Here is a 72,089-nt window from a genome sequence, read left to right on the forward strand (position 1 = left end):
CCCTTAATTGGCTGAAGGAAAATTGGAATTTAATTGTACGCAGGAAACATTGTTTTTATTTACAGTACACCCATGGGTATCAGGAAACAACTGCAAGTGTCATATACATCTTGTACGGAATGTTCTCTGGTAGTAAATGCAGCCAAAACAATTGCAATTGGTTGCCATAAATCTAAATCTGTGAAATTTGTTTTACTTTTTCCCGTGGATTTATTCACATGTTTTCTGCATTTGATTACATAGGGACATAATGATAATGTCGAATGGCAACTGGTCCTATCATGTTGACTGCGATAGATCTTTGTTTGTACAAATAAACTGTATAATTGGCTCATTTGAACTCTGACCTAAGGACAGAGATAATTCTCCAATGCTGAATGTTTAGAAAGCTTAGGGACATTCTGTGGTCTTATACGGTCTGAGCTCTGGGGGCACCTTTCAAATGCATCTTGTGAGTTTTATGAAAGAGGCTTTTTAAAAATAATGGTAGATTTTCCTAAATATGCTGCAGCCACAAAGGTTGATATAGAGTTAGGCTTATTCACTCTCCAATTTAGAACCATATTTCTAGGGATGCAAATTCATCGCTCAGAGAATCTGATGATTTGTAGGAGAATCATTTGGGACATGATTTTAAATGCTGGAGGGTTAGATTGGGAGTGGTTGAAGCACTTTGTGGCATTGTTATTTGGCTTTAACCGTGGGAATCTTTGACCTAGAGGAGTGGTCGAAGTGTGCGAAAAGAAGTAGTGGAACTATATTCCCCACTCCCCACAAACCCCATTGCCACGACGACTCCCACAAACAATACGCCCGCAAACACGTGCCCCTGCTGTTTAAGGGAATGCTCAGTGCAGTGCACATAAAGTGCAAGTTTCAACTTCTTCCTACGCTTTTATTTTAAAATGAAACCATTCCAGAACGGGTTCTTTTTAATATAAAAGTATAGGAGCTGTAAAAGGTCATTTAAAAAAGTAGAGGAGCACCGCTCCCGATCGCTCTCGCTCACTTCGACCACTGACCCTGAGACGTAAGACCAAGCCCATATGATTGTAGGGAAATTTACACTGCCTATGATGAGTGGCCATTATGTCCATTTGTTTTTGCAAGATTGTCCATTGGCAGGCGTACTGTTGATTGTTTGTCCGGAAAAACCATTTTGGGTTTCAAAATGTACATTTACTGGATTCCCAATTTATTCAATGTTTAATTATTTTTGCCTTTGGTTTACAGTACCTCGAGGTGGTACCATAGTCCAGGGCACTCAGCCCAACAACCTTCTCCTCCTCCTGGACAGGCGTCGCCCACGTCTTATCAATTTCATCCCACTCTTGCTACTCTCTCTACCACCTCTCTGGCCCCTCAGCCACCTTCCTCCTCTACCACTCCCCCTTCCACTGCTTATGCCTCCTCTCCCCCCTGCCTCCTCTCTGGGCCCTTTGCCACCTAGCACTACCTCTACCACCTATCTAGCTCCTCTGCCACCTTCCTCGTCTCATCCTCGTCCTTGTCTACCAATCTGGTTCCTCTCTGGTGCCCTCCTCTTCCCCCTCTCTGGGTCATTTGCCCTTCCTTCTACCTCTGCCCTCTCTTGGGCTACTCTGCCTCTTCCACTGGGTGTGCCTCTCTCCTGTACCCCACCCCAGAAGTCCTTAGAAAGTGGCAACTTCATCCACGTAGCTACTCTGAACACTCGCTCTGCTGTCAAACACTCCTCTGACATCTTCCACCTCCTGGAAGACCTTGATCTGGATGTTCTCGCTCTCACTGAGACTTGGTCCACAGCAAGCAGTGAGGGCTACAAGATCCTCTCTGAACCCAAGATCAACCGGTCCAGAGGTGGAGTTGCCCTGATCTTTCCTAAGTGGGTCCCTGACTCTATCATTCTCACCCAAGCTTACTCCTCCTTTGAATTCCTGGTCTGTAGGCTCCCTATCTCTCTTGGCCTCCCTCTACAGGCCACCTGGCCAGATCACACTCTTTCTTTCTGAATGGGCTGATCTCTCATCCTTTCTCCTTTCCTCTACCTCTAAGCTTCTCTTCCTTAGGGATTTCAAAATCCACTTGGACTCCTCTGACCACTCTGGCCTTTTCTGCAACCTTTGTGACACTCTCTCCCTCTCCATTCTTCCCTCTGGTCCAACACACTCAGCCAGACACACATTGAATGTTCTCATCTCTTCAGACCTCCCTGTCTCTAACCCTCTCAATACTCCACTCTCCTGGACTGACCACTTTCTGCTTTCCTCTCACCTGAAACTGTCTGTCCCCCTGTGAAAATGTACCCCAGCACTGTCATCTTCCTTTGTGGTGATTCGACCTATGAAGCAAGAGGCAGTTGCTGCTTTTGCCTCTACTTTCTCTCCTCCTCCTACCCCTGCAACTGACTCCCACTCTGACACAGCCCTATCCAACCTTCATCTCTCTATCTACAATGTTCTCAATACCCTTGCCCTTGTCATGAGGATCCATCTGAAGCCTGCCTCCAAGTGCAATTCTTGGTATGACTCCGACCTGGCTCCTCTGAAACGCAAGTGCAGAGCAGTTGAGCAGAAGTGGAGGGCTTTGGTCACATCTGCTTTCAAATTGGCCTTCCGCCTGCTCCAAAGGCAGTACAGATTCTATGTCTTCTCCAAGATGAGGGTCCACTTTCAAGCTCGTCTCTCTGTGGCCTCTAACAGCACAGACAAACCTTTTAAAAATTTGCAAGGAGCTGGCCAATCCGACTGCAGTCTCTACCTCTCTTGTTCCTTTCCAGGCCTCTCCATAGCCCTGGCCTCTCATTTCACCACTGAAACTCAGGACAACCTGTCCATGCTGTCCTCCTCTCCTCATATCTCTCCTATAACACCTGATGATGTTTCTAGACAAGCCGGTCAATGAAAATATCATCCAAACAGCTTCTCGTCTACTCCTCCAGAACCATTAAGGACAAAATGGTTTCCCTCACTGCAGTCTTGGATGTTTTCTGCAATCAACCCTTTACCACTGGATCTTGCCCTTCTCTTCACAAGCACTCCCTTGTGCACCCCCTCCTGAAAAAGCCTTCTGCTGATCCTTCCTGCCCAGCTACCTAATGCCCGATTTCTATTGCTCCTTTCCTGGGCAAACTCATTGAGAAATTGGCCATCTCTCAGCTAAACCACCACACTGAATTGGCTGGTTATCCCCATGACCATCAGTCTAGTTTCAGATCAGCCAGAGTCATGGACACTGCTCTCCTGTACTCCCATGAAGAACTGCTCTCCAACCCAGACTCTAACTCTCACTCTGTCCTCATCCTCCTTCACCTCTCTTCTGCCTTTGACATGGTCAATCACAACCACCCTGATTAACCGTCTCAGTGTGAACCTTGTCATTGCTGGACAGGCTCTGGTGTAGCTGACCTTCTTCCTCTTGGATCAACCATCCCAGGTCCAACTTGGGTCCTTTCTCTCCACCACCTCCCTTTCCACATGTGGTGTTCCTCAGGGCTCTATCATATCACCCTGGCTCTTCAATGTCTATCTGGCTCCCCTGGCCCACCTGATCTCTACTTTCTCCTTGAATGTTCAGTATTATGTGATGACACTCAGCTCTCTTTCAGGCTACACTAAGCCTCCTTTCCCTCCTCGCTCATTCCAGACTATCTGTCCACTATTCAGGGATGGTGCATGTCTAACGACTTTTGCCTCAATGCCAGTAAAATAGTGGACCCCTGATCCTTCTTTTCCTCTTTCCCTCTGGCTGCCCTCTTTGGGCCCCTTCCCCTCACCTTCCTGTGAGGCAAAAAACCTTGCGTCATTTTCGACTCCACTCTATCCTTCTCCCAACACATCACAGACCTTGCCTAGAAGGACATATTCCAGCTGCACCTCCTCAGAAGTATCCTACCTTTTCACACCTTCCCCCAGAAGCTCACTGTTTTTTTATTGTTAAATGTATAGTTTATTACAAACTTTTGTGTTACAACTGTGTTCAAATCCAGTTTAACTTCCTCACTCTCATTGCTCCATTCACTCTACCATACACACAATTCTTCAAAAATATTTGTCTCGCATATCCTATAAAACAATTTATAGTAAAAAAAACAACTATTAAAATTCACCAAAATATAAGAAAACTATGCTTGAACATTCCCTCTGGAATAACATCATCTACAAATCATCAATGATTACCCATCAAAACTACATTTTATCATCATTTGGCCCAATAGTCTAATATAGTCCACAACGTAACTTAGCTTTATGCAAAATCAGAGTTGGATATTTTTTTCCGTTCCTATTTTCAATAAATTGTCCAAGTAATTCATCACCGCACAGATCAGCATAAAATTCTGGCCGGCCAAAAGCATAGACAACCAGACTGCCATTTTTCCATTTAAAGGAGCAAACTTTGCCAAAAAGGAGTTCCTCTGTGGTGTCACGGCCAAACATTGGGTGACAAGATGTTTTAAAGATTCAACTGTAGTATCACAGAATCGGCACCAGTTGTTTAAAGTATTCTCATCATGCTTTAATAATAACATTTCTTTAGTTGGCAGCAAATTTAGACGAAGACGACACAAGGGTTAGCTTGCAGCATCTCAATATTTATTCCTACATCAGTCAAATGAGCAAGTATCAGGTCAGACCACTCTCTCAGCAATCCTTGATATGGCTTCTCATTAGTCGCATTCAGTATTTGATAAGGAGCCGCTGATGTCTTCATTGATGTTTTTCTCAACATTGAGACTGACCTTCAAATAACTGTTGAGTAAAGCTCACTGTCTTCAGAACTTTGGTTCACTTCAGGGTGGACCACTGCAACAGCCTCTTTCTCAATCTTCCTAACTCTACTCTTCGCCCTCTTCAACTAATCCAGAACAGGACTGCAAGACCTATCCTTGGTCTCAAGCCCAGGGACTGCATCTTTCCAGCTCTGAAACCTCTCCACTGGCTCCCTGTGGCTGCAAGGAACAAGTTCACGACCCTCTGCATCATCCACCAGGATTTCTGGGGCTGTGGTCCTCTCTATATCCAACACTCTCTTCCTAAATACCTTCCTTCTAAAGCCCTCTGCTCAGCTACCTCAAACTCTCTGCAGGTCAGACGCTTCTCCAAACAGAGAGAGGGGGGGTATATCTCTCTCCTCTGCAGGTTCCTTCTTCTGGAATGGCCTCCCTTGCCCTCTCAGACTTGAGCCAGATCACCTGAAGTTCTGTTAGCTGCTCAAGACCTTCCTCTTCTTCCTTCTCTTTCCCTCTCCCCTGCAAACATACCTGTAAGCTTGCCCTGACTAGTGGCACCGTGGCCTTCAGAGTCACACAGGGACTAGCCCCCCACCTTGACCAGTCCCTCTGTTCTGCCTTCTGGCCTATCTAGCACTTGTGGTATGGAACTGAACCTGTGTAGTCCTCTGCCATGCCCAAACTTACTCGGAGCCCTGTGGCACTGACTGCAATTCCCCTCATACCCCTTCCCTAAGCTTATCCCTACACCTTCATCCCTGCACTTCTCGTTGCACTTGCACGATCTGAATGTCACAAGGCCTAGTAAGATCGTTTTTCATGTCATCCCTCTGTCTTCTCTCCTTGTCTTGTGGTGCCTAGAAACATGTGTGTAAAGGCGCGTTATAAATACCAAATCATATATCACGTATCACAAACCTAGGCACTTCTGATTTCTGGCTAATATGCCTCAGTTTGCAATACATTTTGTTCGCTCATGCCCATTCTACAGTCGCTGTAGATCAAAGTAGAATCTCCCATTATTACAGAGTGAATGAATTGGGGAACTTCAGGGGACATAACGTTTTTAAAAAGTGTGGATACCCCACTTTGGATATTAAATGTTAACACATTGCTAGATATCGTATGGTCTCAGTGCTTTAAATAAATGAAAATGGTTTCTTTTTAACAATGTTTTTTATGTATAACTGCTTTTTAGTAATTTATTCTGATTTTTCCCATATTTGTCACCTTGTTTTTATTTTCATTTTTCTACATCTGTAATTTTATTCATTTAAATTATAAAAAGATGATATGTTACTGTGCAATTTCTGAATAAATATTTGATGATGATAATGTTGATTTAACATAGTGATTGACCTGCCCATAGGAAACAAAGCACATATACGATACAGGACAAATGGGGAGCTGACAGCAGAGTTTGTTGTCATGGGGGGTAATACCAAGGCTCATGCTGTCACCCCTCTTGTGGAAACTTTAAAGCAACTCCCTCTCGAGCTACCTTCAGGAGGTTACATTTGACATCTCACAAAGGGGAAAAAGAGGAGTTGCTGTGCTAGACTATGCAGATGATACTGTCCTACTGGAAAGATCCCTGAAGTTTCTTCCGAAGCTAACCAATGCCAATACAACTTACGTGGGACTTGGCTTAAAAATAAAACTAAAAAGCTCAAAAGTGATGTGTGTTTTTAAGCGCAGGAAGAATGTAGGCTATTATATTCTAATGGGCATAGATTACTCCCATGCCTTAATTACGATTACTTGGGTAAAACATTCAATGATGGATTGAATTGGAAGGACCATGGACCCAGTCAAAGTGTTAGGACAGTCCAAAGTAATGTTGGTGTATTTAGATAAGAACAAAATGTGCATCAATGTCCAATTAATTGCATCTTGACTATATCCAAACAGTCCCCATCGGTTTTCATGGCGGAGGAGATTTGGGGCAATACGAAGACCTCGGATTTACAAAGGCCGCAAAACTCTTTTACAGCCACCTATCAGGGTCCCACATGCCATTTTGATTTATATGATGCATCTGAAGTAAGATTAAGATACTTATATGACCACCAAGATATATTACCAGTGCTCTTCTGGCTACATATGTGGAACAACGACCAAGCACAGATTGATAAGTCCCTATTGAACACCCAGAGGATAACCCTATATATCAGGTCCGTCCCAGGACTATGGCATCACCTAAAATGAATGGCTTTGTGTGATTGGTTTGAGCTACCTATAGTCCACACAATATTTTAAAAAATGAACTCCCATATGTGTTAGAAAATGGAGAATCAATGGGAGGATGACATGTTCAGATATAAAGTAGTTAGAAACCTCTTACCATTTTGCTCCGGTGAGAGGGCCTTCAGACTATCTAATTTCTCATTTTGTTGTCAGTGTTTTAGAGTCGGCTAGGGTGCTGTCCATCTCCAACAGATAGACCACACTTGGACTTATCGCGCTTCATGCTGGAATCCAGTCTCTAATCATGGGAACGAGTTTCCAAGAAAAGTGCATTGCCCTTGAGTTATCTTCCTAGCCTGTAGAGGAAGAGTACTGTACACCCCAAAGTCCCAATCCCTAAACCGATCTCCTCCACAACCCAAAAGCCACTATACAGTAAAAGGAAAGAGGACACAATTACTAATCTGTTGATAATATACATTGTCTGGACACAGTTGCAGAATAGGGGTTTATCTTATCAGTATGAGGGAGGTGATGGGTGCTTGCAATTATAAAGACACCAGAATTCACCTGTGGCTCTTTGCAGGTGCAAAAGTGTTAATGGGCCTCATTACAAGATCGCCGGTAACCCACCAGTGCGACCGGTGGCCTACCACCAACCTCGTAACACTGTTTCTGCCGCCTGATATCCTGGTGCCACAGGACATTACAAGTCCCGGTAGCCCCGATTGTCAGGCGGTGGGAACTGTAAATCCCAATTCACGTGGAGTCCTACGGGAATGGGGACACAGAAGCACTGGCACTGTTACTAATGTTGCTTGTGCATCCCTGCAAACCATGGCTTCAGGGACTGGGGCTCCCGGGCAGGTTAGACCTGTCAGGATCACCGGCCCCTGCTGGCATTCTTGTAGTCTGGCGGTCGGGAAAGTGTGCCAGTACATTGCTACAAGCACCCTTATTTCCAGACTGCCTACTTGTAATGCGGCCCATTGTGTGGTATGCACCAATGAAAAGAGATGACCATTCTGCAGCATACACAGAACAGCATGTAATGTATATTTTTGTATTATTTTGTATTTTATTTGTGTTTTATTAAGCGCCTTAAACCAAAGCACTGTACATAGAATACAGATCAGTACAATAAAAATGAATAAACAATAAAATCCAGGAAACAATCACTCAAGTATGTTGGATCAGATGAGATTTTAGAGAACCACAGAATCGAAAATAAACAGAAATAGAACGGAGAGCGGAAGAACATTCCAATGAAGGGTAGCAAGAAGTTCAAAGGAGTGAAAATGAGACTGAGCACAAGGGGGAGGTGGAGACCGAAGTAAAAATTGAGAAGAGGAGTGAAGGGAGCGAGAAGGAATATAGAAAGATAGTAGTGCAGTAAGATAGCTGTAGCTGTGAGGAAGGCCATATAGAGATTTGTAGACATGACAAAGGAAATTTAGTTTAATTTGAGAATGAAAAGGCAACTGACCAAGTGTTACAAGAGACGAAGTGATAGAATCCCAACAGGAGAGAAAACACAACAAACAAATAGAGGAATTAAATACTGATTTAAGGGGTGCAAGACAGAAGTTAGGGAGTCCAAACAGGGAAGATGAACAGTAAATTCAAATCACAAGGCTGTATGGGGCCTGGGACCATGCTATCTGTACCTTTCTCTTACTAATTACTCTCCCTCTAGGCCTCTGCAGTCTTCTAGCAGCATCTCTGTCCGTGTAAAGCGTTTTGCTAAACAGATGGCCGGAGGCCGATCACTTTCTTCAGCTGGCTCCCTCTAATGGAACAGACTCCCCCTCCCTCTCCGTCTTGAGCAGGACTTCATCAACTTCTGGAAGCTCCTCAAGACTTTCCTCTTCACATCCTCCTTCCCTTTGTCCCTCCTCTACTGATCTCACAATCGCTGTGATTGGTGGCCAGGGCCCATATGTCCCTCAGGGACCTGGCCTCCCATACCCAACCACCCCAGCCTCTGTCTACCTCTCAGCACATGCCTCGGCACCCACGGGCCTCAACCTGTAGTCTTGCATTTTTCTACCTAATGCAGCTCCAGGCCACATAGCATTTACCTTACTATGCGCTTCATCTGCTACTCACCCACGAGCACAGACATTCCAGCACTTACCCCCACTCTCCCCCTTCTCGTTGCACTTGCATGTTCTGAATACTCACAAGGCATAGTAGGCTCCTATTTATCTTCCACTGTATTCTATGTTTTTCAATCCCATGTTTCCTCCCTGCTGCCCTGAGGGTGTTTTGAAACATAATTGACTTAGTGTATAAGCACCTAACAAATGCACAATAAATAAAATAAATAAATAAAAATAATCAATCCGTTCCTCAGACAGTTTAGTTGGCCACTCATCCATGCCTTTACCGTTTGATGGAAAAACAAAATGTTTTGGTCCCAGAAAAAAACATTCATTTGGATAGGGAGTTTTTGCCTCAGAAGAATTTGTCGAAGTCGTTTTTTTTCGATTTCCTTTCAGCAGATATTGCTGCAAATATATGTGGAGTGTGTGTTTAGGAGAATAATGAATGTAAGGGAATTAAGGGGGGGCTGCAGGGGATCTCCCCCAGTAAATATATGTGCAGCAAATTCTTCCTGTATAAAAAAAGAAATTTAGCAACATGTACTACAATGAAAAAAATTCGACCAGATCACATAGAACCCATTCGTTATAGTTGTGCCAATAGGTCATTTAAAAAAGACATTGCAGGTGAGGAGATTTCCAACTCAAAACCTTGGGTTCTCCCTTTTTGGGGGAGAGCATACACATCACTACACTACCCAGCCATGATTATGAAACTTGTAGCAACCTACATAAGTGTGCACAAAGTATGGCATGCCACCCTGTGCCGCCAAGAAACTGGTGCCATCTCGGCTAAGCTCACTTCACAAGTGCAACACTTCTTTGCCAAGTACCGTATGGGTTATATTATCCTAAAATAATTACATGAGGGTGAACATGTCAGTGCCAATATTGCCATCTACCTAAAGCTCCTGCTGATATAGACATATCCACTGGGCTACCAAGTTGGGAGGCTAATTGCTTCTATACATGAATACAACGTTCAATACAGTTAATAATGCATATTTTGATATTTTCTTTTAACGGTATGCCTTTAGAAAGGCATTGAAGGCCAGATGCTGCCTAGCTTCTTCCTTTTTGGAGGCATGCGCTGAAACCCCCAAGCTGAATTATCAATGCCGTGGCCATGAGGTTTGCATAAGAATCTCCCTGCACTCGGCCACGACCTTGTGGCTTGGCACTGATATCAGCATCTAGTACTATGGTTTAGAGGGAGTGGGGGAGTAGAACTCGTTTTTCTTTAGGCCTATTACAGATGAGAAAATAGCAATCACTGTGTCAGAATCTGCTCATTGAAAGGATCTTGTTTCACTGGAAAGTATGCATTGCGTGCCTGCCAATATCACAAATGCCATTGTCAAATACTGAAGCACACCATGGAAGGTACATAGTGTCATTCCAAGTTTGGTGGTGTTCCGCTGGTAATTCTGCTGGGATACCACCAAATGGAATTACTGTTTCCGCCAATATTACAAGTGGCAGAAATACTGGTAATTCCCCGTTGCATGAATTACCGGTATTACCGGCACTGGTATTACGGGTGCAAGAACTACCAGCTATTTAATACCAATCGTGCCTGAGTTACCTCCAGCTCTTGGCTGGAGATAAGTCCTGTAACCCCCACCTTTTCCGGTCCGGGAAAGTGCCAAAAAATGTTATTACCAGCACTTATTTTCAGACCGGCAAACTTATAATGAGTCCCATAATAGTGTTTTAAATCTAGGCCACCGGTTCTACTGGCAGCCTACCAGCAACCTCGGCTTGCCATTTCCAGGCACCAATATCTCGGTAATATCAGGATATTACAGGCAGTGGCAACACATTAAGTTCCCATACCGGACTCCACTGGAATGGGAACACTGAAGCACCATTAGTAACAGTGCCAGTGCTTCAGTGATTTATCTGCCAATAGGGACCTGAACTACGGGCAGGTCAGACCGGACGGTAGTTCAAAGCCCCTATCGACAGACTCGGAGTGAGCCGGTCCGGAAAAGGTGCCGCTAACGTTGATACAGGCACCTTATTTCTGGGCAGGCTCTCTTATAATGAGGGCCACAGCAGAGCCTTTTTCCTAATGCATCATTGACAACCGATATAATCATGTGAATCTTTGAAGTGCAACAATTATGTAGCTTTCAAGAGCAAACATTCACAGTAGAATTAAATTACTGGTTTATATGCAAAAGACTGTGTTCAGTGTTGATGAACACAACAGTATTTAACACTCTAATGCAAACCCTTATTTTGGGCAACATATATTAGCCTTAAACAGAAACAAAGCCGCTTCAGCATCTTTCAAGCAATTTACTGCTTTCATTGAGGACATATCTGATTAAATCTATTTTTTTTTAGTTTGGAAGGTTTCCATTAGCATTCTGCCCATTTGCAGACAGATGCATTGTGTGTTGTTGATCTGTAATGCTGTCAATAAGAACTAGTACATCATTCCGCAGAACATTTTGGTCCTTTGTCTCCTGCGTTGATATCAATTTGCCGAACAACTGAAGCCTTTGATGACTTACACAGCAGTCCAACTAATGATCCATGCATTAATGCATTGAATCAACTGCAAACATCTGCTTTCCAATTGATGCGCTTTCATGCCTGTCAAGCCCCAGGGAACATGCACATTTAGATGCCATTCCAATTTTCAAGTTTAAAGCGAGAACTGAACGATGGTGCTTTTTCCAGGCCTGCTATCAGCATGTTTACCTTATGACAGTGTTTTGCACAAATGATAGGCTGACCAGGGCTTCCAGAAAACCAAGGACTTTTCAAATGCAACAAAAAGATGTATTTTACCTTAACAAAATGTAATATTAAAATATTAACTTCTTATACAAATCAAATGATAATTTGCTTACTCCTAAAACATCTTGTGACTGGAATAGCAGTCACTTTAGCTTGTGCTTTATGGAATCGAAAACAACCATTGTTTTACTCTGTTTAGGAACAAGATTAACTCTTTTAAAAAAGTAGGGTAGGCATCACATGTATCACTCTCCGTATTACTAAAGGAAGCATCATATACTGGCATCCTGGCCAGCACATGACCAAACATGGCGACTAGACAAGGCCCACCAAGGGTCATCCAAACACTACAGACCACCACAGAATGTCTATAACATGCAGATTTACACAATAGATTTACAGTCAAAGGCTGTGGGGTAATATATCATCATGAGTTTGTAAAGTTTGAAATACCAAACAATATATTTATTTATTTGTACATTTATAAAGCAGCGCACAAAGCCTACAGGCATCTATGAACATTGTTTCATCCATCAATACCAGATGGCACACAGATGTTTCTGAAAGTGTGCTCTCAGACTTTCAGCAATCACCCGAGACACTACCTTGGTATCATTGAACGTTTGTTGTTCCAGCACTCCTTCCCATTCAACCCTGAAATAACAGGGTTTGTGCACTTGTTCTGTATCTTACACATGCTCCCTGAGCCTCCCTGGCTTCCTACCAATTCTACTCTTTCACCCAAATCTTGTCTTTCTCTCTGGATGTTGAACAGAAATGTACCTTGTCTAAGTCATTCACTCTTACATATGTTATAATCTCCCAGGCAACAGATCAAACCCTTCATTTCTCTGTTTCACCCTGATTTTTTCCACCAGGGCCTAGTTATTTTGAGGCTAGATGGCGGCAGAGCGATGCGCCATGATATTTTTCTCTCATCTTTGGCCCGCTGAAGAGGGTTCCTTGTGCTGATGTACATTTGGTGCTGGTGTCTAACAAGGAAGGAAACAGCAGTGTCATTTTCACAGATCTCATGTTGATAACAGATCAAGTTTAAGGTGTGCTACGCTTACCGACAAACTTTTCTTTGGAGTCAACCAAATTACTTTGCCATAACATTTTAAGACTGCGGTTCGAACACATGTCATTCACATTAAGAAGCAATTGTGGATAGAGCCTCTCATTTATGGAATGCCATCTTTCTCACAGAGGACCTTCTTAGTCAACAGCAGAATCAAAGATCTCGATTGCTGCAAATGATTCGTTAATGAAAGGCGACAGCCTTATTTGGTCCTGCTAATGCATCAGTGGCATTTTGTAAAGGAGGCCGTTGAAAATGTAAATCAGAGCAGCTAGGGAACATACATTAAAGTGGTGAAGCCCATTTTCATTGATCAGACATCTGGGTGAAGACACTTCTGCGAAATCTATTCGTAACTCAAGGTCCTGGTTCTAAGATTTCAACAAGCATGTCCCGAAAAAATATCTAATGCAGATCAAGATGGACACAGAAGCACATTTCAGTGGATGAGCATCCGCATGAGATAGATTCCCAAAATGAGTATGCTGGGCCTATGCTCTACAGAGCAGGCTCATTACCTTAGCACTGCACTATTATTGATTGTTGCACACATTATACTGCACTGCAGTCAAGATGCAGAAGCACTTACTTTTGAGAGCTTCATCCATATAGTTCTGATGGCTAAAAGGGATTGGTGAGATATAGTAGACTGGACTACCATGGCAAGATGGAAAAGGCTGATAATAGACTTACCTCCATGTCAGAACCTTGTGAGAACATTGAAGTAAGAGGCCCTCTCACAGAGAGCTTGGCATTCAGCATTCCACAGATACCGCTGCTACAATAATTGCTTCAAGCTGCTCACATACAAAAGATCTTACCAGAAACAAAGGGCCACATTACAAGGTAGGCGGTGGTATAATTGGCAGTAACTGAGTTTTGGTTTTCAGTGGAGGATTTACCTCCAGCAAAACCCTGGAGGTAAATCTTCCCACTCAATGCCAAAGAAATTGGCAGGATTGGAGGAATTACTGCAGCGGTAATTCCCCCAAAAAAGCCCCATTGGGTCCAATGGACCCAAAATAAATGGGGAATTACACCGCCAACACCACCATTGGCATTCTCAATGTCACTGGGCCTAGTAAGATCATTGGCCCTCATTACAACCCATGCGGTAAGTGTTTAACGGCGCCGTAAAGAGCGTCGGCGCCGTTAAACACTTACCGCCTGATTACAAGGTCCCTTAACGGGATGGTGACTTTAACGCCTGCTTTTTGCAGGCGTTAAAAACCAACCCGCTAAGGGACCTTGGCGATAATTACGGCAACTGTAATTTACGGTGCCGTAATTATCGCCTTCCCCATTCCCATTATGCCCTATGGGGCAAAAATGGGGAAGGGGCCATTGGTGAATGGGGAATTACCACCCCACTCACCTTGTAATGGGGCGGTAATTCCGCCATCCACCATGGCGGAATCGTAACCTTAGCGGCATGGACCATGGTGCTATTAGCACCATGGTCCTCCGCCAAGGTTGTAATGAGGGCCATTGTCTTTCATCCCTTGTACCCCTCCCTTGCCTCGGCATACATTGAAACACTTGTGTATGGGCACCCTATAAATAAAATATCATATCATATCATACCTGTAAAAAGGCGGAAATTCTGCCTGACCAAGTGGTGGTTGTCACGGTTTATTACACGCCACGCGTAAGCCAGGGAACTTCTTCTCCTGCAATGAATGTGAGACACAATAAAACGTTTTTCATTTTTTTTTAGTATACTACAGATTCTTTTTGAGTAGGCCTCCAACCCTTCTTGCAAGCAACCTCAACAAATACCCCGTGTCACAATGGATTAGGGACCAGGGCGGTGTGTATCAATAAGATATTTAATCATTCATTATTTATGTCAAAGGAAAATCCACCAATTACAACATCCACCAATGTTGTCGCAACACAAATTGTAATAATCTCTACCAAACAACCAGGTTAAGATGTACCATCACAGTTGCTGCCTTGTTTCAATGGCAGAACAGAAAAAGAACAATTTACAACACAATGGTAGCACTAGCGTTAAGCACTGCCCCGCAACACTCAACCCCTTAAGCATCAATTGGACTTCATTCCTTTGAATGGAAGGCAGTATCAGGGAGTAAGAATACAGGGGAAAAATCGGGTTTGTTCTGGTGCTCACAGAACCAATATGGGGAGCCAGCAAAGCAGGGGAAAAAACATTTTTGGAGCACCAATGGAAGTATGTTTTTTTTTCTTTCTCACAACTGCTAGGGGAACGAGAAAGAAAACAGGGAATTCCCTTGCTTATGTTTAGAAAGATAGGCAGAGCTTTTAGGGAATACTATTCAACACACAAGAAGAAACCCGATTCTTAGAATATACGAGACATGTGCAATGGAAAAGGAATACAAAAGAAAAATCGTTCTGAGCATACAATTGGGAAAGAGGAACGAAAGCAGAAAATTGTTTTTTGGGATGTTAAGCTTAATTGCAATGGAAAAGAAAATGCAAATGGAATTCGTTTTTTACTGAGGCTGCATATGACAGGTAGGCTGTCAAATCCTGAGGTCCACATGGATTAGTATACCTCTGTCCCCAAGCACCAGTCAGAGAGGGGAAAAAATACTCGCTGACCGGTTATTGAGCCACAGGTGGGGGAGGGGGGGTAAACAGGAAATACCAGGTCCCGGGTGGCTGCAAAGAAAATACCAGGTTAGCTAGTGGCTACAAGGTATTCACAACAAGCATAAACAGATAAAAATAAGGAAGACCTACCCTTGAGGTGAATGATGAATGCCTTGAACCTAGCTGTATTCCCCCCCGGGGGTCAGATGGGTGGTGCAGACGAGAGGATGGGATCACGGGATCTGAAGGGAGAAGAGAGGGTCTGATAGAAGGTAAACAGTACTTGACAGAGTTCCAAGAGTCCAGACAAAAGGTAGCTGAAGGTTTGCCAAGCGCCAAATCCAAAGGTCAATCCATAAACAACCCAAGAATCAGTCCAAAGTTCAGATAATCCAGGTATAGAGGTCAGTAAGAATCCAAGCATCAAAATTGAGGGCAATCCAGAAGAGAAAACGAAGTCCAAAATCCAAGAATTCGGAAACCATGAAGTTCAAAATGCAGAAAATCGCTAAACGCCGAGAGATCAGCTGAGAAGCAATGTGTGAAAAGGCCAAGCCCCTTTTATTGCAGTCTTCCTGGTTCGTTGGCCAATCGTGAACGATTTCCTGGTCATGTGATGATTCTCTTGGTCACGTGACCAACTGGTTCATCTGGCGCCTGCTTCCTGGAGGCCGTGTCACGTGACCCTCCTTCGTGACAAGCCGTGTCGAGCGGAGGACCGCAGCATGGAGTGGCGCTCCCCTCCGCGCCTGCAGTCTCCAAGGCAATCCCCAATGCAGGTGAGGAAAGTGACGCCAGGGATGCCTCGGAGCATAGCGTCCCCCTAAAGGTCAAACAGAGGTGATCGCGGGAGGGGTCCACATTTCTCTCTGCTGCCTGCATACCACGCGATCGTGATCGGGTGAGTCTGAAGGCATGACATAGGCTGTGGGAAAGGGGCGAGCTCACAACAGGGAAATCGGTTTGGGGTTGGGATAGCAAATGCAAAGAGGAATGACAGTGGCAAATGGAAATTTCTTTATCAGGGCCCAATTTAAACACAGGGACACATTTGTTTCTCAGATCACAATGGGATTAATTCTTTTGGACAACCTTTATAACTATAACAATTAACAAAAACACTTTGCAAAAGATTGCTGGTTTTGAATTCCACCAATCCTGATCCATGAAATTCAATGGGGGAATTAATTGATTGACTTACAAAAATACTAAGGATTTACACAGACAAATTAGGGGTTTTTGAATGGTGATATGCTAACATACACAGGCAAACAAGATATTCTTCAAGGGAGATGACTGAACTATATGGGGATACAAAACATTCTTCTTTTGGGAGATGACTGAAATGCACTGGTAATTGGCGTTTTCAATGGGGATTTTTCAATGGGGAAATATTGGATGCAATGCTACAAGAATGGGCTGGGGTTATTGCTACTTACATAGCAAACCTTTGTTTAAGGTTCAGGAAAGCCAGATGTATCCCAGGACGCTCTGGAAAGATAGGGCAGGGGTCTGGTCACTCTACTCATAGCTGGTAAGTCTCAGCAGCCTTCTCTCCATCCTCCTCCCCAGTTTTTGTGTGTCTCCTGTCCTAATGCAGTCCCCCTTATTTACCAGAAATGACATTACCAATTTTAAAATCTAGGGGAAGTACCCTGCAATAATCCCTACCATTAGGATTAGACAGTTATCCTCTCTCTCCGCCCCCACTCAGGATTGTTTTTGGGGGATTGGTTTAGGGGTTTGGAGCAACATCTGTCTTTTCCCATTTGTCATCATACTTTCTCCTTTTAACTTTTTGGCAAAAACTAGTTATGAATCACAACTTCATAATTGTACTAGTAACAGCCATACTAAACATATTTTCTTTTTTAGCTGATCGTGGGGAATTAGCTAAGCCGACCGCCGAATCTGTATGATGTAGCATGGCCATGTGCCTCATTTTTGCTGTTTCCATAAAATGCACAACAGTTATGAAGATGTAAGTTATTAAGCAGATCCCTAATTTCATGTACCTTTTCACCAACTCTCACATCTGTAACATGTCCAGATCAGCCAGAAACCTAGTCTAACTGGCCATTACAGTTCCGAGAGGCACAGTTAGATGCGTTTAATCTACCCAAAACCGCCTGCAAATTACATAAAAAATGGTATAACAATGAAATCAATCAACAGTATGGTTGCTGCGCAAAATGCCTAAAATTTAATTGTGAGTGTTCCTGTTCAGGAAATCGGAGGGCTGCTCCATCCAGCACCGCCACTTGTCCCCATAGGCCAGCCGGTGACCAGAGGTTTTTATGAGTCTCTTTGAAGTTAGTGTGTGCTCTTTGAAGTGGGTGCAATAATGATTCACACCTTTTAGTCATGCTCCAGCCAAGGATGGCTTTCTTCTGACGTCCCTGCTTTCCTAGTCAGCAGGTCTGGAGGATACAGAATTTTGATGCTTTAGCAGCACCAAATTTTATTGTGGGGTTATTAGACGTGAGCTGCTACATCCAGGCCGCAGTGGGCTTTCCTTTGTGAAATTTTGCCCTCAGCCAGAACAGGTTTTTCCTGAAGATGAAGTGTCTCTTCAAATGTAACTGGAGTTTTGTGGGTGACGCATAATATATATTGCTTTGGTCAGCCCACACATCATGTTTTGCTTTCCTGACATTTTTCTGTGAGCAGTGATTTTTTTTTCGATTGTGGCTTTTTAAAGCCATTTTTATTTGCAAACACATGTGCAGGCCGTTTTTACTTTCAATGTTGAAAAATCCTGTTTTCCATGTTACATGATTATTTGATTCCTCCTTCTTTTGTAAACCAAACTGCTGCCTGTCCATTGATAATGACAGGTAGGCCCCTTTCTGCATGGCTTTTTGAAAAGCAAAAGCAAGGCCGTTTTTGTTGCAGTGTTTAAATGCCTGCCATTCATGTGAAAAACAAAGCAAAAGCCAGGCCATTTTTGTTGCAGGGTTTAAATGCCTGCCATTCATCTGAAAGGGACTAATGTTTTGGGCCTTGAAATGCACCCCACAAAGTAACAGTAATTCCCAATGACTATTTTTAGGAGGATTTACCTCCGAATTTCCTCCTAACTCGCAATGAGGCCCAAAGCACTTCTGACCAATCATCACGGAAAAACCATGTGGCACAAATGATTATTTGCAAGGAAGTTAGCACGTACGATCATGACAAACCTCTCAAAACTTCTATGCCTTTTCAGATAAAAAGTTCAAGTTAGTGTGAGTAGAAAAGGGCTGAAAAGGTCAGTGGAGTTGTGGCAAAGGAACTATTTGTCAGTTTCATGGCAAAATACAAGATGGTGGTCTGTTTGGCAAGTGGTCTAAGCAACGGCAAACATTGCATTTTCTTCTATCCTTTTTCAAAGCACTTCATCTGATAAAAAATGTTATGCAGACAGGATTTGAGCCATGTTTGTTTCAAACATAAACTGCACCAAAGAGAGAACTTCCATTTGCAATACTGTGCAAAAGATCATCTCTGTGCGATTTACTGAAACAGCCTTTACTCTTTATTTTTCCACTACTGTGGGGTAAAGGTGTAACTGCCTTCCACAATTAAAGATTATGGGAGGCATTTACAAAGGATTCGACTTGAATCCACCAACTTTTACCAGGTGACAATTTTAGGTGAATTCCACAGGAAAGCATAGCCTTGCTGCCAGGATGAAAACCTATACTGGCTGTAAAACAGACATAGTTTATTGGAAGAGACGGAAAAGGAGGGAAACATGGTATGTGTACTCCACTTCCGAAATCCACTTGACGAAGTCAAGAAAATCCAGTGGAATGGAAAAAGCGATGGAAACACTGTTTTACAACACTTTTTCTAACTCTGATTCACCCGGAAAATTACCCCCAACTGCATTTAGTAAATAGCAGGATTTCAAAAAAAGCATATTAAACTTAGTTTGTTTATGATTATACCAAATGCCAAACAGAGGAACCAGCGACTACGTTACAGGAGCTGTCTCAAATTATTTAGCATATGTGAAAGTGCTGGCCCAAGTGCAAAGACGGCTGAATATTTAGCTCTGCCGTGACACACTCTCATCACATATGCATGTCCTCCTGCACATGAACATTGAACATTATGAGCATTACCACAGTAAATTAGCTCAGTAGGTTAACAAACCTGTTGTAGACATCTATCTGTAACCCATTGATGTGTGCAGGTTAGACTCAGCTTGTCATGCTTCTATTGTTGATAAAATGATTACTGCTTTCTCAGGAAATATCTCCTACTATTACACTAAGGAACAGTGCAATGTGTATGTACATGCAATATAGGGTGAATCCTACATTTTCTTTTAAATCAATTACGTGTCTGCACTAATAATGCACGCCCATCATCTGCATAAACAAGGTGTGCACAATCCCCAAAGTTCTCCAGAATTAGTGCATCATAGATGTGCATTTTGGATGCACTTTTTCTCCTATGGGCAGTAGGACAAACCACATGGCTGCAAGGTGCATTTTCCCACGTTAAAACAATGCATCCAGATTTACAATGGCATGCGCTTGAAATGCAAGGAAAAGGTAAGCAGACCGAAGAAAGATTTGCATATATCTGAGCAAGACCTAATCAAGATTTTCAGACTCATATTTGTTTCCCCAGGTCCATTAGAGTAATGCGTACCAGAAAGGGTTAACTCTTTTAGGCCTTTCCTTTATCCTCTGTGGGGTTTGAGTTTTTTTGTTGTTGCAGGCACAGTGTTAGATGAGGGATAGGGAGTTGTTTCTGCAATGCATTTCATCGAGGTAGAAATGAGTGCATTTTTTACAACGGATGTTGCCGCAAATATATGTGGGGAGTGGGTGTAGGTGAATACCTAATGTAGGGTGTTAAGAGGGTGGACTGTGGTGGTCTCCCCCGCATGTAATATTTGCGACATAATCTTCCAGTGGGAAAAAAAAGATTTCTACTTCGATGGAAAAAAATGGCGGAAATCAAATAGAACCGTTAGATGACAAGGGAAATATACATTAACTCTTCCCTTCCTGCCCCACCTGCAAAAACTCTGTTTTAAAATGCAGATGGATTCCATAGGAAATCATTTTAAATTCCACCCACCATGAGTTAACGACAGGTATCATTTACACTTATGACAAAACAGAGTGCAAATGCTATGGTACTGGTTTTACATGTTGATTTTGCACTCTCGTTATGAAAAGTAAACTGAGTGGTGGGGGCGACTTATCATTGCATTTAAGTGCAACACGGCCCCTCCTTGTGGTATATCCATTTTCCACATTGCAGAGGAAAGGTAAAACAGAGGCAACATCATCTTTACAGTTTGCTTTTCCACTACGTTTGTGGAGAAATGTAAATGCCTCCGGCAAGTAATGATTGTAGGAGACATTAACAATGGATTCCTATTGAATCTGCGTGTGCTTTTACCCGGAGGTAATTTCAGGCGGATTGCATATAAACCTACAGCATTACAGTTATCTTGAAAATTCAAGCTGCAGGTCATGCTCTTGTGTCTTGTGTTTGACACGTGGAGTGGGAAAGTTCAGGTGGACATGTAAAGTCCACACTGCTTCACAATTCCACCTGACAAGACAATCCTGTTGAGCACCTTAACTGCCATTTTTTTCTGAACCACAGGACCCGCTACATAAACCCCGGCTTTATAAAACGTGGAAAATTGCTTGCAGGCACCCTAACAGCAAGAAAGTGCTTACAGAGGCGGTCCCTCTCTGAAAATAACACTAAAATGAGCACTTTCATCATCTCAAAAAAAATTTCTAATCTATTTTCGTTTTTCCTCTTTAAAATTTGGAATGTCTACCAGGGAATCAAACACCAGCTCACTTCTGCAAACGTATCAACATTGCTACCGGTGTGCCGGTGTGCCAAAGTAAATTACAGCGTGGTAATTTACTTAGATAAAATTACTTTGAAGGGGCAGAGGGTGTATTTGCATTTTAAGGGTAAGGCGTATAGGTGGGGTGGGGGATTAGGAGATAGGGATGGGGTGATAGTGGTGGGGAAGGAAGGTATGGGAGGGAAGTCCCCTATTTACCAAAAGATATTTGAAGCAAATTTGAGGTACATTCAAGTAATTTTGTCAAAGTAAATCACTATGTTGTAATTTAATTCGGCAATACAATATAGAACCTTGCTACCACTCACGATCAACGCGGTCTTCACCACCAGTACTGCAAGGACAGCTGAAGCCCCAAACAAATCAGTCAATCGCATGGGGGCCTCACCCCCTAAATAATGCCTCTGTGGTTATAAGCCCCTTGCTACCCCATGGCACTGACAGCTTTAATAATACCCTGGCTGACCATGTACTAAAAAGAACACAAGTGGATATAAACATATTGGCAAACTAATGACCTATTTCTATTGTACCCTTGGAGCCAAAAGCCTTGAAAGCGAAGGAGACGTACCAATTAGAATGTTACAGAGTAATATTGTTCCCCTTCAATGGCCGACAATAGTTGTTTGGAAGCATCACAAGCAGGACATGCATTCTAGCAGAGGTCTAAGAGGGCTGGGCCAAGACCAGTGGGCAAAAATCTCACAGAGCAACATATACAAACGATGATGAAAACATTTAAGAGTTTCACACACCAGTGTTAAATTCAGTATATACAGCATTTTTGCATTAAAGTGATTATAACCATATTTCCAAAGGACGCTCAGACTGAAATTGCATCATTTTGTACTTCAAGATTTGAACACAGCAAGAAAATTGGTTATTTACCACAACAAAGATAACAGTATTGTATTAAAATAGCAATGATACATCGAAATCAATTCCAAAGGTGTCATGTTATCCATATACCATCATGTTAAAAAATGAGCATCAAATGCAATGTGCATCATCGCCACAGGTGGCATGTAACTACCACACTCTCACACCCAGGTCTAATATTTTATGAGACGATTTACTTTTCAATTACAAAACAATAAATAGTTCAATTTGACTCCAACAATGGGTCCTATAAAACAGACTCTAGACAAAAGTCTCTTCCCCCGGCAACATTTATGTTATAGAGGTATCAGGAAATTCCAAGTGAATCTGATTCCTAAATAGTATATCCGTCACATAAATGTGTAATATCCCTTTGCATATATAGTTTTTACCTGAAGAGATCTCAAATAAATTCCTCAAATAAGGTCCAAACTTGTTCAGCCAAACAATGCAGTTGCGCATCGTGTAATTTTTCTTTCGTGAGTGCGTAATTGCCACACCATGTTTCTCCATGGTTATACAGTGGGAGTTTCTCTAGACTTCCAATGCAGGAGTATAGGAGTATTCTTTTCCATGCCCCAAACAACAAAATATGAGCTATTTTCTTCCTCGGTTCTTCGTTGCAGCTCGGTCTAGCCCCGGACAGATGGATACAGTAGAGTCCTTAACTGCGCAGACCAGTCTTCATTTTTATTCAGGGTAGAGGTGACTTTTTGCAGTAATCTTTTATTTTATGGTAAACTCACAGAACCTATATAACTTCACCCCTCCGGCAGTCTGGTGACAGCCTTAGGGGGGTAAGTACATGCACTGGATTATCTTAAATTGGATATCCTTGTTTTGCATATTAAAGGATACCAAAGGAATGAACTAACAAATATTACAATATCTTTAGAGTCAATGGTGCCCTCCAAATCTTCAGACCAAAGAGCAGCAAACATGGCATTCTTTGGTACATTCTGGGAGCTCAGAATGTTAAAATAAGGTTCGTATTCTCGACAATTGTGTCTTTTTATGGTCAATGGCATATTTTGCAATACAAGTGTGTCTTTTTTCCGCGTAAATTGCATGAACAAAATGCCTACATTTCAAAAATGTTTATGCAAGACTCCACTCCCAAATTAGTTTTGGTTGGAAAAAAATTGCATTTACAATATTACATCAACATTTTCCCAGTGTTTGTTCTTCCACTATTTATTCGTGCATTTATTTATCAAAAAGGATAGGAAAGCATTGAATCAAAACAGAAAATAACTTTTTTTTCAAGTACACCAAGTTCTATGGTCATGGGTGGTTACTTTGCATGGTGGTTTCGGGATAGAAAGATCGCTGGATATAATGATCATCACAAAAAGAACAACATCATGAAAATGTGTGCAAGCAATTAATACATGGTCTCAAAAGAGTGGGAAGAGACAGGAAATGTGAGGGTGGGAATCAGGCTTTGCTCAAGAAAGGCTGCTCTAGAAAATGCATTTTAAACCGTAGGAAAAAGGTGGCTGCACCGAAAGACGTAGGGCACCATAAGCAGAATTTCAGAAGAACTGCTTGAAAGATATTCAAGGACATATCTCAAGAATATCTAATGCAGAACAAGATTATTCTATGTCAAACACTTGTGGGAATCGTCTTTTGATCTCAACCAGCATGACTGAACATATCTTCTAAAGAGCGAAGGACCAGCTTTTCATTGCAGCCCCATAAGAAATGATGTAAATCTGTCAAAACACCACATTCCCTGCAATGGCAATTGAAGCGGCAACAAAACCATCCATGAAGGCCTCATCCACCGAAATATCACTTCGTGCAGCTAGCTTCGTCATGGACCACATTCTCCCCTTTCCCCAGCCATGCAGTGATCACTCTTTTCTGTTTCCCATAGCTTTACACAACCCCTTTTCCCCCTTCTTCTAAAATAACGCGACAAATCTAAATACATCCTAAAACTAACAACGAATCTAAAATCCCACTAGATGACAAATAATCTTGATAAGAGAGACGACATACCAATTAAAAATGTCCCTCAGACAGATGAACGTCTTACCAGTGACATGGTTGATTTAAGATAATAGGTGGTAGCACAGAAAACAACGGTTTTGTAGGAGGATGGTGGTTCAAAAAGCATACATATATATATATATACATACACAAGTTAGAGAAAGATAATTCAAACGCTCAGACTGGAGAAGAAAGGCCACTCAGCTAGCAGAACTCGCCGTGGGGAAGAACACCCTCTCCCTGTTGGGGGTGCCTTGCCCTAGGTGGCGCGTGGTGTAACGCCTATCTAAGAGTGATAGAGGGGAGAGCTGTCCCTAACCTTCTATACTGGTGGCAGGTGACACGACAGGGATAGGGTGTTCTTTTTGAACCACCATCCTCCTACAAAACTGTTGTTTTCTGTGCTACCACATTGTATCCCGTTAATGGTTAAAAGGACGACAACGGCTTTGCCCGTGTCCCTTAGCTTCTATCAGCTTACCCTGTTTGTTTGAACATTTAAGATCATAGGTTTCATTATTATTTTTTTATTATTGTTTTTTGAGGTAAGGAAGTAATTTCAAACAACATGGGTCAATCCTTGGTCACCGTTTCTTGTGAGTTATGTGCCCTGCAAAGGTACATTACAGTTCTGTAGTTCTTGTATTTCCCATACCATTGTTTTTTTGTCCAGCACCACTTCTAAATATGTTTTTATCAGGTTTCCTTCTAATCAAGGTGGAATGGAAACCCTCGTTTATGTGTTTTGTGAAGTTGTATGGCATTTCTGTTAAGAATGTAAGTGAGCTCTGGCACCGTATCTACCAGAATGCACAGGTTTGAGGACGGGACAACCTGGACAAGAATACCAAATTCTCATCATAGTGCATAGTGCCTATAGAATGTTATGCTATGTTATAAGGGGTTTTACTGTGTACCACTGCAACTTGCATGGTCTGCAGGCACTCTGGGGGATCCAGTAGAGTGTGTGTGGGTTTGGTTAGTTGGTAGGAGAGGGACAGGAAGAGATTGCAGTGCTTTGTGTTGAAGTTGCAAATCGGAATTACCCTGAGCTCTGCATGCGTGTGAGCTTTCTAGGTGCGGAGTGCAGGAGGCATAAAAGGCTCAGGACCCGATTCATGGAATATTTGTCCGGTACAAAGTGAATTTGCACTGCTGAAAAGTGACTTTGCGTTGCTGACACAAACCCTGATTCATGGAACCGTGCAAAGTGCATTTTTGCTGTGCAAAGGCCGGGCAAAGTAATTTTGTAACTTTGCCTGGGCTTCGCACAGCAAAAATACACTTTGCACGGTTCCATGAATCAGGGTTTGTGTCGGCAGAGCAAAGTCACTTTTCAGCAGTGCAAATTCACTTTGTACGGGACAAATAGTCCATGAATCGGGCCCCTTGTGTCGAGAGGGGTGGCTTAGTTCCAGGTGTGTGAGCATGTGTTGGCCAGGAGATGAGTCAGTTGCAGGTAGATGTGTAAAATTGTGAGGTTTAATATCTGAGGAGAGGGTCTGTGTGTGAATTGCTGGTTTGCATTTGTGTGGCGAGTAAGGTGGAGAGAATCTTTAGGGTTAGCCAAAAGGCAGGGAGTCTTTTTGGGATTACTGTAGTGCGTTTTGAAATGATTGGTTTTGCGGCTGGTTATAATAAATCACTGCTGGAGTGGGGGCATTTAGGTACCAGGCGTGTTAGAGGGCTCAGAATAGATAATATTGATGCATTAGTGTAGCAAAAAAGGAATACAATAAACAGAATTCACTTTCACCATTGCAGTCTTGTAGGGGGGTACAACATTTGAAAACAGTGTCTTCCCTCAGATTGTTCTCTGCTCATCTGGGATGCTAGTGATGCCTTGCATCACAGCACTTTCCAAGAATATGTTCACTAGTGTAAGTTTGGGATGTTTTCTTGAGTCCATCTCATGGAGGTGATGAGTGTCATCTTTTTTTGGTGAAAGAAAAATAGCTGAATGCATCATCTTCTCTATTTTTAGAGGCAAACACAATCCACAATAAGTATCTCCGTGCAGCTTCTGATCTCGCTCTGATTGAGAAAATGTCTCATTCTTTCAACTTTTCATATATGCCTGTGGATGTTCAACCATGCACTGCCATAGATTCAGCTGTCCACAATTCAAGGGGAATAGTTTTATGTTGCTGCTTGGAGTACTATTGGAGCTGCTCATAGTTCACCTGGAGATGTGTTCTTGTTGCTTCTCATACTCCTCTTGGAGATACACACAGATTACTTGGCAATGTTTTCTTGTTGCTGTTCACAGTACTATTGGAGCTCCTCAAGAGTTATCAGATGTTTTCTTGTTGCTGTTCATAGTTCTCCTGGAGCTCCTCAATGGTCATTAGATGTTCTCTTGTTGCTGCTCATAGTTCTCCTGAAGCTCCTCGAGGGTCATCAGATGTTATCTTGCCACTGTTCATAGTTCTCCTGGAGCTCCTCAAGAGTTATCAGATGTTATCTTGTCGCTGTTCATAGTTCTCCTGGAGCTCGTCGGGGGTCATTAGATGTTCTCTTGTTGCTGCTCATAGTTCTCCTGAAGCTCCTCGAGGGTCATCAGATGTTATCTTGCCACTATTCATAGTTCTCCTGGAGCTACTCAAGAGTTATCAGATGTTATCTTGTTAGTGTTCATAGTTCTCCTGGAGCTCCTCGCGGGTCATCAGATGTTCTCTTGTTGCTGCTTATAGTTATCCTGAAGCTCCTTGATGGTCATCAGATGTTATCTTGCCACTGTTCATTGTTCTCCTGGAGCTCCTCAAGAGTTATCAGATGTTATCTTTCACTGTTCATAGTTCTCCTGGAGCTCCTAAAGGGTCATCAGATGTTCTCTTGTTGCTGCTCATAGTTCTCCTGAAGCTCCTCGAGGGTCATCAGATGTTATCTTGCCACTGTTCATAGTTCTCCTGGAGCTCCTCAAGAGTTATCAGATGTTATCTTGTCGCTGTTCATTGTTCACCTGGAGCTCCTCGAGGGTCATCAGAAGTTATATTGTTGCTGCTCATAGTTCTCCTGAAGCTCCTCGAGGGTCATCAGATATTAGCTTGTTGTTGCTCACAGTTCTCTTGGAGTTGCACACCCTTCATTGGAATGTGTTCCTCTTTTTGTTCATAGTTCTCATGGAGCTAGCAGGTCATCTGGAGATGTTTTCTTACTGCTGCTCATAGTTCCCTTGGAGCTCCACATGGTTTGCCTGGTGATGTTTTCTTGGTGATTCTCATAGTTTTCTTGGAACTCCTTAAGAGTGTCCAGCAGAAGTTTTTCTTGTTGCTGCTACCAGTTCTATTGGAATGTCTAATAGTTTATCTGGAGATGTGTTCTTGTTGCTGCTCATAACTTTTATTTAGCTCATCACGTTGACCTGCAGATGTTTTTTAGTTGCTGCTCACAGTTCTCATAGAGCTGCACACTGGTAAACTGAAGATATTTTCTGCTCACAGTTCTTTTTTTACCTCCTCACAGGCCACCTGGAGATATGTTCTTATTGCTGCTCAAAGTCGTATTGATATTTCTCATGGGCAACATGGAGATGTTTTGTTGTTGCTTCTTAATTTTCTTGGAGTTCATCAATTGACACTTGCGAATATTTGTTTTATTGCTGCTCAGCATGTCTTAGAGCTGCCTACAGGGCACATGGAGATGTTTTCTATTGCTGCTCACCGATTTCTTGGAGGTCATCACAGGGCACCTGGAGATGTTTTTTTCTTGCTGTTACAGTTCTCTTGCATCTGCTCACACAAGTGACCTGGAGTGGCAGATGTTTTCTTGTTGCACCTCATAGTTATCCTGAAGCTCCTTGAGGGTCATCAGATGTTATCTTGCCACTGGTCATAGTTCTCCTGGAGCTCCTCAAGAGTTATCAGATGTTATCTTGTCACTGTTCATAGTTCTCCTGGAGCTCCTCAAGAGTCATCAGATGTTCTCTTGTTGCTGCTCATAGTTCTCCTGAAGCTCCTCGAGGGTCATCAGATATTATCTTGCCACTGGTCATAGTTCTCCTGGAGCTCCTCAAGAGTTATCAGATGTTATCTTGTCACTGTTCATAGTTCTCCTGGAGCTCCTCAAGAGTCATCAGATGTTCTCTTGTTGCTGCTCATAGTTCTCCTGGAGCTCCTCAATAGTTATCAGATGTTATTTTGTCACTGTTCATTGTTCACCTGGAGCTCCTCGAGGGTCATCAGATGTTATCTTGTTGCTGCTCATAGTTCTCCTGAAGCTCCTCGAGGGTCATCAGATGATATCTTGTTGTTGCTCACAGTTCTCTTGGAGTTGCACACCCTTCATTGGAATTTGTTCTTCTTTTTGCTCATAGTTCTCATGGAGCTAGCAGGTCATCTGGAGATGTTTTCTTACTGCTGCTCACAGTTCCCTTGGATCTCCGCATGGTTTGCCTGGTGATGTTTTCTTGGTGATTCTCATTGTTTTCTTGGAACTCGTTAAGAGTGTCCAACAGACATTTTTTTTGTTGCTGCTACCAGTTCTATTCGAATGTCTAATAGTTTATCTGAAGATGTGTTCTTGTTGCTGCTCATAACTTTTTTTGGCTCATCACGGTTGACCTGCAGATGTTTTTTAGTTGCTGCTCACAATTCTCATGGAGATGAACACTGGTCAACTGAAGATATTTTCTGCTCAAAGTTCTTTTTATACCTCCTCACAGGCCACCTGGAGATATGTTCTTATCGCTGCTCAAAGTCGTATTGATATTTCTCATGGGCAACATGGAGATGTTTTGTTGTTGCTTCTTAGTTTTCTTGGAGTTCATCAATTGACACTTGCGAATATTTGTTTTATTGCTGCTAAGCATGTCTTAGAGCTGCCTACAGGGCACATGGAGATGTTTTCTATTGCTGCTCACCGATTTCTTGGAGGTCGTCACAGGGCACCTGGAGATGTTTTTTCTTGCTGTTACAGTTCTCTTGCAGCTGCTCACACAAGTGACCTGGAGTGGCAGATGTTTTCTTGTTGCACCTCATAGTTTTCTTGGACCTTATGAAGGGCAAGCTGGAGGTGTTTTCATATTGCTGCTCACTGTTTGGATTTAAACATGGTGCTGTTTCCTTGTTGCTACTCACATTTCTCTTGGATCTGCTTGTGAATCACCTGAAAACGTTTTACTTTTCTGATCACATTTCTCCCTGGGTGTTATTTTTGTAATTTCCACACATCTCTTTCAGATGCTTGTCTTTGCCAGTATTGTGATAAGATAATGGTTCTCAGCAATGTGAAGTCACTCAGGCAGGCAAGGATACATTCATATATGTCAACAATAGATTGTGCCTAGGTATTCATCAGTGAAAACAGTGATAATTGCATTTTATTATTGAAAGGGCAACAATAAAGTCTGACAATAAACACATCTATTCAAATTAATAAATCATATTTTCACAAAAGATACATCATTATATGGTTTGGTAAATATTTTTTTTAAATGAGCACATTACATGGACATTTCATTAAGCAATAAACTAACGTTGGTACACCACCAGGAACACTCCTTGACTTTAGATGAGTCTCCAGTGCACATTTGCAGTCAACTCTCATTCCTGAAAACCACAAAAGCATATTTAGGATACAATAATGTCCAAAATGTCTGAACCACAAGATACATTTAAAAGAAGTACACAAGCAAGTGTAGGAACAAATAACATGTGAAACGTCTGAACTTTTGACCCACTAATTCTAAAATTCATAATTTTCAAATTTTGTTAGTGCACGTTAAAAGTTAGGAGTGTGTGAAAACTTAGAAGCGTACTGTAAGATGTGGTGAGCCAGAAGAAGGGTATTGCAGTGTTTTGCAGACAGCAGTTTGTTATGTCAAAATTACAACAAAAAAACTAATTGAAATATATAGGAGGACGGGGTTCTAAACTAGAAATACAAATTTGATGAGACACATTTTGTTGTATTCTTTTCAGTAAAAACTCCTGTCTGCAAAGTAACATAGAAACAGAAGAAGCACTCAGACCAGAAGACATTGGGTCTCATTACAACGTAGGCGGCCGCGGAATGAACGGTGCCGGTAAGGGACTGGCACCTTCCATTCCGGGCCGCCACATTACGAGGTCTGCAGCGGGTCCCACTCTGGATGCCTGGCCAGACCAGATGTGCAGAGCGGGACCCGCTAGCAGACCAGGATGCTAACAACGGGCAGTCATTAACGGGCCCATTGTTAGCATCCTCCCCATTCCCATTGAGGCCTATGGGGGCTCAAATGGGAATGGGGATGTACCGGGTCCGGGTCCCGCAAAAGGGAATTACCGGGCCCTCCAAGGTCGGAATGGCCCGGTAAGTCCCCTTTTGCGGGACCCGGACCCGGTACCCGGTTTGGGGGTAGCCATGCCACTAAAAACGGCATGGCTATCTCCAAACTCGTAATGAGGCCCATTGTGTTAAAACTATTATTTAAATATAAGGGAAAACGGTTTTTCTATCCCTGTTGTTAAAAGAGGATTCCATTCCTACTAAACTATACTATGGGTGCTATAGTAAAAAAAATAAACAAAGTGTTCTGTCCAAACCTATCTTCTACCTGACCGTACCATTGAAGAAAAATGTAACTTAAACTTAGCAAATCCTGCTTTCAGAATTGTGTAATCTGATCTCTCCTAGGTCTGCTGAGTATCTCTTCTTAGGTCAACAAGTTCAGGAAAAGGCTCTAAAAAACAAACACAAAATCTCAAGTTCTGAAAATATTGAAGATCTGAATTTGTGTAGATCGAGGAATATCTCCTTAATCCCTTTCCACCATTTGGCTGAGCCTCTCTTCCTTGTATTCACACATTGGTTGTCCCTGGATTCTTCTTTATTTTTTTCAATTTTTATCTCCTTGTACTCTTCTGGTCTCAGTTTCAGTCTTACTTATTCTCAAGGGTTGTTGGTTGCACTTTATCAGATATACTTTCCTTGGTTCTGATAGTGTCTGTATGCTGTGTGGCTGGTTATAATACTTGGGTTTTCTGATCTCTTTCATTTGTTTATATTCATCCATTTGAGCCCTTCTGGTACTGGTGGCTTTCTTAGTCTTACAGTCTTGCTTATTCCCCAGGATTGTTGCTAACTCCGTATCAGATACTCTTCCCTAGGTTTTGCGTAGTGTCTATGTGCTGTTTTCTGGGTATGATACCTGGGTCTTCTGACCTTTTTCAATTGTTCTACATTTAGCTCTTTGCGCCCTTCTTGTGCTGGTGGCTCTCTCAGTCTTACAGTCTTACTTATTCCCCGGGGTGTTGGTAACCCCTTATCACATACTCTTCCCTTGGTTTTTCGTAGTGTCTGTATGCTATGTGACTCCTGTCCTCTCACAATCCTTAGGCTTAAGGTCTTCTTTCATTTCTCTGGGTCTGTGTGCCCTTGATCTGAGACTGGGGCAATTCTTCCTGTTTTCCCTTCTCTCTCTGGCTTCTCTGACCCCCTCCAGCACAAGCGATCCAGGCACCTTTCTAACGTGGGGCGTACTTCGGTGAGGATGCTTCAAAATGTTCGTGCTGTCACTCTCTTATACTCTCTGGCGTTCTCCAGAGTGCTGCACCTCTCTCATCTCAACTTCTCTTTGCCTGTCGATTTTGGTGCAGTGTCCTTGTTCATCAATTGGCGCATGAATTCAGAGTTGTTTCTTGAGCTCTGGACCCACCACATCCTCTGTATGGTCATGCCTCCAGCTGGGACCAGGCGTGCTTGGTCCTGGTCTCACCACAGTTGGATGGCCCATCACCTGCTCAGCAGCGTCTCTCTCCTTCTCCACATAAGGCCTGTGCTACCGCCAGCACCATTTAAGGCTGATTACACTCTTATTCTTTTTCCATGACCAAAAAAGGGCCTTTTGGGTATGATCAGCTGTCAAGTCCTTGTACTAACCAGCATTGCCTTGAGTCAAATGTTCGGTGATATTTTCAAGATTGTTTTGAGTCCCATAGTTAAATTAAACATTGTCTGGAATTCCAGTGTATGCAGATATTGCTTTCTTTACAGGGAGTTCCACACAGGAATGGGAGTCCCTGTCCCCAGGGTGCGAGTCACTCCGAGTGAGGTCCCACTTTCCCAAACCCCTATGCCGGGTTTTGCTTTGCGGGCTTACCTCCCTAAACTCAAAGGATATGGCTCCCGCCTCCTGGGATGAAGGGACGAATTCCCAGATTCACCACAGAAACCTACCCATAACCTTTAGAGACACTTCGAAAATCACATGACTTAGAAAAAATAAATTCAGACTTGTTTAATAAAAAGAAAGTGAATAACGATAAATGCATATTTTTGGTATGGAAGCATTTCGAACTCTGTGATAATTTCATTCTGGACATATATCTTAATATTTTTGCAGGATCTGAATCCAGACCCAAATTTATACCAACGGTAAATCACTTATAATGAGCTATGGATTTTACTTGAAATAAAGTCGTTAGAGGGCTGAGACCGCCTGAACTCAGGGGAGAAAGGTTTTCTCCAGAGCATTACAGGTAATTCCAACTGCAATGAAGAGAGGGGCATGTGTTGACCCACACAAGACCTTTCACATTTCTCTAAAGCTTGTATATAGTAGAACATTTTTTCCACAGATTAACAATGAACATGCTCTGAACTATGCCATAGTGGTTCCTGAAACGTGGTACAGACCAATCATGTAATTCATAATCTCTCTTTATTCATCATAACTGGGTTATTAGGTCATATATACTAACAAATTAAACATCTGCAGTAATGTTTGTGTTCCAGGACGTGTATATATGTTAATATGGTGGTGAGTAGAAATAACTACCCTGTTGCCTTAGACATATCATTTCTATACACGTGCTGTTGAAACTATGCAATCTAAAAACTGACAGTCCCCAGTTCCAACTCTAATACCATTAAAACATAGCCACACATATAGGTATCGCAGAAAATAGGGTTGGGCTGCTAAAACTCACCCAGGATTTCAAGATACCCACATTTACTTATTTATGTGAAAAATAATATACACTTTGAATTTCAATATAGTTCTGAGCTACTCACAGGTGATATGGACACGTCTTCTTGTTACTATTCATATATCTCTTAGAGATGCTCATTTGTCATCTTCCAATGTTTTCTTGTTTTCTTGTTGCTGTTCGTAGCTCTCTTGGTGCTCTCTCTTGGTGCTCATGAGGTGCTATCTTGTTGCAGCTCACATTCTTTTTGACCTGTTCAAAGTTCACCTCTCAATGTTTGCTTGTGGCTACCTAAGGTTCTCTTGAAGTTGCTCTTAAGTCACCTGGCATTTTATTTTTGTTCTTTTTTTTTGCTGGTCACATTTCTCTTGGACATCCTCACGGGTCACCTGGAGATGTTTTTGTATTCATGCTCCCAGTTTTCTTGTATGTGCATATGGGTCACCTCTGGATGTTTTTTCTCTTGCTGCTCATAGTTGTCTTGAAGTTTATGAAGGGTCATCTGGAGATGTTTTCTTAATCCTGCTTAAATTGCTCTTGTAGCTTCTCCTGGGCCATCGTAAGATGTTTACTTGTGGCTGCCCACAGCTATCTTGGACCTGCATATGTGTCACCTCGGGATGTTTGCTTTTGCTGCACATTGTTGTTTTGGAACTTATGAAGGGTCAATGGAGATTTTTTGTTATTTCTGCTCACATTTCTCTTGGAGCTTCTCAAAGGTCATCTGGAGATGTCTTTGTGTGGCTACTTCTAGTTTCCATGGATGTGCATATGGGTCACCTCTGGATATTTTCTCTTGCTGCTCATAGTTGTCTTGAGGCTTATTAAGGGTCAGCTGAAGATGTTTTCCAATTGTTGCTCACATTTATCTGGGAGCTTCTCAAAGGGCATCTGGATATGTTTTCTTGCTGCTGCTCACAGCTGTCTTAGACCACCTCACACAACACCTAGGGATGTTTTCTTATTACTGGTCACAGTTCTCTTAGAGCTCCTCAGAGGTCATCTGGAGATGTTTTGTGTCGCAGCTTCCAGTTTTCTTTGATGTGCTTGTGGGTTACCTCTGAATGTTTTCTTTTGCCGTTCATGAATGTATTTATGCTTATGAAGGGTCAGCTGGATTTGTTTTCTTATTCCTGCTCACATTTCTCTTGGAGCTTCTCAAGGGTCATCTGAAGAGGATTCCTTGTGGCTGCTCAAAGCTTTCTTGGATCTACTCACGGAACACCTGAAGACGCGATCTTATTGATGCTCACAGTTCTCTTGGACCTGCTTATGGATCACCTAAGGATGTTTTCTCTTGCGGCACATAGTTGTCTTGGAATTTATGAAGGGTCACCTAGAGAGTTTTTTTTATTGCAGCTAACAATTATTCTGGAGCTTCTCAAGGGTCATCTGGAAATGTTTCGTTGTTGCTGCTCAAAGTTTTCTTGGAGCTCCTTCCAGGTCACTTTGAGATGTTTCTTGTTGCTGCTCACAATTCTCTTGGATCTCGTTATGGGTCACCTGGAGGTGCTTTATTTTGCTGCACGTAGTTGTCTTGGAGGATAGGAAGCATCACCTGGAGATGTTTTCTTATTGCTGCTGACATTTCGTTTGCAGAGCCTCAAGGGTCCTCTGGAGATGTTCCCTTGCATCTCCTCACTGGTAACCTGAAGATGTTTTCTTGTTGTGCTCACCAGTTGCTTGGACCTGTTATAAGTCACTAGTGGATATTTTATTTTGCTGCTCAAATCTCTTCTGGATAGAAGCAGTGGTCGAAGTGTACGAAAAGAAGTAGTGGAACTATGTTCCCTACTGGCCTGCCCCCGCTCCCCACACACCCCGTCACTACGCCCCCTCTGACACACAATACAAACATTTGCACCTGCTGTTTAAGGGAACGTTCAATGCAGAGCATTGAAAGTGCAAGTTTCAACTTATTCCTATACTTTCATTTTAAAACAAAACCATTCCCGAACGGGTTCTTTTTTTAAAAAAAATATAGGAGCTGTAAAACGTAATTTAAAAAAGTAGAAGAGCACCGCTCCCGACCGCTCCTGCTCACTTCGGCCACTGGATAGAAGTTGAGATGTAAGTGTGATTTTTTCTTGTAACTGCCCACAGATCTCTTGCAAATGCATTCCCTGGCCAGGATGTTGGTAAGTTAAGACATTACACAAACCTGAATGTATCCTGACAGGCAAAGACAGGTTCATATAAGTTATTAACAGGTTGTGCTTAAGTACGAGTCAGTGAAGAGGTTGATAATTACATTGTAAACTGGAAGGGGGCAACAACAAAGTATGACAATAAACACATCAATCAAGTCAATAAAACATGTTTTTCCAAAATCAGATTATATGTCATTACATGCTTTGGAAAACATGTAGAGAATCAGCATGTTGCATAGCAATTCCATTAAGGAAGAAACCAACAGTGGCCCAGCACCATACTTACTCCTTTAGTTTAGATGAGACTCCAGTTCGCATTTGCAGTACCTGATTGTCTCTGAAAACCACAGAAGCATACATAGGAAACAATTACTTCTGAAATTTTAATTACTTCTGAAATTTTTGAAGTGCATGATGAAATAAAGAAAACCACACAAGCATTCCTAGGAAAAAATAAGGTAACTGTTTGTTAATGTCTGGTAAAAGGGTATATTTGTGTGAAAACGCAGGCACACAGTGAAAGACTTGCACAAAAGTTTTACGGGCACATAGAAATTCGCATGAAGTATACTGGCTTCGTCAAAAATTCAGACTTGTTTAACAACAAAAAAAGTGAATACCGATAAATAAATCTTTTAATACAGAAGCATTTCGAGCTCTGATCGTTTCATCCTTGACATATATCTTAAGGCTTTCCCTGGACCGGAATCCTGAACCAAATTCATACCAACGTTAAATCACTTATAATGAGTTATGGATTTTACTGTAAATAACGTCTTTAGAGGGCTCAAGCCGGCAGAACTCATGGGAGAAAGGTTCACTCCTGAACAGTACAGGTAATTCCAACTGCAATGAAGACAGGGATATGTGCTGACCCACGCCAGACCTTTCACATTTCTCTAAAGCTGGTTTCGAGTCGAAAGATGTTTTTCACAGGAGAACAGCCGACGTGCTATAAGCTATGGCACGAGGGCACCTGGAACCTGATACAGACCAACCTTGTATTTCATAGTGTCCCTTTATGCGTCATAGCTAGGTTATTAAGTAGTATACATTCACATGCAAACTTTCTTCATACTGTTTCTGTTCCAGGGCGAGTATATACGTTGATATGGAGTCATGTAAAAGTAAATGGGCCTCATTACGAGGTTGGAGGTAGCCACGGCGCTATTATCGCCATGGCTGCCTCCAAACTTGTTCCGACTCCGCCCTGGTGAATGGAGCAATTACTGGTCCATTCCAAGGTTGGCAGGACCGGTAATTCCCCATTCACCAGGGCCCTTCCCCATTCCCATTTGAGCCCCCATAGGGCTCAATGGGAATGGGGAAGGCGCTAATAATGGTACTGCAAATTGCGGTACCGTTATTAGCTCCAGAGTCCCTTTGCGGGTCCCATCCTTAACGCCTGGAAAAAACAGGCGTTAACGGAGGACCCGCAAAGGGAACTCGTAGTAGGGCGGTAAGGGATTACCGACACCAGTGCCCTTACTGGTGCCGGTAATCCCTTACCGGCCACCTCGTAATGAGGCCCAATGTCCTGTTGCCTTGGTCATTTCATTACTTTACAAATAGTAATACATGTTTTTGCAATTTTGCAGTCTGAAAACAGACTGGCTGCAAAACTGACTCTAATAACATTCAAAGCAGCAAATATTGCAATGAAAATAGGGTTGAACTGGTTAAATTCAGCCAGGCTTTCAAGATAACCACAACGACTTATGTATGCGAAATATGATACATAGTAAGAAGTTCACTTTACAGCATTTATCTATCTGCAAACCCGACAGTTTGTGCATGTATGTATAGTGTTTGCACCTGTGCAAATGTACCATATATGGCCCATGCAGCCTGATTGACTAGGCATTTTTCAATGGAATTTACCCATTGAAAACACGTTTGTAAATCCTGACCATAGTGTGTTAAGGTAAATTCAATCAGTTATTTTATATCATATTTTGTGGCACACAAATACTATTGGAGTAGGATTACATGAATGGTTCTACCTGCTTTCATAGCATTCTTTTCAAAAGTCATGATTTTGACCCACATTTCTTTTTTAAAATGCGGACACCATGCTACCTATCAGACCCCACCCCACCCCATCCCCAACTCACTACTCCTTTACCCCCACATACACATAATCCTATGCATACATATATATATATGTCATTGATCGAATTCGACCCAAACTGCATGAACAAAATGCGACTTTACAATCTGCTTGTTTCAACCATTTTGCCCTAATATGTTGGTGCCATACGTAGCGCTTCATACTGGGTTCTTCCAGTTTCTAAGCACAATAATAATCGTTGTCACTAATATTGCCAACTATTGATGGTGATAGGATGAAGGACTGAGTGCTACCCTATTTACTCTAATATACCTTCTTTAGTTTAATGTTGGTGCATAAACCTAAGTACATACATTACAGTCTTTACGGACCTCTATCAGGGTTAACTAGTAACTTAATTATGTTAGGACACTGACACAGTCTCTTCATCCACTGTGTTCAGGTTTAACTTAACAAAAACAATTGTGATGAGAAGGGTGTTGAGCAGTGCCTCTACTCCTCCCATTCTACTTCTTGTGATCTGGTGGTCTTGAACCACACGAGCCCTTCCTACAATGAAATGTATGCATACAAAAGACACTACAAAACACCTTGCTTACACAGGACCATTTTTACAGGTTTTTGGCTGCACACAAACCAAAAAGGATTGAGGAATCCTAGAATCTGTGTTCGCCAGCCCCCTCGACCCAATCACAATCCATAACTTGACATATCCACTGGCAGTCATCAAAATAAGCATGGGTGCAGATGCAGAACTCAGACTAGCAGCCTCACAGAATTTACAAGTGCTCAAGCATGGATACAGGTGGCAAATTAGAAGCAACAAGGAAGGTGTACATATCTCAGGATCAGCCGTGGATACGTTATATGTTCCCAGGAAGGTGCATATATCTGAACATAGATTGACACGAGAAGAGGTCTGTGGTTTTCAAGTGCTGTTGCTGTGAGGCAGCCAAGAAACAAATATGTTAATGGTCAATAAAATAATATCTGAAACACTGCACTACAGCCAGTTAAGCCATGAGTCAGACTTGTTTGAAAAAGCTTTCTCTGAGAATTAAATTACTAAAAAATGACTGACAATTTTGAAATATTTAGGTCATGCAATTTATAACAGGTTAGACACTGAGATTAAATTGTGTTGACCAGGATCACACAGTTGTGTTAATTGGTGAAGCTGTTAAGACCCAACCAACTCCTCAATGATGAGGCCCCACAAGGCTGAAACATGTCTAGGGATGCTTGTGGTCTCGTGCAGTAGGGATGTGACCAAACAGTTCTGGCTGGACTGCATCTTTTAGGGTGGTACCAAGCCTGATTTGCATATGGTCTTTTCCCTTTTATAATGGGTCGGCAAGCAAAGAACGATGGTCTAGAGGGTCGTCCAGAGCAATTCCAGAGGTTAAGATTAATTCTAAACCTTCCAGCCATCAGCTTATTTTGTTTTGCTTAGTCACCCCGAGTGGGACAGGCATGCCAGACATGGGTCCTGTGCTTGCTGGGCCTAGAGACCGAAACTGCTCCCCACTTATGAGTCGCAACTAGGCTCAACATGTCTGGGGATGCTTTTGGTCTTGTGCAGAAGGGATGTGACCAAGCAGTTCGGGCTGGATTGCCCCTTTGGGGTTTGGACCAAGTCTGATTTGCACAGGATCTTTCCCCTTTTGTAATGGCTTGGCAGGTGAAGAACGATGGTCTAGAGGATTGCCCAGAGCAATTTTATAGGTTTAAGATTAATTCCAAACATTCCAACCATCACCTCTATTTGTTTTGGTTAGACTATCTGCACTACACACATAGATGCAAACTATCCGATGCAATGCATGTCAACCAGTGTAGGTATCCAGGGTTCAAAATTGAGGGGAGCTGGGAGCTATTTAGCTACTGCTTGTGGCTTAGAGGATCCTGGCTAGTTTGACACCAACAACTACCAGGAGCTACCCTTTTCTCCCCAGGTCAATTAATGCTGAACTAACACTTCTATGTGAATTTAACTCTGCATTTGGCACGATGACAAATCTATGCTACATTTAGAGCATCGGGTGTCATATATAATGGACAAAGTGATATGTCTGCATCTTATGTAGAAGTTATATTTGCAGAACGCTACGTACTAGGTCCTAGTTCCCAGTGCTAGTTCCAGGTCACTGGCTAATGCTGGATACCCAGGAGCTGCTTTTAGCTGCTGTTTAGCAAATCTAAATTTCGTTCCCTGGGTATGTCATATTGAACAGGGAATAATAGAATTGAGAACGACATGAACTATTGCAATGAAAACTAGAGATTAAAAATAATATGCATGCACACCATCAGACAGATAACAGCATCAAAGCAAACTGCAGTGAACACAGCACTAGAAAGGCTTCCCCTTTATTTTTCATATTCTTTTATTGGGTTTTTACAGCCATGAAGCAAAAATACATGAAACACAATTTTACATGTATAGAAATAATGAAAAAGACGGGTCGTTTCACCAGGCATCCCGAGCGGGTCCCGCGAGCGGCGCAGCATGCTAACAACGGGCCCGTTATTAACGGGCCCATTGTTAGCATGCTCCCCATTCCCATTGAGCCTTATGGGGGCTCAAATGGAAATGGGGATGTACCGGGTCCGGGTTCCCTGAATGGGGAAATACCAGGCCCTCCTAGGTCGGAATGGCCCCACATTTCCCCATTCAGGGAAGCCGGACCCGGACCAGAGTTTGGAGGCAGCCAGGCCCTTATTAAGGGCCTGGCTGCCTCCAAACTCGTAATGAGGCCAATATGTTATCTCTCTTCCGGACTACCTGTGCAGCAAAACTGGTTCAAAGTTAATTTTTTCGTTTTATTGCACTAATGCAAATGTTAGTCTATCCCCATTTTTCTGCTTGTGTAATATGAAATGGTGCAAAAAAGATGTGGACAATCATTAATGCATGCATTTTTTTGTGCCAGCTCCTAGGGTGCTAGCCTAATTTGGGGCATGTCCTAAATGCGGTGTCCCTTATCACGCTGGCAGAACAAATGTGCAAAACCATTTCACTCCTTTGCAAACATCTATAAGAAGTGCATTTCTTCAATTATGAGTGAAAATGTTGGATAGGCTGGTCTCCTTCTCAGCAGAATCTCTGTAAATGGAAAATACTTTAACACTTTTCCAAGACCTGTCATGTATTTCCTTTTATTTTATTTTTATTTGCGTGTTATTGAGTTCACGCCTGTTCTTGGGAACCAATGGAGTGCTTTACATAGGTAGGGATTACAGGCATCCATTAGATGCTTAAGAGCGAAAACAGTTCTTACAGCATGACATCAACAGTGGCAGAAGTCTGGGGGTAGAGGATGATTGTCAGGGAAGATATTGGGCTGAGATGGTTTGTTGGTGTGTGTATACTGTAGGATGTGAAGATGGTGTTCCTCAAAGAGTAGGGTCTTCATTTCTATTCTGGATTCCATGAAGATGGGAATGAGTCTGATATGAGGTTCTACTCTCTTGAGATGTAGTTCAACAATGCATGTTTCATGGTTCTTCTCTTTTTCATTTCTGCTGCTCTATTTTTCAAGACATTATAACTGGCGATGTCCTGGCCGCCAAAGAGGGTGATTTTATCAGCAATATCAGAGGGAGCCTACATCTTGACATCCCTATTTATAATCCATCTGGTCATGCAAGTGATGGATGCTTGAAGGGATAGCCAGAAACACCCTACTGATGAGGTCCAACCAGACCGAAGCACGTGTCTAGAGTTGCTGTTGGTACTCTTGTTCCGAGGAGAATTGCCTAGCATTTCAGTGCTGGACTGTCCCAGGGCAGGACAAAGACTGATATGTTTTGGAAATGTCTCCTCTGTGAAAGATAATGCGCTAAAGAATCTGGGTAAGGCTCTCGCAACCAGGACTAATTTCTGGCAGGACCCCCCTTGTTAATCCCTATTTATAATCCATCTGGTCATGCAGGTGCTGCATGGTTGAATAGGTAGCGAGAAACATTTATTGGTGTGGTTCTTTTGTGGCTGTATTTGTAGAGAACTTTGATGAGTTGTGCAGTGGTGTGGAGGAAGCTCCTCTTAGGTGCTAATGTGTTGATGAGGAGGCTGATGAGGGGAGCTAAGATCAGGGCCTGTACAGTGGATGTGAACCTGGTGTATGACAGGAATGGATTTGTTCTGTCTGCAGGAGTGAGAGCTCAAATCATGCTCTCTGAGGTTTGTTTGTTAAGCGCGGGTCGAAGAAGAGGTGACTGGCTATGGGCCTCATTACGACCCTGGCGGAAATCGGAAAACGATGGCGGAGATGCAATACCGCCATCGAATAGCGCTCGGTGCGACTATGACCCGCCACCGCAAAGTACGAAGCCATTAGCGACACCGTAGTGAACGCCAACGCTAACTGCACCAAGTACGCGCGCGCGCGCCATGCCAAACCGTAAATACCACCATGGCGCAAGGGTACGCGAATTCCGACCCTAGCGGACATGTACCTAACGCCATCAAGCATGGCGGAAAGCACCATTCCGCCATGGTGAGAAGTACGGCATCGCGAATCAACCGTAAACGGCCCCACTGAGTGCCTGTACACCGCTCCCTGCCCACAAAGTACAACTCCTCGTAGGTGCAATGAAGTCACAATGCTACCAGTGAAATGTACAAGTCACCCATGCATGCCAACGAACAAAAGATCCACAAGAGGGGCCAATGGGAGCTGCAGGGCACAGATGGCACGAATACAGAAGCCATTCCAATGGACATGACCACATTCCCCCCCCCGAAACGCACGCAAACACAGGCACCTGTGACCAGCAATATTCCGAAAATCACAACATTCCACCAGTCCACCTGGCTGACCGTCGTCTGTTACACAAAACCCAATCCCCCGCCCCTGAGCATGACAACATTCAAACAGTCATATTGGCAGCCCCCATCCCTGACCTCACAGGGCTCCGTAGGCAAACGCGCCCAGCACAGTACCACGCGACTATACTCCGAAACCGGAACCCAATGCAGATCTCCTCACAACACATCGCTCCCCAAATAGGAATATGCCACAACACTCGCAAAGAAGAACGCTACACGTCCCATATCAGAATAGAAATTTAATGCACAACCAAATCACCAAGCTCATACAGCCATTAGTCCATGAACTACAAAACACATATCACCATCGTGGGCTGCATCCGCAAGGAATGTCCAGCTACTACTTGTGTGACGCCCTGTTCCATCATGGTACACAGAGCCACATTCACGTACGAAAAGGCAACATGGAAGCGCACAGAACCGCAGGCCCGTCCCAATGGGGAGGCACTAGTCCAACTGAAAGGCCGAAATGTTGCTCCGAGCCACTAGTACTGCGTAAGGGCATGTGGCCCATTGGCGATCGTCCCATAAGATCGTAATGCTGCTCCACTGATGAACACGAAGCAGCAGGTGTCGTGAGTAAACGCCATCTGCAGGAGTGGCATACAGATGGCAGTGGCAAAAGGGGAGGAGATACCTGTCAACCAAAAGAAAAGAAAAAGAACAGAATGGCCATCAGAACTACATTCGAACAACTCACTCCAATGACCACACTAAATCCACAGCCATATGCATGCTAGCCCACTCCAAAGGATCATCACCACCCCAAAACCACTTGCGACTCATAACTATCTATATCGAGGTGTAAACACCATCCCAAACGAGTGTACCTGTGCATGCGTCTGTCAAAACAGATTCCATCAGATGGGAATGTTAATGTGCATGGACACAAGTGTCTGAAGGCGCGTCGAGACAGGGAGGGCTCAACAAGGCCAGATAGACGATGGTCCCACTATGGCAGCCCTGCATCACATAGCGCAGGGGAGGCGGATAGATTCCAAGAAGCCCTGTACATGGCAAACCCTGTATCCAATCACCTGCCCATGCATCCCTTCATCATTCCCTCATCCTGTTATAAAAACGCCTGAATATTTACTCACAAAACATTCGGAATTTCCATTGAGTCTGTGCGTTATGCAGCCTGCAAAATCCACAGTGTCCCAGCCCCTAATTTCAGTGATGTGAAGTTACATGAATTTGGGAACGTCCGGCCTCATCGCCCACGTCACAATTGCGCATCCCAAACTATTCATATCAATCATTGCTTCCTCGCCATGGCCTCTGTCTCAAGGACATCGAACAATAGAACGTTATATCTGCAGTCAGACCTGTGGGCATCTCCCCGGCGCTAGCTGAAAACCGAAAAGCGCCGGCCTTCGAATTCCTCATTTGCAACATCACGTCGAAAAGGCATCTGTGGCCGTTTGAAATCACAAATTAATCCATCTAGTGCAGCTGTGTGTGAAAATGTCAACTGCCATCACCCACTAATGGGACGCCCCGCCCGTCGTTGCAACTCGGTACAGTGATGCATGAGGGCCCACCGTTACTCGAGTACTACGTTCCACTAACCCATCACAAGTCTGTTCGCGACTGCAAAGATTGTATGTGAAACAATGGGACCATAGCCGAATGTACATATCAACAAATGTTACACGGCCATTGGGTACAAATACATGATTGCAATAGCAAGATGCCGTTCTCCGAATAGCAGCGTTGTGTGCGGGACGTGCTCGCCCAAAGGGGAGAGCAGCTTGCACAGGTGGAATGAATCACCACAGGTGGAGGCCATACAGCCTGAAAACACATAAAGTGCACACCCAGTCTCCTCCCACAACCACACCCACTCCGAAATGCTACCGGCAGGACTCGCGATGTTGGCCCTGGGGGACCTGATAGCACTGCAAGTACTCCAACTCCAAGAAGAAGACGAACACCAACTACAACCGGCCACACGGAAGAGACGCAGGAGGAGGAGGAGGCCAAGGCAGGGCCCGCAAGGGCCGCCAGCACAGCCACTACCACAACGCAGGCAGCCCGCAATCCCACGCCTCCGAGCACATCCGTTCAACCTCACTGATGAGCAGATCCACACCCTCTACCGTTTGGACCGGGACACCATAGCCGCAATAGTGGACATGACACAGGCTGACCTTGTCAGCATGATAGACAGCCCAACCGCCATCCCACCCCTACTGAAGGTGGTGTCTGTACTCCACTTCCTGGCCACGGGGACCTACCAGCACACAGTCGGACAGTTGCATGGCATTTCTCAGCCACTGTTCTCACTATTGCAAGTGCTCGATGCCCTCCTGAAGCACGCAGACGACTACATCTCTCTACCACGCTCGGAGCAGGACATTACCAACACTAAAGTGGGATTCCATGCACTTGCCGGCATACCGGGTTGCATTGGTGCCATCGACTGCACCCATGTGGAATTGGTCGTCCCACATGCCATGGAGGCCCAGTACCGCAACCGAAAACAATTTCATTCCCTGAATGTACAGATGGTGTGTGACTCCAACAGGATCATTACACATTGTTGTGCCAGATTCCCTGGATCAACCCATGATTCTATGGTCTTGAGGAACTCTACTATACCACGCTACATGGAGCGACACGCAGGGAACAGATCCTGGCTACTCGGTGAGTCTCTTTTCATGCATGATGATGCGGGGTATGTGATGCGGCAATGACCTGGCAGGAAGGGGGTGGGGGTGTGCGTACGTAGCAATGGCATTCCACATCATAGTTTATCGTCCACATACAGGTGATGCTGGGTATCCACTGAAGAGATGGCTCCTCACACCAGTCCGGAACCCACGGAACCAGCAAGAGCAGGACTACAACCATGCCCACTCACGTACCCGTGTAGTCATTGAACAGGCATTCGGCCTACTGAAGACTCGTTTCCGCTGCCTCAGCAGGTCTGGCGGGGCACTCCTGTACCGCCATGAGAAGGTTGCAAAGATGGTGATGGCATGTGTCATGCTCCACAACATGTGCGTACGTAGAAATGTGCCCATGCCCCCTGACGCAGAACTGCAAGCACCTGATGATGGTCATGATGAGGGTGGGGATGTGGCAGCACCTCAAGGAGTCTGCGAGGCACCGGAGGGGCGTGACATTCGTCAGCATCTCATTGATGCATGCTTCTAGCACTCACGCCTGGTGGCTGATACATGGACACGGGACTCGTGGCACTGTGTGTGTCTGGTACATGCACAATATGCACTATACGCCTAGGATGGCCTAGTACATTAAGATCATTGTCGACACATCTCATTGGTTGATCATGCACTTGTTTATGGCATATGTGATATCATGTTGAACACACTATCGACCCGCCACCCAAGTGAGCCCAACACACCCCCTCCACCCTCCTACCTCCCCCCCGAACACCAGTGTCCAAAGATGCTCATTGTCAGTGGGCTGTCGCTATTGCAAGCCCCCTCTGCGGGTGTCAGGGGCACCCCTGCCTGTGGAGCGCAGGTTCCTCCCAGATCTACGTTGGGGGCTGCCCTGGACGGAACTTGCAACGGATGATGTCTCTGCCTGCTCACGTCCATGCATGTCCCTAAGGGTTTGTGAGAGCTCCGTGAGCACACGGCGCACTGCGGCAAGTTCGGCACATACGTCTTTGGACGTCGCATGCAGTTCCCCCCTCAGGCTCTCGGTGCTTCTCTCCATTTGGACTCTCAGGCTCTCGGTGCTACTCTCCATTTGTGCCCTTAGTGTCTCTGTACCTCTCTCCATTTCTGCCCTGAGTGTCTCAGTTGATGTTTCTATGTCTGCCTTAGTGCCCCCACATTCATCGGCATGGTCCTTGAGGAGCGTGGACAGTTGCTGCTGTTGCCCGATTAACTGGTCGAGGGACTGTTGCCTCTGCTGGGCCATGGCCATTTGCGGGGGTGTCACAGAGGGGCTGTTGACCTCATGTTGCCTTGCCACAGGGCTTGGGGGGGATGGCCAGTCGTCGTCTTGTGGGTGCCCCTGCGTGGTATTCTCATGTTGTACGGGATGGGACAGACAGGGGGATTGGGACAGGTCATGGATGGATCTGACTTCGACATCCCCGTCTTCTGTGTCGGAGCATGCTGCCATCAATGGGGTGTCACCTATGGTGCTGCTGCCACCAGAGCCAGTGCCTTCTGTGGCATCCGTTGGGGGGACCTGTGGTGGTGGTGTTGTGGGCATGCTGGCTGCTGGGGTGCCTGTTGATGTTCCCTCCTCTGTGCTGCCACCTGATTTGTGCTGCTGCCATGTCTTGATGCGTGCAGCTGAGGTGGAGGGTCTTTGGCCGTTGGTCTTGGCCCTCTTTGCAGGTGTGCTGGTAGGGGTGTTCTGTTGCTCGTCGTTTGGATCGGACCCTGTGGTGGAGTAAAGGAGGGCGAGGGTTATTATTGGGTCTGTGGGTATTGGAATGGCATTGTATCACATGCATTGGGGTGGTACATGAGGGTGATTTGGGTCGGGGCCTTGGAGGTGCTTTCATTTGTGTGTGGGGTGAGGGTGCAGTTGTTTGGCAGCCTGCAGTTAGGGTGTGCCTGCTGGACGTGTGGTGGGTGTTTTAGGGGTTTTTATTTATTTATGTATTTATTGTGGTTTTAAAGTGCGCTATGAGGGCGATGTGTGTGGACGTTCTCCTGGACATGTGTTTCTGTTGCACTATGTGGACACATGGTACTTCACATGATTGGACATTGTGGATTTAGCATTGTTTTATCTGGCCCACCTACCTGATTCTTCTGATGTCTGCACTCCTTTCTCCATCCCTCCGACTCCCTCAATGCTCTCCATTCCGATGGTGGAGGCACAGATTTCTTCCCAGGGGGTCAACTTGATGGGTGATTCAGGACCTCCCCCGGTGGCTGTGGCAATGTTGCGGTTGGCAGAGAGTATGCTGCGGACGCGTATCCGCAGGTCGTCCCACCGCTTTCTGCATTGCTGTGGGGTGCGGGGTGCGGTCCCCACCGCGCTTACCCGCTGTGCCACCAGAGCCCATATGGCCTTCTTGTTCGCAAGTGCCGTCCTGGTCATTTGCGTGGAGAAGACGACGGCAGCATTCTCCTGGAGGGTCTCTGTTAGCACGGTGAGTTCCTCACGGGAGAAGTGGACCTGCCGCTTGCGGTCGCACGCTTTCTTCGCTACTTTTCCCATTTTTCTTGGTTTCGCTAGGGTGGATGACGGGTTGGGGTGTGTCTCAGGGTAGTGTTTTTAGTGGTTGTGTGGTTTTAGTGGTTTTATGGGTGTACGGCGGGATGTTTCCCGTTCCGGGCCCATGTTTTTGCTTCCGTTTCCGTATATTTCCGGTCACCGTACTTTCCGGTAGGCGCACTCTGCGGTGTCCGCTGTGATGGGTGGCGGTATTGCACCTAGGGCGACGTACGGCGGCGGTGTGGGCAGTTTTGGGGTCATTTCCGCCATCGCGGACTTTGCACTTCCGCCATGGCGTGGTGCTCGTGCCCGATGGGTCGGAATGGACCGCTCTTTGCTCCTTCGTGCAATGGCGGAAACGCTATTTACGCTGTTGCGGTCCGGTCAGTCACTTTCCGCCAGGGTCGTAATGAGGGCCTATGTCAAATCTCTCAAAAATGTAACACGGCCAGTACCCTTTCCTTGTCAAGAGGGGACGGGAATGCCTCTCAGCCAGGCTGGGAGGCTCACCAGAGAGAAATCCAGAGCCAGTGCTAACTCTGAGGTTCATGGTGGCAACGGAGTGGGCCCTGATGCCCTCCCCTGGGCCAGTTTGTTTGTTTGCAGGCCATTATCTACAGACCTGCCTCCTCTTTAAAATTTTTGCCATCACACCACCACGAGTGAGTGAGAGAGAGAGAGAGAGAGAGAGAGAGAGAGAGAGAGGGAGAGAGAGAGAGAGAGAGAGAGGGAGAGAGAGAGAGAGAGAGACAGCAGCTGCAGTTGGGCAAAGATATAATATGGACATGCACTTTCTGGGACATGCAAGCATGTGTATTTCGGTACAGGTCTCCTAGAAAGAGGGGGAAAAGGACCAGGTCTCAAACTTAACAGGACAATCCCCAAACTTAACAATACCCAAGCACAAACATGGACATTGGACATTCTACGCCACCAAATTTAGTACACTGCCACACAACACGTCGATAAAGTGGACAGGGCTTAGCTCCCTTCCTATCATTTCTTCTCGTACATAAATGCTCCACGTCGGAAAGACAGGGTCAGATTGGCCAGATTGGCCAGGAATAGTAATTCCAACATAACAGAGGTTGGGGACCTAAGGGGGGACATGACGCAGGAAGTGCAGGTGTTTTTGTTGCGCTCAGAGGATACCCAAGAGACCAGCAGGAAGTAGGAGGAAGCAATGGCTTGTGGAGGAGAATCGTGGAGCAGTTGATTTATTGGCTTAGAAGTGGAAGTGGTTCTGCCATGTGAGGGTACATGTTTTGGTATCAAGTCAGCAGAGACAGAGTAAGGAGTGAAAGTGAAGTTAATGTTTAATGTTATAGAGTGAAAGGAACATGATTTAGTAGTGGGACAAGGAGACTAGTTGGAGGAGGAAGGAAATAGTTGGAGGAGGGAAGTAGTAGAGGAAGATTGAGAGTAATAGTTGGAGAATGAGAGTAGTAGAAAGAGGATAGTATTAGTGGGAGAAGGGGGTAGTTGAGACAAGGAGGACTAGTGGAGTGGAGTGGGAGGAGAAGTAACATCAAATCGTCGAGTTAAAATCAGGAGGAGTGAAATTTTGAAGGGACATGTCACATTTGCTAGGACTAGCCAGAGGTTTATGGACACCTGGTTTAGGGAAGAGGGTCAGATTCAGATAAGAGAGAGAAGGACAGCACTAGGCCCCACAAATTAGAATAGAAATCCCCTGAACTGCCTCTCTGTCTCAGAGTGTCATCTTGCCATTTGTAAATACAGAGGTGACCAAATGCCATCCGAGATTCTGAGAGTGGTGAGACTGACAAGCCTGGCCCAGCCACCCACCAGATTTACCACAGAGGCCACCAGTAGCGATCAATATGCTAATAAAGAAGCAATGATGTCGCCTTGGAGTTAAGGCTTGGTAAAGACATCATTGAGAATGGAAATACCAGAGGAACTTACAGGAGAGTGGCCCTGGAGGTTGGAGCAGAAATAATAGTGCAGGACTACCATGGAGAGTTGTGGAAAGATTTCTGTTCTTATACATTTAAATTATATGTTCACAATAGGGTGATATGATACATTTAATGACTCCGATCTATAGTCCCACCCCACAATTCTGAGTAGGAAAACAAAAAGTAAATTCTCAAAGCTTGATCTTTATTTAAAATAATTGAGATCAATCAGAACAAAGGTCTCCAGCTTTATACCAATGACACCACTACAATGTTAGAGGCTCAGAAACAATTGGTCAGTAACTTTATATACTTCCCTACTACATGAATATCAATCCACACAAGCATTCATTTTCATAATCAATTCTAGGCACATATTATACTCTAAAGGAGACAATGCATTCTAAATATATTCCATCTATGATTGCTTCTATCTAAGCAACACCATATACTTCACTGCATTTCTACATATCAGCCAGTTTGTTCACATATTTATATAGAACCATTTCAAAATTCCTTAGAAACACTTGATTTTCTCCAGTATCAAGACAGATATGGTATCAAATGACATTACTTTGTAAACACATATTCATTCTACTTGGCTCCACTGCATGAGTGTGTATCATGAAAGTATTAGCTATGCCCAGGCATATTAAATGTAGTCAGGACCTCATTGCATTAGACCCCCTACAGGTTTGGTTTACGAAAAAGTAATCTCAGGAAGTGTGCATTCTTCTCTGAATATATATGTACAACTTTCAATCTACATATGTGTGTACAGCTTCAAGTATACATGTGTGTATAGTTTTCAAACTGTTCCTATTCATTTACCTACAGCTCTACAAGTTTGGGCTAGAGATCTAATCTTCTTCAGTAAAAGCTACCATTTTAACCCTTTCACATTATACGTATTTCTGTCTGTGCATTTCAAGACAATGGACTTCATGAGTTTAACACTTTGCACGGTTTTCTGTGAATAGGATGAATTCTCTGTACCACATTCTGTTGCGCAAACATCTAATATATGTCTTGGTTCCACCCCAGTAGCAACAGCTTGATATTACATTAGGTAATAGAATTTCGTGAGGACACTATGGCCTGCATTCGTCTATGACAGCATGAGCCTGGGATTTTACTTGAATTTGGTATAATTCTACAAAAACCATATGCATTCAATCTGCACAAAAACAGTGTGTTTCAAACTGTGTCTCTCAATACAAAAATGCATTGGGCTTCTTGCAAATAGATCTCACTTGTAGTCAGTTTGAGGTTGGAACACCGGTGTATGTTCAGAATACACCAGCAAATGTATGGAAGGTTTATACTGGTTTCGATAAAAACTTACCACCAGAAATCTGAAATTACTCTAACCCACCATAAATGTGCTGGTGTATTCTAAACAATCCTCAATGCTCCACACTTGAATTATATTTGTCCACCTAGGAAGTATGTTATTAAGTTATGTAAGAAAAATGGCACTGAGCTAAGGCATGCGGAAGGAGGTTTCCCTAACTCCTATGGTGAATACAAACAGAGTTGAAATATGTTATCATTGTTTTTTTCTCATACAAAAACACCATTGCCTAAGCCAAAACTCAACTTTCGGGTCCGGTTCAGCATTGATGTTCAAAGCAGGTGAAGTCTCCTTTCTATCGTTATCTGGCTGTAGAGCTGCAGAAACACAAAGACACCTGCTGCAGCAGATGTGTTGTATACCTATATATATAAAACATGTCTAGCCAGTGTTAGCCTTCATCACCATCACAGTACAGAAGCAGTAGCCTTTGCATGATCCCAAGACTGCAGAAAGAGTATTGGATTCGTTTTTAAATCACTGCAAGTTCATAGAGGGCAAGTTGTATTTTGTCTGTGGCATGCTGAAAAGACCTGACTTCTGTGCCATCCACCCCAGAGAAGGTTTTTCACCCTCTGTGTAACAGATATGACTGCTGTGCAAAAGTAATCGCTTCTGAGAGAAGCACATTGGAAGGGATAATAGTAGCATTGGTTTGAAATTTATGTATGATATTTTTTACAATGAAAACATAAAAGAGGCTATGTAAGGGAAGTAAAAACAAAAATAGCAAGGAACGTGGTGTCTCCCTTTCTGTATATACGATTAATTGAGTCGCAGTGGAAGTTTGTATCTGGTGACTCACTCTATGTTGTATGCTGGAAATGCGCATAATATAAAACTTAGAAAACCTTTTGAAGTTTTGGAGCACGTAGGGTAACCTGCTTCCAATCTTTAATATCAATGGTGAGCAACACATTAAGCCTGATATCCTGTTCAGATGCTAACAAAATGATCACAGATAAACAAACCTTGGAAATGCAGGCAATGCCAAACAATAATGGACCGCAGCTAAAAAGAACAAAGAAGAACAATATCACTTTAAACATGACAAACTCCATAAACACATGAAAACACATTCATAAGAGGCTCTGAGCTTAAGTGCCACATGTCAGTGTATTCCTTCGTTGGCTATGCCAAAATGCTAGCACAGTATAAAGCTGATTGCATTAAAATACATTACTATTTCACAAATCTATATGTTGACTACCTTGGTGAGCCTGTCACCAAAATCCCTCACACATTCCGAGGCCTCTGTGAATGACACCTGAAGTGAAATGTTTAAGAGCGTGTGAATTTGAACCCATTTCCATTATCCCTAATCCAGCTCAGGTGGCTCCAGATCTGCCTTGAATCGACGATCTTTGTCTCATGGAGAATTTAATGTTTGATGGTCTTTAAGTGTGTGATTCAGCAGTAACATTAAAAATGGAAATGGTCTACCAGCCGATGACGCTTGATCATTTGGCCTAGCCAATTCGGGGGATAGCTTGCTGGAATCAAATGGCACTACTACTGACTCATGCATTTGTAGCACCTCGAATATTGCCAGCTTTGAGTAGACACTAAAGAGATGCCCTCTGCAGTAAAGGTTTTGGGAACCTGAGGTCGCTAGAAAAGCATGGATAATTTCACAAATCTGAAACTGTAGATTTGATTACGTGGAGTTTAACAGGTCTTCAATAAACTGATGGGATCAAAAAAAGTAGGTAGAAGACCATGTTATCCTTGTGAATCACCCTGGACAGCAATTGATTAGTCTTCCAGATATATAAATAACGTGGGCTCAACTAAATTAAACGCTTCCGATGTGTGAGAATTCAGCGTCTCCGCCGATGTGAACTGGCGCAGACGCTGAATTCTCACGCATCGGAAGCGATTACTGTCCAGGGTGATTCACAAGGATAATAAGAATTACCAGCCTCTGATGACGAGCATTTCAGCTCGAAACACGTGTCAGGCTGCTTTATGAATCTTCCTAAGGCTCTTCAAGATTTCTTCAATTAAACTTTACGCCAATTTTAGTTGAATTGTGTCTTTGTGCGCAGATAGCAGGCAACAACCCTCTGTCTCATTTACATACCGTTGGCAACATTGGCAGGTTGCCCTCAACCTTTGCCTCATTCTGCAGCCCTTGCACAATACATTTAACAGTCAGGGCGCCTGTTTCTCACATTAATTCTTTTCTGCCAAATACAAAGTTGTTTTCTTTTTGTGGTCTGGGTTTAATTAAAACAAGTTTTACCAGAATCTTCTTCTGAAGAGTGAGATGTTCCTGATCTTCTTTAGTCTTCAGGGGATGTGTTTGGTAGATATACTCTCGTCTACTTCACCGGGGGAACAAAAGTCAAGCAAAGTCTGAATTGATATAATGACTAGCACAAGAACACAACTAAAAAAGGACCACTGATGGGTGTGAAACCAAAAGTTAGTCAGAGGTGCTGAAGAAGAGCATGGTCATAAATGATAGTCCATAATGGCATAGATTACTTCTGTCAATGCCATGGCGAAGGAAGCTATATTTAGATTTGAGAAAACACAGCAATCTTTAAACTCAGATTCCAGATCTTGAGAATGGAGAACAAAACACAGCGTGTCAACTCATCAGAGGGGTGTCATTTTGCCAAAATTGCAAATTGCATGCAGGGAGCCATGCAAAGCCACCTTTATGGTTTAGTTTTATGCTCCATTTTGCAGAAATGTAAAGAACGCATGCCAATTAGCAGGCACAAATTCAAGGGAGATTCCATAAGAATCTGTTTATTTCAGACATCCATGAATATCACATGTAGGTGTAAAACAAGGTAGACAGAAGAGTAAAGCAGTACAGATATCTTAACTTTGCTCAATTCCCCTTCCACAATGTATATCTGCAAGAAAATGTGCTGGAGCAGAAAATGGAGGCATATGAGCCGCACACCTTGCTTTGAAACCTCGGTTTTTTACACCCCCAAGAGCCAAATTAGCTCATCGTTGTCTTGAAAAAGTAAAAACCACTTAAGGTCTTTGAACAGGAGAATTACATAAAACGGATCAATGTGCATGTTTTGGCATTTCCCGAAGACAAGGAGGAACTGATTTTATGCAAAAATTGCCACAATGTGCAAAGTTATATCACTGTATGACAATGATCTGCTTCACAGTGATTCAACATCCGGTATTACACACATGATTTGAATGCTATTCATATTTTTTGTGTGCATTTGCACTCAAAGCTCCAATTATTTGTTTTGAAATTGAACTAGTTTGATCCTTCATTTCCTAGAATTATAATACAGTGTAAACAGGAGGTTGTATGGACAACTATGTTAAAGAAGTATGAAATGCATTGCAATCATTGCGAGATTAGAATGTTGAAAATGGCCACAAAGTTGTAGGGCTTTAGAACAAAGTCACTTTAAATCATGTGATCTTTATGAGGAAACATGAAATGGGCGGTCCTGTCTTCTATATTATAAGGACGCAGACCCTTCCAAGTAGAAAAGAATCTACCAAAACAACCGTAGACACAGCAGAAAACACACTCAACAGCTGGAACACCAAAGCCATAGACCACCTGGCACTAGCAAATCCATTCACAGCCACAACCAAAAAACTGGCAGCAAAATGTTTCACAGAAGAACTGAAAGTACTTAAAAAAACAACTGCAAAATGGAAAGAAAATGCAGAGAACAATGGAACCGACAAGACAAAATAAAATACCAAATACAGCTCCAGGCTAAATCAACAGTCCTCAAAGTAAAAAATACCATTACGCCACAAGAATAGAATATGCAAACAATCCACAGAAAGAACTCTTCAAAATTATCAAAAAGATTTTAAAAAACATCCTTTAAATATTCCATCATCCCGACAGAAGCACTTTGTGACAACATAACCAACCACCTGAGATCAAAAATAGATACAATCCAGGAGACCACCAACACAACCCGAGCTAATACAACCACAACTGCCAAACCTCAGACACTGTGCGAAATACAGACTACAGCAAAACTCACCTGCCTAGAACCAATCACAGAAGAAACCTATGCCACACTGATCAAGGACACCAACCTTGAAGGAGAACAAGGTACCCCTGTCATTCTGACATCTTCAAAGGAATCCTCAGCCAGAGAACCTCGGTGACACACTTCCCGAACCTAAGGAACCTATCACTCAAAAGAGCAATCGTGCCATCTGCCTTCAAATCAGCATACATCAAACCACTGGAAAAAATTGAATTAGAAAGCGCAGAGGACCCGAGCAACTACAGACCGAAATCCAACCTGCCCTACCCAGCAAAGATCCTGGAGAACCATGTGTACAAGATGCTACTAAAATACGTCGAAACAAATGGAATACATTACCAGTCATAGGTTGGCTTCAGACCGATGAGAGGAACAGAATCAGCACTCCTATCAATATGGGATGACCTGCAAATAAATGTAGATGACGACGCCCAATCGGCCCTCAGACTATTGGAAATATCAGCAACTTTTGACACAACTATTGGAAATATAAGCAGTTTTTGACAAAATCAGCCATGCAATGCAAAAAAAAGACTACTGGAATGTGGCATGCAGGAATGCGCACTAAAGTGGCTTACCTCATTCCTAACGAACCAAACCGAAAGAACCTACCTACCACTGTTCACCTCAAACACCAAAAGCATACCCTGCGGAGTACCACAGGGATCCAGCGTCTCTCCTCTAGTTTTTAACATCTACATGTGCCCACTGATGAAAACCATTCAAACCACGTACTGACCGCCTACAATTATGCAGAAGACACAAAACTGATTGTCAGGTGCCCTAAGCTGCTCACGATATTCGATCTGTCCAACGTGAGTCAGCCCCACTTCCCTCACGCACATTTTGCGTGTTTATCACCACTAGGGCTCCATCCAACTCAGTATGCATAGCTAGACCCTCTTCCATGAGGGCACATGTGCACTCTCGGGTTGGCTTGTACTTGACAGGCACCACAGGCATCCTTCACAAATTGCCTGACCTTGTGGGGACTTCCCTATTTGGATCAGTAGGTTCGCCTGACTTCCTGTCCAGGCGTCTGACTCCGCTCACGTGACCGACATTACTCCAAGTGAGCCGCCTATTAATGGACACAGTCAGCAGCCTCCATCTAGAAAGCGATACTCACAGCGGCTGACGTGGACTCCTACACGCGTACCCTTCATTTTCTAAGTAAGTGCTTACTAATCTTTCCTGGCAAATTTGGAGTTAGCCCTGCTTATTGGAACTGATACGAGCCTCTAGCTACTCCCTTTGACCAATATATAGCCGCCATGGCGCAGGCTTGGGTGTTTGCTTTACATGGATGACTAGTGATTAGTTATTCTATCTGACTACATGCTAGCCCCCCCCCTCACGAGAAAACATGTCTTCCTTAGAAACACCTGGGGCTTGGATCTAAGTAGTCCTCACGACTGTGGACACACTCTACTCCACGCAACTACACCATAGACAGGGATTACCTAATCTAAGGTATGTGTACCCGGTAGGCTATGTACCTGGTGAGATGATAGCCACATTTGTGTCAACCAGACCCCAAGCCTCACTCTGTCAACCTTACCCTGGGGCTGTATGTGGTTATCTTTCCCCTATACAACTGTGATTTTTTACACCTTTACAGAGGGCCCTATGGTATGTCAAAATGGCTAATTAGTGCTTTTAAACCAGAATGAACTAAACTGTGCAAAAAACTAGGTGTGTGTTTATACACCATTCAATGTGGGTGCATACAAATTATGAGTATCTACTCTCCCTACCGTCTGTATCATCAGTACTAGCAGTGTTGCTTTTGTGAATGACATCTAATTATGTGTGATTCATACTCAATTTAATTTGCTCAGAGGTGAACATGTCTACATAAACTTCCTTTGTTTCCCTTAGGTTCCCTGTCAAATTGATCAAACCTCACGGCACTAACGACTTGGGGAAAAGTATACACACTTCCAACTGTCGTACCATAACTCTCTCAATACGGTCAGTTCTTACCTTCCTTTGACTGTACCGATTGATGGGAGTAGAAGACTGTCCTGATGAAAGTGGCCTCACCCACATGTTTGCCACTGAAACCGGTTGACGGTGGTTGCTACATACAAGAGGCATAAATTGGGCCTATCTTATAGTTTGAGTATACCTTTTACCATTTCCCACAACCCGTCACACTAACATTACTCGAAGACGGAGAGCGGGACGTGCTGTCTTCTTTGTTGAATGTTCTGTTGAACATTGTCTGTCACTGGCCCTCATTAGGACTCCGGCGGAAAACCATGGTGCTATTAGCCGGAGTCCGCCATGGCGGAATGTGGAATGACCACCCCATTCCAAGGTTGGCGGGGCAGTAATTCCCCATGCCACCATGGCCCTTCCCCATTCCCATTTTGCCCCATAGGGCATAATGGGAATGGGGAAGGCGGTAAGTACGGTACCGCAAATTGCGGTACCGTACTTACCTCGAGAGTCCCTTTGCGGGCTTCTACTTTACGTTCAGGTCGGGTCCCGCAAAGGGATCTCGTAATCAGGCATTAAGGGTTTAACGGTGCTGACACTTTTTACGGTGCTGTTAACCCCTTAACGCCAGGGTCCTAATGAGGGCCACTGTGTTTGTGTCGTTTTTAGACATCAGTCCACCATGGCCAGAGAGACAATCTAGTGGGCAATAAACTGGTTGATACCCCACTGGATGCCTTTACAGTTGACCATTGGTGTTCTTTTTAAACTACCATTGAGTACTTCTCATCCAAATACATATCTGCACATAGTGGAAGAGAGTGGCAAAGGACCTACAAGGCAAAGCATTACCCATGTAGAAGTGGTCAGTTTACTTCTTTTCCTATCTCCTGTTTGTAAGCGGCACAGCAGCGTTACCTAGTGGAGGCACTGCACTTAGGCAGGGTCAGTTAGATATTCACTCTATCCCTTTTCTGTACTCCTACTACAGCCTTGTAGTACATGCACCCTCTCTCTGGGTTCTACTACATCGGTCCCTGTCCACATAGGCCTTTGGATTTTTATGAGCTATAATCAATTATTTTCACAGTGGTTTTTGCCCTCCTTTTTCTGTTAAAAACAGTTCCGAGTTAGGGCCATACCTTGTTCAACTCACCCTACCGCCCTCACGTTTTTTCTAAACAAACACAACCCAGGAACCAAATAACCACCTCAACAACTGACTCACAGACATCTATAATCGGATGAAAACCAGCAACTTTAAACTAAAATAATTTGATGCGGACAACCCACAACTGGAATGGCCTGCCTGCATGGATATGCAACTGAGGACTACCGAAGTAGTAAATAACTTAGGAATACTCATGGTCAATAGACCATCCCTGGAACCGCAAGTCAATGTGATCACCAAAAAATGCTTCTTCCTACTAATACTACTCAGAGGATTACTCCCCTACCTTTCCTTCCCTCACAGAACACTCACAATCATATCCCAGATACTCACAAGAATGGATTACACAAACAGCCTCTACCTAGGAATGCCAGGAAGACTCACTAAGCAACTCCAAAGGGTGCAAAATACAGCAGCCAGGATCCTATTAAGACTAAACAGAAGAGACCTCCTCACACCAGCACTGACGTCTGTTACCAGTAAAAAGAAACATCAAAGACAAAGCACTATGCATCGCCCACAAAGCCTTGCACAGACAAGGAGCTGAATTCCTCCAAGACAAGATCAGCTGGTATCACCCAAGGAAGGAACTAAGATCCAGCAACGGCCTACAAAGAGAGATTAAACATTATGAAAAAAGGAAATTCGGCGGAACAGCATTCTCACGTCTAATTGCACACCTCTGGAACACCATGCCTAAAGAAATGCACACCTCTGGAACACCATGCCTAAAGAAATTAGAACCACAGAAGAGCACATCACCTTCAGGAAACGACTCAAAACCTTGTTATTCAACAGACAATGACAACTGGAAACGGACACTGGAAGCAATAACATCACAGACAAACAACTAGAGAGGAGGCAAGATGAGCCGACAGACCATGACTAAAAATGTGGGTAGATACCAACAAGCAGCAACCAAAGAGTCACACCTGAGTCTCTAACAAACTGACCGACTTGCTAACCTACTTCCCTTTCCTGCTCCTCCAACATAACCAATGCCACTACACTAGAGCTTGGTCTAGCCACAATACACATAAACACACCAAGGATTAATGCCATGTTTACACAATCACCACCTCTGTGATTCTGGAAGCACGCATAGAGTGGACCTCCCTCCACATAGTCCATAAAACCATCAACAACACAAGAACACACCAAGACACCAGATAGTCATACAGCATCAGCCACCCATGACTCTGGATCTCTTATGGAGACAATCTAACCAGAGCACATAACCACAACCCACCCCAACATCACACAACACACAAGAGCACACAACCACAACCCACCCCAACATCACACAACACACAAACACTGACACAAACACTAGCACCCACCCGAGGCACTGAGTCTTATCCATACAGTTACAATGCAAAGGGCCTCCCACACCAACTCCCACTTGCAAAGAAATACTCACAGACACCAGTTCATCCTGGTTCTGAACCTATCGTCTCATTTTATCCTCACCAACCTCTCCACCGCCCCTCTCTTGCAAAGCCATGCAAGTGCCTGGAGACTGCATGTGGGTGGTAGTGGTACACAGTATAAATCAACATAACATAACATAACCTAACATAACTATTGTGAACTAGTCTGATTGAGTCTTGTTTCAGGATGTAACGAGTAACTTTTTTGTAACCGTTTTCTTGCCATTTTCTATGTCCATGACTGGATGTGTCTGACTGTGATAAAATCAGCACTTTTTTGCATGCAGCACTTTATGAGAAACAAGTGTTCTAGTGTTTCTTTTTGGCTGTCCATGGTGATATGGACCGTGTATGCCATGTTACAACCAGAATGGTTTTAAATTTATTCATTTATTTCATTTATTGGTAGCAGACAGAACATGAGGTATCACAGTGCTAGTAATAATTGCAGCATGATTCGATAGGTACGAAAAACTATATATATTTGATGAACAGAACGGTTTTCAGTTTTTTTCAAAAGGTTGGGTATGAAGCCCCTTACTGGATACACAGAGGAAGAGCATTCCAGATAGTGGGGGTTATGACTGTGCAGCTTTCTCCACCTGCTCTTTTATCTGGTGTATCTTGGGGTGTCTAAGGCCAAGGTGGAAGAGAAGCCTAAGCCGCATGGTTTGGCACATTTTGAGATACTCTGGTTGAGGTAGGAGGGTACAGCATTTTGAATACTTTGGTGAGAAATTGAAAGAATTTTGAACACAATGCAGGCTTTGATAGGCAGAGAGGGTGCTTCTCGCCTCGCTTTTAGAGATGTGACCCTGAAATGATGTTACTCACAACCGTGTGGAGGATTTAGGGAGTCTATTTAAGTACAGGTAATTATCCCACCAGCTCTATCAACAGCACACAAACAACTACTTGTTATGGCATTCTCTATGAGCATTGTTCCTCCAGTGTTCCATGTTCTATGTTCCACTCTCCCCTAACGTGGATGAGAGGTGAGACATAGAATAAGGAACTCTATGTGAAAGAATGCAACACACTTCCCTCCTTTTGTACAAATTAACAAAACTTTCTAAATATTTATAACATGGAATTGTCTTGTACATAGTGACAATTGTGTGAAAGCTGTACATAATTTATTTTACTAAATTGTTGTACATAGTCCTAAATAAATAATGGAAAATACACATTTGGCACATATATTGGTTTACTATCATTTACTACAAAGATCTAACTAAAACAAAAGGAAAATTGTGAGGAATTAAATTCACATAATCTTTCAGATATGAAGGCTTCCTACAAACATGTTTGTTGCGTATAACTCATCTGTTGCAAGTATCTACCTTGTCCCCCAAGGCTTTAGTTTTCTCAGATTCAGAATTTCTCACACAATCCTTTCCACCTTTAACTACAATGGTGCTACTTGGGTTGTATTTGGAACACTTACACACTCTGTTCACATTCCACACTCTTCCATTTGAGACTTTTACAGCTCCATGAAACCTCTCTAACACTTGTGTGGCCTCTGACTGACATCTGACATTTAATATTTGTAATATTTTTAATATTTGATCATTATTGCTATTATCCTCATCGCTATCAACAAAATGTGTCTGCACATTTATTCTTTGCACCAGGAACAAACTCTACATCCCAGTTATACTCTTGCAATCCTCCTACCCATTTCCGGATTCTTGATGATACCTTATCTAAACCTTTTGTGGTTAAAATTTCTTTAAGTGGTTTGTGATCTGATCTTACTACAAACTTTGTCCCCCAAAGAAACAAACAAAATTTCTCAATGGCCCATTTTACAGCCAACAGTTCTTTCTCAATGGTGGAATAATTGCATTCTGCCTCTTTTAAAAATCTTGAAGCAAATGCAATGGGATATTCAATTCCACCTTGCACTTGGTATAATACGGCTCCCAAACCGTGATTACTGGCATCAGTGGTGAGAACACTCTTTTTATTGGGATTAAAAGACTTTATAGTGGGTGCACTGTTCAAATCTACTTTTATCTTGCTAAATTCACATTCACACTGATCATCCCAAACAAATCTCACATTTTTCTTGACCAACTTTCTCATATTAAAACCTTTACTTGCCACGTCTGGAATGAACTTGGCATAATATTCTGATATACCCCAAAACGAGATAACTTTACTACCTGGCCTGGGAAACTTGAGAATGGTGTCTAACAACTCTTCCATGGGTTTGATACATTTATCAGAAATGTAATGTCCTAGATATTGTATATTGAGTTTATTGAACTTGCATTTATCTTTGCTGAGTGTGAGACCAGCTTCCTGAAAAATATCTAGAACTTTGAGTATTCTACCATCATGTTCTGCTTCATCCTTTCCATAAACCAAAACGTCATCTTGGAAACAGAGTACCACCTGCATATTATGAAACAATTGATACATTATATGCTGAAATACAGCTGCTGCAGATATTAGTCTGAAAGGTATCCTCCTACCTTGGAATAAATCCTCAGTGAAAATAAAAGCTGTCACATTTCTCGATAAAGGATGTTGCATTATCTGATGATACACTGATTTCAGAACTAAAGTACTCATTATTTTGGCATCTTTAATCGTTCCTAGCATTTCTGCAATGTTAGGTAGGGGATGTCTGTCCGGAATAAGACATTTATTCACTGATCTGAGGTCTATACACAGCCTAAGCTTACCATTGGTTTTGCATACTATTACTAAAGGTGAGACCCATTCAGATGATTCTACTCTTTCTATCTCCCCTTGTGCTTCCATCTTCCCAAGTTATTCTTCCACAGCATTCTTGACTGCTAATGGAAGTGGTCTAACCTTTTGTAGTCTAGGAATGGCATCACTTCTCAATGCGAATCTTGTGCTTAAAGTTCTTTAAACTTCCAAGTTCATCCCGAAACAAAGGATGCTGTTTGAATCGTTTGGATTGTGCTTCTTGATCTACCGCATATACTATCTCCTCAGAATTGGGATCAAGTTTTATTTTTAATCTTCTCTGATGAGACCTGTTCTTGAACTTCATAATTGACCAAAACCACCCTTCTAATTCAATGCATTTACCACCATAGGCAATGGGTTTAGCGTCAATCTCCTTCAAAGTGGTGCATAATTTGAAGTGTTTCTCAAATAGTATCCTGGGCAATAGGGTGTATTTTGCACCAGAGTCAATAACCATCCTGATATTTGAGCCGTCAATTTGTATATTCGCTATGGGTTTTTCAACATCTGCATCCTCATCTTCCACAACATTGTTGTCGGAATTTTCAAGTAAGATGGTGCATTCCTCTGCTTCCTCACACAGTTCATCAATGCAGTCTATATTCTCCATTTTAGTTCTACAACAGTGTGTAAAGTGCCCTTTTTTATTACATCTTTTGCATACTTCTTTAATACCAGGACATTTTTCGCTACTTGCCAAATGATGTACACTATCAAATTTATAACATCTTCTTCTATCATTACTTTTGCTTCTCTCTTTATATCTGGTTCCTTTTCTTTTTACATATACTAGATTCTTTTTGATAAATTGTCTCCTTTTGTTCATGTTCTTTTCTTGTACTGCTAAAACATCTGGTCTTTGAGATATCACTTCTTTTTTGTTTTCAGTTTCAACTCTTCTTTCAAGTTCTTTCACACATTTATTGGTATCTTCCATTTCTTTAGCAACTCTGAGCACTTCATCAATGGATGGATTTCATTTAGAACATAACGCTTCCCTGACTGTGCTGTCATTGCATTCCAGCATAAACTGGTCTCGTAATGGCTCATCCAGATTATTGCCAAACTCACAACCCGAAATGCAGTAATAAATTGTTCTACAGTTTCACCAGCTTCTTGCTTCCATTTGCCAAAGTGATATCTTTCAAGAATAATACTCACTGAGCCTGATTCGTGGAAGTGTTTTATAATGGCGCAATCCCATAGGGAAACGTTCCATGAATCAGGCCACTTCTCATAATGTAGATCCAGCATTTTAACGCATTTTCCCTATTCTGTGAGTTGCACTGACTATTCTTCTGGCAAAGATGGAAGATTCTCAAAGTGCTCCTGCCCATAGTTCCCTAAACTGTGTATAAGCAAACATTTGTTTCGCTCACTGGCAAAATTCAATCCATGGGCTGCAACAACATAATGCTCAAAACTTTTCTTCAATCTTTTCCAAGGCACTAGTGGCTCGCACTTAGTATCTAGAAAATAATTTGGAGGTGGTATCCCTTGCATTTTTTGTAATTATTGTTTATATCGTAATTGTTGTTCTCTTTCTTCTGTGGTGGCAATGCATATCTTCAAGGGATCAGTTTTGTTGTTTGGTTGGATGAATTGCTGGAGGCTTAATTAATGTGTTGCTCTTTGTGATGTAATCTTATTTATAATTGAAAATAAATATATATACATATATGTTTTTCCAACTGACATACACGTTTGTGAGATTCCTATCTTATGATTGTACATGCACTACTGAATCAATAACGGTTACGTTTTCACTAACATATGTTCGCTTTATACTGCATCAACTCTCAACAACACGTGTCATTTATAATGTTTCCGTGCAATGGCAGAAATCCTGTTGTCATATGTATTGGATGATGATCAGCAATGCGTGTTGACTTTCCATAGGTTATGTTGCATAATACTCATTACGTGTACCAGTTTACATTCAGTGCATGGTGGTTGTCAAGGGAACTTAGATGGCAGTGGAACGTATTGTTTACGTACGGCGGCCCGTTCCTCTTGTTTTCAGAAGATATACTTCACCACGCACGTGATTGCAGTAGATTATTATTTTGTATATTGCTCGTCAGCGAACATGGAGTTCTCGTGCTTGGTTTTTGGGACGCGCTTGACTGTAATAAGGTAATTTGCGAGTGCAGTTGCTGTGCGTGTGCAGTTGCTTTTCCCTCTAATGGAGTTTTAACGTTGCAACTTAGTGCAAATGCTTTCGCATTAATAAAAGGATATGCTATGCGCAAAGCATTCAACCCACCTTGGCATCCAATTAATTCATCCAAGCTCTTTATGAAGAGTGCAGTCCAACCCATCAATTTTGCAACTCTCTCGTTACCAAAAGTCATGGGGCCTCATTACGACCCAGGCGGTAAGTTACCGCCTGGGCCGTAACTTTACCACCATGGCATAAACTACGTTTACGCCATGGTGGTTGGCGGACTTACCGCCCCATTCCGACCTTGGCGGGGCGGTAAGTCCCCAATCCCCATTTACCCTTCCCCATTCCCATTTTTGCCCCATAGGGCATAATGGAAGTGGGGAAGGCGTTAATTACGCCACCGTAAATTACGGTGGCGTAATTAACTCCATGGTCCCTTAGCGCCATGGATTTTAACACCTGCTAAAAGCAGGTGTTAAATCCGCCATGGCGCTAAGGGACCTCGTACTCAGGCGGTAAGGGTCGGCGCTGTTTACGGCGCCGTAAACCCCTTACCGCCTGAGTTGTAATGAGGCCCATGGTTTTGGTTCTGCTACTTCCTAGCCCTTCATTTTTTTCCAGAAGCTCCTGCTCTGGAAAAGTCCTTTGGAAGTTTTAGTAGGCCTTGATGGCAGGTAGCTGGTCATTGCACACAGTATGCTCCACTTTCACTGCATCACTGAAATGAACGGCCACTCAGTGGGCTGCTGTTCTGGTCCAACATCCCATCCTAGTCACCACTGAAATGATGTTACTCACAACCATATCGAGGATTTAGGGAGGTTATTTAAGTACAGGTAATTAGTCCACCGGCTCTATCAACATCACAAGAACAACTGCTTGTTATGGTATTTTCTCTGAGCATCTTGCCTCCTGTGTTCTATGTTCCACTCTCCCCTAAGGTGGATGAGGCGGTGAGACATAGAACAAGGACCTCTGTATGAAACAATGCTACAGACCCATAATTGCACACCCCAGAACGTCATTGGCATTGTTTTGGATCATTTGAAGTTTTTTCAAGTTTTTGGTAGAGGTTTCAGGGTGCATGGGGTTACAGTAAGTCATATTACGGCCAATAAACATTCTGGCTAGTGTCAGGCAGTTGTCACACAACAGACAGTTTCTCCTGAGATTAATGAGCTTGGTGGAGTATGCAGCAGATGATGGAAGGGCCTTCATATGTTTTTACATGCATCAATATATACATTATGGTTACGGCGGTCACCACACTGTAGATAAGTTGAATACTGAGTGCCATAGGAAATCAAATAAATGAATTGCTGATAATGTTTGGCTCGTATGACAGATTTGGCTGAACATTTGCAGACAAAAATGTACTGATGGTGTCCCTGCCCCCCTGACAGGAAGTTTTGGGAAAGATCTGTAAAAAAATGTTATTAAGAAAATAAAAAAAACACACATTTGCCCTAGTCCCCATTCATTTTCCCAAAGACAATAAAGGGCCATTCTGTGGGAGCTCACAGCGAAATCCACTGGATGGAATTGGACCAGGTACAAAACAACTTGGGCAGATCGCATTGACTCAATTTCCAGGGGTGATCTGGGGTTATGGCATTCAAAAATTTAAAAAATAAAGGGGGCGCCTTCCAAAATTATAGAGATATCTCTCATGGTGCTTTGCAGCCGAGAGGCTTTTCAGAAATGAAACTCGCTGCTACCCAAAAACAAACAGGCAGATATATGCCATACGGAGAAGGACAAACAATTAAATGGCGTCAGGCTAGAGGTGGGGGGAGGAAACCATATGAAATTGGGGAGTTGGGGGGGGGGCTAGGGATGAAGTTAACAGCACAAATGTTTTCCTGTAGCCAAGGTTATTTGATAGGGTAACCATGGCTGCAGAAGAAAAGGCAAGCAGGAATGAAAGTTTGTCACATGGAACAACAAGGTTTTGGGGGACATGGGAGTGGGCTAGGGAGGAAAACATACATTTATGGGAATGGGGAGAGTAGGGCAGGAGAATAGCAGCACCTGGGGAGTGACTGTGAGAGCAGGAAATCATTTATTTTCTTGCTTTTTTTCCCAATAATCGCGTTTATCCAATGACTACAGATAACCACAACTATTTGTAGTACTTTAGTATTATAGCCGTGGTTATGGGGAAATGTTTTAAAAAAAGAGAAATAACAAACAAAGTATTTGGGCATGGCTACTGACCCATTACTGTTTTAAAATATACAATGGGAAAGGTTGAAGGCCATGCCCACTGGCCAGGGCTGAAGTCCCTGGCTAGTGGGACCATAAGAGAGGAGGAACATGCTCAGTGGAAATGGCAGAATGCTGTGGCCAAAACAAACATATTGGGGGAACGTATACAGGAGACACCAGCAAACTTTGTACAGCCTCAGGCACACACCAGTTTATTGTAACACTCGAAACCATAAATTGAACAGACTCTAGAAACAATAAACCATCACACATGCTTGCTGTTTTACTCTTAATATGAAAAGGATTAAACTTCATAGCAAGAAAAGAAACAATATTCAGACATTTGCATTGGTGATGTGTAAGAACAAGCAAAACATGATTGTTATCATGGTGTTGATAGCATGAAGAACAAAACATACAATTCGACACTCACTGTTTTCTTTTGGTGTCGGAAGAACCCTAACTGACATTCATTAATAATGAGTGTAACACAGCATGAAAACAGTTCAACCTTAGTGGTTCCCTCACCCCCACTTAATATTAAGTTAGGGAAGAGAATAGGAGATACCCTATCCAGCAATTTGGCTATGAAATTAAATGCTTCATTTCCCATTTTCCCCACTGTCCTTAGCTAAAGTTGGTTTAGTATGGGATTCAAAATTAGGGACTCTCCTGCAAAGCAGAACAACCACCAAAATTAATTTAGATTTTGGCAACTACCTTTATCCCTTGGTACCTTAGACATAATGGGAGCTATGCCTTTTGGGTCAGTTTGACACCCTGCCAAATTACCTCTACAAAAATGTCCCAACTAATGTTGCCCCTATTAATACTCACTCTACTTCACTTGTGACTCTGACAAACACAGCCCCTCTGGACTGCCTGCAACCTGTGCTCCACTCAGCAGCAGTCTGCACCTTCCAGCTGACAGGATCCCAGACACTGCGCTGCCCGGAACTCTGCAGCGCTGCCAGCTGCACAGAGATATCCTCAGCACAAAGACAGCTCCCAGCAACTTCCAAGGCCATGGTGCTTGGAGCTGCACACCAATTGAACTGGCCCAGCTTTCCCTCTCGGTTCAAATAGAGGTAGCAAAAGTTATTCCTTTTCCTTTTGTTGGTAAATCAAATTGTTTTTTCAACATGTCTAATATGTTTTTATGTTCCAACTTACAATTGTTAAATTGTTCACCCACACATTGGTCCTGCTTCTTAGCTTGTGCTAAACATAGTGTGGGAAGCCGACATTCTGCCCTCTCATTTCCAGTCTATGAAATGCTATTTTTATAAAGGGAAAAAGTGTGCAGCAGCGTTTAATGGCACCTCACATGTGCCATGTTTTAACTTCATTTCTTGATGTGCTAAAACTGCTTTTGAAAAGAGAATCCCCTCACAGTACCTGCCCTGCATTTCTCATGGTTGCTAAGGCTGTTGTCAAGCAGTAAATCAGGCACATTCTGGCTTATCTGACTGAACCAACACATTATCACTTTATCAGAATATAGTGCTTTTAAGGAAAGTGTTCATCCTTCATAAATTAACACTTTCTTATGTTTGCATGCACATCAGAATTGGGCTGATTGTCACTTGTGCACTATGTAAAAAATAAATCTTCAAGCCACATGATTGTGCAGATTTAATTAACACAAGTGAGGGAGGCCCTCTAATGAGAATGAACATGGTTCAAATTGCCTGTCTATGGAATTTCTTCCATAGAAATGTGCGAATCCGTCAGTGCTGAATCACTGGATTTGGTTGCACCAGCAGTGGCACATGGGGGAAACAAGATTCCCAAACATTTTAGGTGGTATTAATTAAGAGTTTATACAAACATTTTGCTGAGATTGTGATGTTCACGTGGGATTTGGACGAGTTCTTAAGTGGAAAGCAATTTCAAATGTTTGCTATAAAGAACCTGCAACTTCCTTCGTTTATGGAGTCTGGCTGCGGCTGCAGGAAGGAGAAGGTGAATTTTGGCTGACCTACACCTGAGTGATCAGCAAGACCCTGCCAACAATGTTTTCCCAGACTACCCCAAACATGACCAAAAGCAATATCTGTAACAACAGTATGTTTTCCTGTAACATTCACAATGTGTCAACAACCGCTATCATGCCTGTACCATGTAACTAAGTTATTGCAAGAAACAGCGCCTCAATGCCCCTGGGCTGCTTGCATGCTATATAAATGTAAATAAATAAATAAATACATAAATGGTTACCCTTTCTTCAAAATGTGTTGATAATGAAAATAATGTACATGTTCGCATCAGCTATTGCACTAATCCAAGTCATGTGGGAGCGTGCCTTGAAACAAGCTGCCCCAGTGGAAATTCAACGTACGCCCAGGTTGGTTGTGTGTTACATCACAGACCAACTCATCTTGCCCGCAATGCTCTGCTGATGTGTTCATCAAGACACCACAACACATTTCCCCTTCCCTCAAAGTGAGTTTATATATTAAAAGAAATTCAAGTGGTTGCGTCTGCTATTGTACAAAACCATGTTGTCTGTGAGTATCCATTTATAGAAGCCAAACCAGCACAAAATAGTCAAGTCAGTCAGTGATGGGCTTCAAAAACAGTGTGAAGCCATTATAAAACATAATCTCTATGCCCTAGCAAGCTTTGTCTAACCTGCCTTTTTCAATGAATGCAAATAATTAATTTGAAAGATTTCGACAAAGAAAGTAATTATATTCTCGTCAACAGACATCACCCTCTTACCCTTCTGAAATATTCCAGTGCCTTCATGAGCAAATCCTTATATTGACAGGTAACCAGGATGGCCTAGCCCAATTACCTGAATCCCTTAAATGTTTGGGAAGTTCAGTGAATCTTTAATACAGTGGAAATTCGATTGTTCAAACTAACTTATTCACATGGGCTTACCCATAAGTAGGTATAGCTAATTCCAAGCAGCAGGCCCACCCACTTTTGCTTTGTTAGGTATGATAAAGTTTCCTGTCTGGTTCAGTGGAGTGAAAATGGTTGACTCAGAGGGATGAAAAGCCACCACAGGCGACTGGATGTTGGGCTCTTGGACAGAGTGGAGCAGCCATTGGTCATACTTTTGTTCCCCATCAGGGAACAATATAAGTGTTCTATCGCAGGCCAATAGGCCAATCATAGGGCCCTTGAACCCCTCTCCCTAGAGCCTCCAAGCAGTTATGGTTGGACAGCCCTGGAAGCCTTGACTCTTACAAGGCCCCTGGCGAGACCAATCATGGATGTTTTATTGAACCCTATCCGGAAATGAGTGGGAAGTAAGCTCTCTGCAGACACAAAGCTCTAGAAAATAACCTTTTGCTGTAACCCATGCAACATTGATATTGATATTTATATTGATATTATATTTATATTGCGCTCGTGCACAAGTGTTTCAGAGCGTGACAAGGCAAGGGAGGGGAACAGGGGAGAACAAAACAACGATCTTACTAGGCCCAGTGACGTTGAGAACACGCAAGTGCATGGGAGAGGGGGAGAGGAAACATGCATGGAAGGGGGAAATAATTTAGTTCTAATTCTCTTACAATTCCAACGGCAGTATGAAAGAAGTCATTTAAAATCACTGAACAGATCTCAGAGTTACTATTTTGTTGACACCTGGCAGAGTTTTCCCTTATAAAAATACAATTTTGCATTCTTCCTGCAAGTCAGCACTATCTGCACATTCAGAGAGTTACGGAACCTTAGCAAGAGTTTCCCATACATAGAGTTCACATACTGAGGGAAAAGAAGAACGGGGTCCTGGGCAGACAATGCCAGAGAAGGGCCAGTAGGGCAAAATGAAATTCAAGATGGTGAACAAGCCAGATGAAAGCTATGCCTTAAATTAGGTCTGGTTCTCCCAGTAATATCAACAAACCCCATCTGTGCCTCAATTACCATATAGAGGTGCATCTTCTGATTGGGAGCCCAGGACACGGTGAGCATGTTAAAACGAAGGAAGCGTGGTCAGCTATTGTGCATTGGAAGATAAGTAGGCTCAAGTTTGATAGTGGCTGGATATTAGAAAGGCTTGCATCGAATGAAGGCTTGAGAGATGGGGGAGGTTGGAGAAGTTGCAGCAGAAGAAAGCAGGAGGAGGCAATGCAACCAAGAGCAAAAATATTGAAGGAGGAGTTGGTAAGACCATGGTGCAGGAGGAGAGGGTGATAATTAGTAAGAGGCGGTAAGGACAAGGGGACAAGAAGAGGTATTATCAGTTTGAGAAGAATGTGGTGGCGGTAACATTAGCTAGCGAAAGTTCTACAGAAGATGTGGAGGTGCAATCCTCCAGGTAGAGGAAAATGATACATAAAAATCAGGGGGAGAAGAAAATTATACATGAAAGGTGGAGGAGATATCATCAGGTGGCCACAGTAAGATAGAAGAGGTGTACATTGTACCAACAGGTGGCAAACCTGAAAAAGAGGAGATGCAAGTGGCAATATATGGTGGCAACGGTGGTACACACAAGGTGAAGGTGGTAACATCAAGTGCCAGAGGTGGTACATATGGAGATGATGGAAACCCAAAAGTGGTGGTTTGGGATAGCATCTTCTGGAAGGGTGGTGAGAAATAGGTGGTAATGTCATCGGTTAGCTTCATATGGGGATGAGGTCTCAGAAGAGCAAGAGGTAGGAACAGCTGAAGTTGGCACTGAGAGGAAGGAAAGGAGCCGTACTGTAATCAGAAAGGAGAGTGAATTTCTATTGGTCAAGGTCTGCCCTAGTCAGGATCAGAATTTGGGAAGAGAAACAAGAGTGGGCTAGTGAGGCTACACGAGGTCCAGAGAGGAGGTGGGTAAGGAAGAAGGCAGAGGGATCTTGTTTAAGACAGATCCCAAGAGATGCTGCTCTGTCTCTCCCTGCTGGCTACTCCTATTGAACCATCTGCTGGAAAGACTATGAGACTAAATTTATTTTAAGGTACAGAACCCCAGAAAGCCTGCAGGTACTCCTGATGAAGAAGCCTTTGGTTAACCCTAGAGCTTGCAATGTCAAGGAACTGATGGGGGTGCCAGGACACATTCCTACCCTTTGAACTGTAAGAACAAGAAAGGAAATGTGAGGGGGGCCGAGAGGCTTGAGAGACCAGTTTGACTGGGGGCGGGGGGACTTGAGGTATCTCCCATAAATGATTAGTACTAGCCACTCTAAGGAGAAGCTATCTTGACAGATGTTGCAAGTGCAGACCTTTCAGTTTAGATTTATGCTGTTTCCTTGTAACTATTTCCAAAAGACACGTGTTGACCTTGATATATGACTCATACTTCTGGATCACATACTTCCCATGACACTAGTTAAAACCACAACAAACAAAGCTCATTCAATAAATATTCATCAAAGCCCAAAACAGAAGCCAGACAAATTACAGATACAATTATCTTACAAATCTAACAATAGTTTAAATAATTGAAACAATAACAATAAAAAAGTTACATCTTAAAATCTTTATTATATATATTCCATAACTAAAATTCTAAATCTCATCAGTAGGATTATGATAGCCCCTCTCTCTAATCCTCCCAGATTTAAAGATAAAAGAGGGAACACTATACACAACATCACCATGCACAGAGGAACAGCTACAATTCTCTGAGTAGACAGAGTTATAACACCACAGTTTTTCAAAAAGGTTTTTAAATTCTGTCGTCTAACCTGGCTATACCTTGGAAAAGTGTGCAAGGGTTTCTGGCACACCTAGGAAAATTCGACAATAGGCATCAACCGATGAATTTAAGTTTTTCTCTACCGCATAAAAGTGCACCATTCAATTGCTGCCCAAAATCAAGAACCTTTAATAAATTAGAATTTTGGTAGTCAGTACAGTGTCCCGTGAAGTCTTTCTACATTAAATGTACTGACAAATAGTGAAAAGTAGCTTAGGAGCATAATCGTTGTGTACAATCGTGTAATAGTAATTTCC

This window comes from Ambystoma mexicanum, chromosome 7q (genome assembly GCF_040938575.1).
Source record: "Ambystoma mexicanum isolate Mex_15411 chromosome 7q, UKY_AmexF1_1, whole genome shotgun sequence".
Classification (NCBI taxonomy): domain Eukaryota; kingdom Metazoa; phylum Chordata; class Amphibia; order Caudata; family Ambystomatidae; genus Ambystoma; species Ambystoma mexicanum.